This window comes from Nymphaea colorata, chromosome 4 (assembly GCF_008831285.2).
Source record: "Nymphaea colorata isolate Beijing-Zhang1983 chromosome 4, ASM883128v2, whole genome shotgun sequence".
NCBI lineage: Eukaryota > Viridiplantae > Streptophyta > Magnoliopsida > Nymphaeales > Nymphaeaceae > Nymphaea > Nymphaea colorata.
The window spans coordinates 24,218,101-24,281,737 of NC_045141.1; the positions used below are offsets into that span (position 1 = coordinate 24,218,101).

General features: G+C 39.1%; 7 protein-coding genes across 8 annotated transcripts in view; 5 read left to right on the forward strand and 2 right to left on the reverse strand.

The window, feature by feature from the left end:
* The window catches only part of LOC116252614 (elongation factor 2), a 4,858-nt gene extending 654 nt beyond the window's left edge, over window positions 1-4,204 (reverse strand). The window contains exons 1-4 of the mRNA XM_031626998.2: window positions 4,063-4,204; window positions 2,272-2,320; window positions 2,099-2,186; window positions 1-1,987 (exon numbers count right to left, since the gene is read on the reverse strand). The exon at window positions 1-1,987 is cut by the window's left edge and continues 654 nt beyond it. Of these exons, the coding sequence (XP_031482858.1) occupies window positions 1-1,987; window positions 2,099-2,186; window positions 2,272-2,274 (2,078 nt within the window). The 5' untranslated portion in view covers window positions 2,275-2,320; window positions 4,063-4,204. The remainder of the gene's footprint in view (window positions 1,988-2,098; window positions 2,187-2,271; window positions 2,321-4,062) is intronic.
* Window positions 4,205-7,025: 2,821 nt separating this feature from the next.
* On the reverse strand, window positions 7,026-15,979 carry LOC116252563 (uncharacterized). Of its 2 annotated transcripts, XM_031626911.2 has the most exons (7): window positions 13,736-15,979; window positions 13,443-13,561; window positions 11,163-11,717; window positions 10,708-11,017; window positions 9,853-10,018; window positions 7,391-7,493; window positions 7,026-7,291 (listed from the first exon to the last, which is right to left on the reverse strand). In XM_031626911.2, exons 1-7 carry the CDS (start codon window positions 15,125-15,127, stop codon window positions 7,174-7,176), a joined length of 2,763 nt encoding a protein of 920 aa, XP_031482771.1. In that variant the 5' UTR covers window positions 15,128-15,979; the 3' UTR covers window positions 7,026-7,173. The 2 variants fall into 2 exon arrangements, with proteins under 2 accessions (XP_031482771.1, XP_031482772.1); XM_031626912.2 differs by lacking the exons at window positions 7,026-7,291; window positions 7,391-7,493 and adding an exon at window positions 7,519-9,730.
* A 10,037-nt stretch (window positions 15,980-26,016) lies between these two features.
* On the forward strand, window positions 26,017-42,018 carry LOC116252554 (protein fluG). The gene is made up of 18 exons (XM_031626900.2): window positions 26,017-26,228; window positions 28,232-28,483; window positions 29,155-29,222; window positions 29,314-29,429; window positions 29,539-29,644; window positions 30,348-30,504; window positions 30,594-30,689; window positions 31,301-31,349; window positions 32,544-32,809; window positions 33,339-33,511; window positions 34,624-34,744; window positions 34,855-34,907; window positions 35,697-35,826; window positions 36,169-36,314; window positions 37,399-37,590; window positions 39,161-39,393; window positions 40,692-40,834; window positions 41,553-42,018. Exons 1-18 carry the CDS (start codon window positions 26,061-26,063, stop codon window positions 41,613-41,615), a joined length of 2,532 nt encoding a protein of 843 aa, XP_031482760.1. The 5' UTR covers window positions 26,017-26,060; the 3' UTR covers window positions 41,616-42,018.
* Window positions 42,019-44,525: 2,507 nt separating this feature from the next.
* On the forward strand, window positions 44,526-46,377 carry LOC116253500 (galactoside 2-alpha-L-fucosyltransferase-like). Its single transcript, XM_031628330.2, has one exon. It carries the CDS (start codon window positions 44,537-44,539, stop codon window positions 46,121-46,123), a length of 1,587 nt encoding a protein of 528 aa, XP_031484190.1. The 5' UTR covers window positions 44,526-44,536; the 3' UTR covers window positions 46,124-46,377.
* A 1,602-nt stretch (window positions 46,378-47,979) lies between these two features.
* LOC116253372 (probable fucosyltransferase 9) lies at window positions 47,980-50,775 on the forward strand. The gene has a single exon (XM_031628159.2). It carries the CDS (start codon window positions 48,308-48,310, stop codon window positions 49,892-49,894), a length of 1,587 nt encoding a protein of 528 aa, XP_031484019.1. The 5' UTR covers window positions 47,980-48,307; the 3' UTR covers window positions 49,895-50,775.
* Window positions 50,776-55,328: 4,553 nt separating this feature from the next.
* LOC116253749 (putative fucosyltransferase 10) lies at window positions 55,329-57,160 on the forward strand. Its single transcript, XM_031628731.2, has one exon. It carries the CDS (start codon window positions 55,349-55,351, stop codon window positions 56,933-56,935), a length of 1,587 nt encoding a protein of 528 aa, XP_031484591.1. The 5' UTR covers window positions 55,329-55,348; the 3' UTR covers window positions 56,936-57,160.
* A 4,686-nt stretch (window positions 57,161-61,846) lies between these two features.
* LOC116253278 (putative fucosyltransferase 10) lies at window positions 61,847-62,694 on the forward strand. The gene is made up of 2 exons (XM_031628042.1): window positions 61,847-62,387; window positions 62,477-62,694. Exons 1-2 carry the CDS (start codon window positions 61,847-61,849, stop codon window positions 62,692-62,694), a joined length of 759 nt encoding a protein of 252 aa, XP_031483902.1.
* The last annotated feature ends 943 nt before the right edge of the window (window positions 62,695-63,637 follow it).

The window sequence follows — 63,637 nt, forward strand, 5'->3', positions numbered from 1 at the left end:
ACAACATCACACACCTCGAAGCATATGCCACGCATGTTTTCTTCAGCCAATGCACCTTCTTTGGATGCCCATTGGAATCCAGCCACCACAGAATCCTTGATTTCGTTCAGGTACTGAACACCCTTACACATATCAACAACCATATTTGGTCCAGTAGTCTCTGGCCCAAAACACCAAATCTTCTTAGCAAGGTCCTTGTCCCATCCGAATTCTTCTGAGAGTATCTTGGCCCGCACCTTGGGATCATCTCTTGGGCCAATACGTCCATCATCAATGGCTTCGGCCAATCCTTCTTCCATGGGCCTGGCTTCCATGTAGAGACGGTTATGCTTGTTTGGAGATTTACTCATCACAGTTCTGCAAGACTTCTCCAGTACAGTCTCCCTGAATGACACGACAGGGTCAGAAACCACGATCTCAGCTCCACCCATGAAATCTTCCTGCAGATCCTTGAGACAGATTTCAAGGTGCAATTCTCCAGCACCAGCAATGATATGCTCGCCAGATTCTTCAATTGTACAGACAACCATGGGATCTGACTTGGCCAGACGCTTCAGACCTTCCACAAGTTTGGGAAGATCAGAAGCAACTTTGCATTGAACAGCCACACGGACAACAGGTGAAACAGAGAACTTCATTGCCCTGATCGGATGTGCATCTACTTCCTTCTCATTTGTCAAAGTTGCATTCTTGGTAATGAACTGATCCAGACCAACCATGGCAACTGTATTACCACACGGAACATCCTCAACAGATTCTTGCTTTTTCCCCATCCAAATAACTGTTCTCTGCACACTCTTCACATACAGGTCCTTCTTCTGCCCTGGAATATAGTTGGGTCCCATAATTCTCACCTTCAAGCCAGTCGACACTTTTCCAGAGAATACACGACCAAAGGCAAAAAATCGACCCTTGTCAGATGCAGGAATCATCTTCGAAACATAAAGCATCAAAGGGCCTTCAGGATCACAGTTCCTAATAGCATTAGCGTAAGGATCATCAAGAGGGCCCTCGTATAAATTCTCAACACGGTATCTCTGTGCCTTGGAAGGAGACGGAAGGTGGAATATCATCATTTCAAGAAGTGCATTGCTAGCTGGAAGCCAGGTCTGCATGACACGTTTCATTAGAGCCTTGCCCACCAGCTCCTTTTCCTCAGATTTCATGGTAACACCAAGTTTCTGCAACATTGGCCACAACTTGTCCTTTTGATCATTGATACAGGTATTTATAATTTGCTTGATAGGCTCATAACAGAACTGAACAAATCCTCTCTTGCATGTGGGAGAACCAGTACTCTTGTTGGTCCATTTCTTGGTGGCTGGGTCGAAGTAGTTTTCACCCCACAGTCTTTCCATCATCTTGGACTCATCGACTCCAAACTTTGATGCATACATTTTGGCAAAGTTTGTCAGTGTAAAAGCCCAACCGTGCAGTCCTGCAGAGAATGCCACGGTTCCCTTCTCAGGGTAAACCTGTACGTCACCAAGCAATGCATCCTCATATGTAGCCATAATCACATTTGCATTTTCAATCACTCTTTGAAAGGTCTGATACGCTTCCTCCCCTTCAACCTGCAACTCAAGGAAACAGCGGTCCATCTTATTGACAGTAAGCACAGGCCTAATCCTCTCTCCAAGAGCTTGACGAAGCACTGTTTCCGTTTGAACACACACTCCTTCAACACAATCTACCACCACAAGTGCACCGTCTGTAATGCGAAGAGCTGCCGTAACCTCAGAAGAGAAATCAACATGCCCAGGTGAATCAATCAGGTTGATTAGATACTCATTTCCTGATCTTTCCCCCTTGTAGTTCTTGAGAGACTCCTCAGTCATCTCATAGTAAAGGGATATCCCTGTTGACTTAATTGTAATACCACGCTCAGCCTCATCCTGGCGAGTATCTGTCATGCGAACATCACCTGCAACTTCTTGGGCAATAATTCCAGCTGCTGCTACAAGAGAATCAGTGAGAGTAGACTTGCCTGCAAAAATTAAAGGGGAAAGACGAAAAGAATCAGTTGTAGACTTTGTATTTCTGAATTCAGTAACAAAATAAAAAGATCATTCAGTTGATGAATTAGTATTTTACACACCATGATCCACATGTGCAATAACAGACATGTTACGAATGTTATGTTTAAGGTCCATGATCCGACGGAGCTCTTCCACTGTAAACTTCACCTGCAAACACAAACCACATTCGAGCATCAGAAACATGATGTATGCAGTCAATAAACGTGAAATTAATGGCTCTGCAAATTCTTACCATTTTTGCTAGTTTAGATTACAAAAAATATATGTTGGAGAATGGGCACCTGCAATGAAAGCAATGATTATTTCACCAGGAAAACAAATAAAAAACATGCACAAAATCAAAACAAAAACAAGACATCACAAAGCCAAAAAGGAAGAAACAAAATTTCAGAACACTTCAAATGTTTGGGTAACTGCTCTTGTTAATCAACAAACTTTATGTCAATTAAATTCTTAAAAAGGTGCTAGCAGTTGGCAAGAAACAAATATCTGAGGAAGCTGCATATGGTTCATAGAGAGATGAAGAATGAAGAGTTGATGCCAGAATTATATATCATGCACCAGAAAAATAACAATAACTTGTCTATTTATGTAGTACATACTACATAGTGCACTTATTTATAGTGAAACAACTCTAGCAGGAACTTTTACAGCCCATTATGTATCCTCCATCCACCAATCAACATCTACCAACCAGTAATAGAGATAGATCTTTAAGGGAGTGTCACTCAAAAATCAATACACCAGCTAATTCTTTGTATTTTTTAACAAGAACCTGAGAACTCTCCTTCAGCCACGGAAGGCTCAAGACATTGGCATAAGATAACACATAGACAGACTAATTTAGGCGCTTTGGGTTTCATATTGCCTGATAGCAGCTATAATCCTCCTTGTGTTTGCCGGAGACTAGGAAATGAGGATGAACTATCAGTTTCCTACACAAACAAGTGCTTTCGTAAACCATGTCATTCTTGCTGTTCAGGAATGACTAGAGCTGTGGCAAACCAAGATCTAAATCGCCTAGGAATTCCTCTGAAAAAAATTCTTAGTAAGTAGATGATTCGTAATATGGGAAGTGAAAATTGACAAAACTAATCAAGTTTGACTTAATGTATAATTGAACAGCATCGGTGTGCTTCAGATTCATCCTTCAGTCTTAAAAACATAATTTTGACATGGTTCTATTTGGATTGTAACATGACCAGTTTAAATAAGAGCCACAACTAACTTGAACAAAACGTAGACACTGAAAGAAGAAAAAACAATACAACTCATGCAACTGACATTTCAGGTTAACACCAGAATGACATAAACAAAGCATCCTTTCTTGGTAGACCCACACATAGCTGCTTTCAGTATCGATCACGAACCAATGATTGGACTTTGAAAATATGAATCACGTTACCAGAACAATTATAGAAGGCAACCAATATGAATTATGAAGAATGGAAAGCAGTGGTAGTAACCCCATATTGCATCAAAGGCGAGAAAAATTAACATGTAACTGATTCCAATTCGTTGAATATCAAGTGCCTTCCTCGACATCAATGAACTTTTCAGATCGAAAAGCTACTTCTTGTTTGACAGCGTGCAAGCACACCAGACCAAAGTAAGCAAAAGAAGTAATCGATCAGCAAAACCACAATAAAACCAGAAAGACACCATGACTTCCGATACTAATAGCCATGAACAACCGAAAAGTGTAATGATAAATTAAGACATGCCACAAATAATGACAGATCATATCTCGCTCGCCATATAAGAGCGAGAAACGTCTACTAACCACACAAGTCGATATCAAAAACTTAATATCCTGCATGAAACCGCAGCTTATCATCTAGAGGCTGATCAGGACAATTGAACAACTAAAGAGAAACACATGCAAAGAAGAACAAATTTGAGCCAAAAAGCAAAAACACAAGCAAACACGAAAAGATGTTCATCAACCTCGCTAATCAAACAACGGATCTGAGCAAGGAAATCGGAGTACACGATCGTGAAAGACAGGGAGAAGGGATCGTACCTCGAGAGACACCAGAAAAGGGTTGGAAGGAGGAGTGAGGAAGCAAGAAGAGAGAGAGGCGCTCAGTAGGGAAGCAAGGAGAAAAAAATGAGAGGCGCCCCCTCAAACCCTAAGATGTGTTGGATAGAAGGCCGCCTCTTATACTTCCCGGCTCGGCCTGAGGGCATCCGTTTCGCATATTCGATTCTCGACGGAACCGTGCGGCCGTGGCTCGGGTCGAACTCGTGCCGCCGGAAACAAGTTGGGTTCAAGCTAAGCCTATGAGACACTCTGATCTTTCGATTTTAATTGACTTCAACGATGTGATTTCTTTTCTTTCAAACAAAAAACTGTAAAATTCCGTCAACTTATTGGACAAGATGTCTTATTTTCAAATTTATCTTAGTCATTTCAAACAAAAACTGTAAAATTCCGTCAACTTATTGGACAAGATGTCTTATTTTCAAATTTATCTTAGTCATCAGCAGTGTCTGAATAACTTTTTAATGGGGAGGAAAATGAAAGAAGAGCTAAAAAAGTTTGTTTGGGTGCAAAGAAAAAAATCGGGAAATGAAAGAAGAGCTAAAACTTTTGTTTGGGTGCAAAGGAAAGAAATGAAGAATGAGGAAAAGGAAAATAGTTTATGATGTAATTTCAATCTCTCTACGCAAGGGAAAGGTCCTTTCCTTTCCTTTCTTCTCCTTTTCTTTTCCGTCTTCTCTTTCACTTGTTTTCCTTCCATCCAAGCATAGTGCAAAGCTAACATGAAACCTTTGAAAGAGAGGAGAAAAACAAGTTAACAAGACGATATTTTTAAAAAGAAGGGAACCAATTTTGCTTTGATAATGGCGTGTTGAGGGACCATCTTAAGGTTCACCTTTGAGTGGCATAAAACTGAACAGCCCAACATATACTTACTATTAGAACAGCCCAACATCTATTTTTTTTTAATATTTCAGGGTTGTTTCTGCAATGTGAACAATTAATTCCGCCGAGTTTTAATGGAACACCTTTCTAGATCAAAGGAGGAGCATCTTTTGGCTTAAACTGGTAGTGTTTGATTAGGCCTAGCTTGCTAAAAAGGAAAGGCCGTTTCTCTTTTTGTGGGCATTAGAGAGATTGCTTGGGATTTTGGGAGTGAGACGAATCAAGTTATAGATTTGGTATTCAAAAGGCTACCATGATTTCACGTTGGCATATGAGAGAGAGAGAGGGAGGGGAGAGTCTTGGCTTCATGGGGAAGGATGAGAATGCCAGAGAAACCTGTTTAGCAAGAAAGAAAAAAATCATTATGAAAGTAAAAGCAAAGAGGACTACTAGGATGGTATTTGTGATGTGGCCTGCAGTAGAGGCTTCTGTTCTGTCGATCCTTCAAGGTTTCTTGCACAAGCATCAAGTTTCTTTTTTAAAGATCAGTGATGCCGCATATCAGGCCGGCCAAACAGGATTGATAGGGGCTTTTTGACAACAATATAAATATTTCATTGTTTCATGCATCTGCTCAATATACTTCAATCTTTAGGGCAGATATATGGAACAGTAGTGCAGTGTTGCCAAACACGCAATTAGGGTGGCATTGCATTCGCCATTAAGGTAGAAAATTGTTGTTGACTTGGATTCGGCTCATCAAAAGCTCCTTCATGTTAGATCTTCTTTTGCTTGAGCAAAACATAAACTGAGAGTTCTTTTTTAATCTTAACCCATCAACCTTCATACCCATATCTGAGACTTGGCAAACCAAGGATCCCAGGGTAAGACCTAAAATCTGACTTGGAATTCAAAAATTCTCAGTTTTTCATTGAGAAAACTTTTGTTCCTGACGCTAGACCCGACTCTGGCTTCAGTTCATTTGATGCAATGATGATATAATGAATTGCGGATTCTGTTTGGACCTTTTCTGATCCGACAGTTGTTGAGCATCAAAAGTCACTTGCAGCCCAAATCCAAGTCCATATTCAATTTTAGAATGGATTAAACCACCTAGGGATGTGTCCGCTTCTTGAAAGTTGTCAGCGCTGGCTTGGGGACGAAACTGTAGGAAAACTCCCACACAGATGAGCGGAATGTGTCAAAAACATGGTCTCAAAAATAATTTGTCTCGTAATTTAATGCAGTTTTTCCCTTAAAAATCTCTCTTAGTCCCAAATTACTTTAAGGGCAAGCTTTGTTTATGTTTAAAAATAAAATTTGTTTATTGTGATTTTACATGCATACATATATATATATAGTCAGGCTGGGACGAGCTGCGGGCCATTTGACTGGGGCCCTGGGTTGGGCTTGAGCCTGGGCTGCGAATAATAGCAAATCAATACAGATTATATAAAAACAAAAAAAACAAAAATTCATGCTCAAAAAGATAAAACCCTGAGCTTTTATAACCTTATAACATTAGCTTTGTGTCACTGACTTGTAATATTTTTGACCTCACAAAAAAACATAAAAATTCAATGCTTAAATTACTTTGTGCTCAAAAGACTAAAGCTGTGTCAAAACTTTATAAAATCTAATGTATACATCCGATTTCCATGTTTTTCTTGAATCTTAGAAATTTAGTTATTTTACATCCATTAAAAGAATCATAACTAGACACATCAATTAACGGGATAAATTGGAAGCTATGATTCCCTCTCACTCTTATACATATGTACGCACTCATCCCAATTTTTGCATATTGGAAGCTATGATTCTCTCTCTCTTATACATATGTACGCACTCATCTCAATTTTTGCATTCTACAACTATATATCTAATTTTCCAAAATCTTACACGAGAAATCAATGCGTATCTGTCAACTAATCTGTCGTCTGTATTTCAGTGAGAACTGGCTAACCAGATGCATCCTTGCATCCTCACTCCTAAGAAACAACCTGTATATCAGGTCCTTGAAGACAAGTTTGTAAAGCATTCAGCAAGCGCTGACCAGCAAGATATATATATTAACTGTTGACATAAGGGAACCTAAAAGAAAAACAGATGTCGAGGACTTCTGCAATTAAAACTTTTATTTCGGTAGATCATCAATAAATGGTGCCTTTCGTATTCACCATCTCCTGTAATATGGTTTCAAAACAATGGGAAGAGAGAGAGAGAGAGAGAGAGGACACATAAACACAACTCCAAGACGTTTTCTTTTTACAGTATGGAGTAAGCCCGGATCACCTCAACAATGGGCGCACGACAGAGTGGGCACTTGCCACCACCTCGGACCAACTCATTAGCACACTTAGAACACGTACACATATGCCCGCATCTGCAAAGCAAATAAGCAAATATTGAGAGAGGAACATATACTGTCAAGCCAAGATAAGCAGTTGCGGAAGTCCAAAAGGGATAGAGAAGGGGGGCACACCTGTACAACAGAGAATCAATATTGTTATCGCAACAAACACAACACAACCCTTTCTGAACATTTCCCCATTTTGAACCATCTAAAGATGACCCTTCCCCTGATCCTGCAATATAGTATGTATCAGATATCTTCCAGTCCAATCTTAAGATTCACAAAATTTATCCTAACAGTTTTGAAAGAGCATATAGATGCATTCTGCATGTCATTTAGGCTGCATACTCTGTTTCTAGAGTGGCAGCACCTGAGAAGTATCGACTGTTTAATCCTATACAGGGATTGTAAAGTTACAACATACACATGGTGCCAAAACTTCAACGTTGCAACATCGTGCTGCATTCATATGGCTACAGCCCACTCTTTTCTCTGATCATGAGTAAGCAACTTTTAAATCTCATATTAACATTTCTATATAATATTAGTAACTTAAAACATTTGTTTATCATTATAAATTTACATAAATTCCTGCTAGTTCCCTGCAGGTACTATACATCAGACTTTAACGCTTGGTACATACAAAAAATTGCTGGCGTGAATGATGAACTCTTGTAGCAGTGAAGCCAATAGGAGATAACTATCTAGAGTTGCTCTTATGCATCTAAGCATGACCTATGTGGCATCTGACCCAGCAGCTTCACTAGGTATTGGCACAGTCGACTGCTAGTTCCCTGCAGGTACTATACATCTGACTTTAACGCTTGGAACATACAAAAAACTGCTGCCGTGAATGATGAACTCTTGCAGCAATGAAGCCAATAGGAGATAACTATCTAAAGAGTTGCTCTTATGCATCTAAGCATGACCTATGTGGCATCTGACCCAGCAGCTTCACTAGGTATTGGCACAGTCGACTGCTAGTTCCCTGCAGGTACTATACATCTGACTTTAACACTTGGAACATACAAAAAATTGCTGGCGTGAATGATGAACTCTTGCAGCAGTGAAGCCAATAGGAGATAACTATCTAGAGTTGCTCTTATGCATCTAAGCATGACCTATGTGGCATCTGACCCAGCAGCTTCACTAAGCATGACCTATGAAGCATGACCTGCTAGTTCCCTGCAGGTACTATACATCTGACTTTAACAGGCTGTTGCTTGTTAAACCCAAAACAGTCATTAGGCAAAGTTAGAAAGCAAAAAGTCAACTTCATGTCCCCCAAAGCAAGTGCAATGAATCCGAAACATGTGGAGATGCATTACTTCCTCCCTGCCAATAAAATCCTTCTCCATTCACTCCCTTTTCTGTACCAGTCCCCTTATGTGTGAAAGCATATCTAAGCAGTATTGTCCATAAAGTATGATATGGACCCGTATTATACGATATGAACCATATAGGTCAAATAGAACTATGTAGTATATCAGTGGTGCATCAGCCGTTTCATATGTACTACATCTGCATTGTATGATATACCTGATACACTCTGTTTCACATGATATGCAGCTAGGGCGTTTTAAAAGAAACCGACACTCTTGTGTCAAGTTACGTTTTAAAACTGCTGACTCCCCTTATTCCAAACACTTTTCTGAGCTTTAGAAGGTAGGGTCAGTAGATTTTTTGAAAGAAATAGTTGATTTGAGTGATAAATCATCAATTTGAGAGAGAACACAACTATAAAGCAATTAACAATGAAATCCATAATGAAGATAAGGATGAAGATAAACAAGGTGATGGTTATTGTATTGATTGATGATGATCATGACACTAATCAATTTCAATTTTCATTTGGCAAATTGTATGGTGTGATGTAATGTAAAACACTTCAAATTTTATACTTATCGAGTTATTTTTAGTGTGTTGTTAACATATTATATCTTATCAATGATGAATTATGTATGTACTATGAATCTTTTATATAGAACACATTTTTCAAGATTTTTCCTGGTTTTCTCCCTATGCTTCCTATTTTTTAATTTTTTAAGAATTAAACGAAATCTGTGTTCCATCTCAATATAGTATATAGGTCAGCCTGACCGATACACAATATGATACACTTTTACAACACCTATATCTAAGCATTATAGGTTCCACCAATTGCTCGTCTCAAAAGGAAAATTTCATATAATTTTCCAATTCCCCAGGAATGGCACAATCAATGACCAGAATATCGACGAAGTAGAGAAGTCAAGGTCTGAAGGAAGACAGGCAACTTTTTCCCCCATCTTTTTACTGCAAGGACAAGCTGGGAACAATGGAGGGCATAAATTACTTTAACTTAAGTAGTGGCTTGCTCAAATTCCACGTTGAAAAACATTCTGGCTTAGGGGTCAAAGGCCCACCCTTGCCTGTATTATTGGCTTCTCTACTGCTACCAATGCCCACAGAAAACAAATTTGAGAGTAGCTGAAATAGAGGAAGGCCAAAAAAGGTAGAAACCTGGTATTAGACATTGCATAACATTATAGCATGTAATATAGCATGTAATAGTTAAGATGGAGATCAACAGCACAGCCTACGCAACTGACCTTTTCCTTCACCATCTCGATTTAAAGCTGCAGAAACTTCCTGTCTAATGGAGCGCTGCAACTCTAACTGCATATCCATACAAGCCTCTAACATACGCTGCATGTGATTCATCCCTTGTTGAAGCCTAGCCATGTCAGCTCTCAAGTCATTAATTATCTCCCATTCCTGCAATAAAAAGCAGGCATCTTTAGAGAGTTGAATCAATTGAAAATTAGCAATCAAGAGCAGAAAGCTATGGAGATCATGGGGCACCTGGCAAGTAAAGGGAGAGACATCACAGTTAAGTTTATAAATAATATTCCTCCAGATCCAATGAACCACACAAAGAAATGATGTGGATGCACAATTAATGATGGACCTAAGGGGCATAGGTTCCAAATTCAGAAGCAGATGTTCAAAATCTCAACAGACTTTGTAATTTTACTACCATAATTCTTCTGCTTTGATATTCTTAACATACAAATAAAGGACTGACCATATGACTAGAGATATAGTATGGGTTTAAAAATTTACTAGCAGTTTATTTTACGATCTTTTAGTTTGACATCTGAAATTCATTTAGCCAGGAGCTATATGACAGATTAATTAGCAAAATTCAACTTGTTAGGCACCTTAACATTTAATATAAAACCATATAAAAATCAAGTCATAGTCCACAAAAGGCTGAAGTTGAGATTGTGCCCAATTTTGCTTTTGAAGAAAAAAATTACGCAAATGGTAACATCCTTTCACCGTGCAGTATGCTGATTGAGCATGTCTACCAATGAGAAAAAGTGAAGGCAGGCAACATAAAATGAGGGAATCATTCAACACAACCATACAGAATGCATGTGGTTGAAAAGAAGCATACACACCATTTCAGAACGGTGCAAGCTTTGTCTGGACCAACCAGTTGCTTGAAGACCTCGATGCCAAAGAGGCTGTGGTGGTGGTACAGGAGGAGCTGGCAAAGTTACTACAGGTCTAATATTAGGGTTAAGTTGATCCTCAGCCTGACCACCTTCTCCCGGCTGATCCTGAGTTTGTTCTACAGAAGCCTCATGATGGCCCAGAGCCTGCAAATCCCAGTCGACAGGAGCTTGGCTCTGCCTTTGCAAATACGACTGGATCAATTGATCTAAGCTTTCACGAAATCCACTTCTAAGAAGATTTGAAACACTTCGCCTGCAACAAGAAATGTCATCAGAAAAAAGAAAGAAAAAAAGCTACTAATGTTTATTCTCTCGGGAAACTTTAAAATCAAAACAGTCAGACAGTTCATGAGACCCATAAATACAAAAAGGGCATACATATTCCAAGAAAAGAACACCTGCTGAGGAGCTCTCTCAGTTCCATGCTGTACACACCATCATCATCAGGAGGCTGAAATCCATTTATCCTTCTGATGGAGGTTCTCTGCATTCTTGAAACATTGCGATGCTGTTCTTGCCAATTATCTACAGCAACCTGAGGACTTGCATCATGCCACCTACCATGTTCTTGCAAATCGCCATCATCCCTATCTTGAACTTCATCTATCAGTGCTTGATCCTGAGGTTGATTTTGCCAATCTCCCTCTGGTTCTTCTGCAACTCTGTCTTGCCCTTCAATGACCCGCAACTCAGGGGATTCTTGCCAATCCCTTCGTGTGACTTCTGAAGATCCTTCCTGTAAATTCTCTTCCTGAACGTTTACTGTCAACGTGTTACTTTCAATGGCTTCTGTATGTTCTGATACTTGATCCCCACCAGATCCATGATATCTTGGCTGGGACTCATTCTGGACTGCATCAGGAACCACTGAAGGTGGTGCTAATTGATCAGCTCCATAAACATTTACACTATCAGTAGCAGCACTTGCTTGAATTCGAACAATGTTTTGAAATCTGAACCAAAAGCCAGTGTCAATCACATAATAGACACATTGCTATATATCCAAGAGAAAATCTCTTAGGAGTGTTGATAATAATAGTATTACAAATGCAATAAATGGGAGAGAATCACTGTCACAACATTACAGCCTTGGTTCACTTCAGATACAATGAAAATTCATTTAGAGAATACAAATGTACATTTAAAAGGTAAAGAAAACTTTGGGGCATCCAAGCTTTCTAAAGATTTTTGTGTTCGTCATGTATTTTAAGGCTGATCAGGCAATGGCGGTTGATCAAAGAAAAGCTTTTGCATGATAATTCAATCCTTGTTTCAGCTTATAACTTAGACCGATATCTTTGAAGCTACAACAAAAGGAGACCAAGAAGGGACCTCCACTGGGTGGTTGTTCAAACTTCAAAGAAAAGCTTTGGCATGATAATCCAGGACTCAGCTTGTAACTTAAAAAGGGAGAGAGTGGCATTAGGAACTGCAAAACCTGGCTCAAGCTAGAGGCCGTGCACAAGAGAAGGCATTATCTTACTTGCATTGTGACATGACTAGTATAGTTGCATCTGCCCAGCTAGAACTGTTGTACTGGTCAGATAATTTCTCTCCTACTCCAGAAGGGTACTGTGATGGTGTTTTATACTGCAGTTGTCTTAGGCGCTGCCAATGGACGAGATCTGAGTGTCCTTTTGAAAATGCATAATCAGATGATAAATCATCTAACCATTGCTTTTTATATTATTTAGCAAATCAATAAACCATCAGCATCTAGCCAACAACTATGTATAGGCCTGCCAGTAGGTCAGATATGTGGGTGCCATTTTGAAAATGTGAGATCAGTTGATTAATTGCCTATATATATGAGAACAGCATAATAACCTTACTGACTTTGTGAACTTATCATGTACATAAAAAACAAGTAAATGAAACAATGTACTACTGCTGGAAAACTACAAGAAATTCATCTTAACAAAAATAACTAAACATCAACTGCAAAAACAACATTCGGATAAGACAGTTTATGTACTACTTTATTTTCAGATGCTATGACACTTTGAATGGTGAGATAAGGTTAGGTAGGTAGGAAGAGAAAAAAAAAAACTTAAGTTTACTTAAAAGAAAGCATCAAGAGAAACAAGACGACCACAAAAAGGTTTGAAACTCCGTTGGAGCTACAAATGAACAAGAAAAAGGATAAGATTGTGTTTGGATGACACCCTCAAAAAAGATCATTTTGTGGAAACCAGGTTTTATAAAGACCATGCCTTTTAACCAGTTTTCTGTTCGGGTGACAAGACCAAAACAACGTTTTTTGTGAAAAGGGAGGTTATTCAGGTCGTCAAAACTGAGTTTTTCACAAATCCAATTTCGACCATCACCCAAACAAGTCTTAAATGCCATTTTGGAAGCAAACCAACATTTTGCCTCCAACACAGTGTTTAAGGGTGCCACCTAAATACGCCTAAGGTTAATCCATTATAGCATACTTGTCCCATGAATAATCATCCGAACTTATAAAATCTGTTGCCAAAATAAACTAGGAAAACTTCTTTTTCTAGTAACATTAGAACCAGGAGATGGAGAAAAAATTAAAGGCACGTTGGACACTGACAGTAAACCATGTAAACATGGAAGAAATCGAAAAAGAGTAAAGAAAACAAGAAAGAGACACATCCGACTTCATGATGCTTTGACAAAAGGTTGGAAAGTGGAGAAAACAAGAGACCAACCTTAAACCAGAAACGCTCTGTCGTTGCCTTAATTGGCCAAGTTCTCTGGCTGCCAATGAAGGTGGCCTTTCTTCATCTTCTGATCTTCCACTCCGTAGAAATCGGCCCCTGAGAAGTGACTGAAAGAGAGCTCCATGTCAGAAAAATACGAGCAGCCACAAGATAAAAAGTGTTTCTCATCATTTAATGGAGAAAAAAATCTGTTCACAGTAGTCTCTTTTGAAGATTTTCATAAGCAAACTCATCTTTACAAAATATGTACACGAGCACCACCATGACCACTATTAATTTACCTGGATACGGTTGCGGTGAGCAAAGTCTGAAACAGCCCGGTGCTCTAGTAATCGCTGAAGTTCCCTCTGTCTTTCCTCTTCAACCCGCACCAGTAGATCAAGTAAAGCCTGCCTTCCGCGGAGCCTGAGTAGGTCTCTACCTATATGCTCTGGCTGTCTTTCATCACCATCACCTGCAAGCCCACCCTGAACTGCTTCCTCCCTCCCTGCAGCTTGCCTCGGTATGTTGTTCATTTCATCAGCAGATTCAAGTGTTTGATGCCTACCACGAGCATCTCTCTGTTGGCTTGCCATATGAACCCACTCTCTCACCAGTCTTACTCTTTCCCTCTCAGTTTCGCCGAGCAATTCGGCTCTGGGACTGCTTCTTCTAGACATGGTAGATGATTCATTTGCATTTTCCATCATCCAACCCCGGAAAATTTGCCTCACTCTCTCTCTTTCACCTTCACCAAGATCTGGGGATGGTTCTCTACTTGAGGTTCGATTGCCATCATCGTCATTTTGGGAATCTGCTTGGCCATGAGACCAGATCCCGTAATCGCTCTCACTTCCAGCCCTCGCAACCTCGGTGACATTATGATCACCCTCCAGCCACCGAGTCTCCTCAGAAACGACACTTTCAACCTCAGAGTTGCCTCTCTGCACACTCGCTTGGCTCAGAGATATATTAGTACTACTTAGTATACCATGATTGTCTTCATTTCCATGGTTCGACGGAGTAACAGTTCCCGTCCTTCTGTATCTAGGGGAATCACTATCAGAATGCCTAGCATTTGCTCTATCTCGAGCATGGTTGATCATGTTCTCATCCTCGAGCTCCCTCCACCTCTGACGAATCAAGGACGCCCCAGTGCTTGGCCGCTCCACAGCAGCCTGCCCTCTTGAAGTCGTTGACTCCCTTAGAAAAGATGAATCCAGCATAGAGACGGCATGTAAGCGAGAAAGCGCCATTAGCTCCCTCTCCCGGTTGTGCCGTTCTATCGTGGTTATCATATCCTGAGCTTGCCGAGCTGCCCACCTGCTCAAAATGCGCGAATAACGCCTCCTGGCAGCCGAAGACTCCGCGACGTCGTCGCCCTCAAGGTCCGACCGCCGTCTCCGGCGGACCAATTGATCACCCTCGTCGTCCTCATCCTCCAACATGTCGTCATGAAGACGGCGGATATCGACAGGCTCATACTGCATCCCATCGTCAAAGCACCTTCGGCAACACCGGCCGCAGCGAACACCGGACCCGGACTCGCCGCTACATGAGGCAAGCGACATACGGGAGTCGAGATGATCCCTCACGAGCTCCTCGAAACCTCGCCTAAACTCCTCACAGGCATTTGGCGATTCGATCAATTCGCTCGGCCCCTGTTTCTGCTGCAGAGTTTCCATATCCGTCATGGTTCTCCAACTCAAAAAAGAACAAATTCCTCCTAGACTGATAAGCCACCACCAAACTCACACCCTCCCAGGAACACCAAAAACTGGAAACACCGAATCATCTTATTCATCCCTACCCACAATCAGAATCCAGCCTTCGACCCACAATCCATTCGATCATTGCCACACGAAAAGAAGAAGAAAAAAAAGAAACTATAAATCTAAGAGAAGCCTGTACCTGCTATGGGAAAACGAACCAGAACGATCAAACTACAACAGAAACTAGAAACCCTAAAATCTATGAACACAGCTAAGAAACAAACACAAATCCAACCAAATCTCCCGTTCTGACCAATCAATCACCCCCAATGTCGGCGAAATCGAACGCCAATTGAAGAAGAAAAAATCCCAACTCGAAACGATTAGGGAACGAAAGAAAACGAACACCTCGTTTTGCGTGAAGTCGACGGAAAAAAACCCACCAAAAGAGTTGCGTAAGGGCCCAACTCTCTGCTGCGAATTAGAGCCACAAAAGAGGTCCAGAAAGGGCGTCTCTCTCCTACAATTTCTGATAATGGAGAATTCAGGAACTGAAAGAAGGCTCAGATGAAAAGGCAACAGATATCATATGGAACGGCAACTTCCGAATACGCAATTCCGGCGATTCATTCATTCATTAAGACGAATCTCGCTTTCTTCCTTCCACTAACACCAAGATCAAAAAAGAGTCGAGGAGGAATTAAAGATGGAGGCCGATGCCTGAAGTCCGTGGCCTTCATTCCGCTGTCGAATCGAGAACGCCGCACCAACGATGTCAATGAGAGAGAAGCGCGGGGATTTACACAGGGAGAAATTTGCGTCGGCACCTCTTCGTATTAATCCTCTCTCGCGTTCCCTCCACGAAATGTTTTTGTAAGGAACCACAGTGACGTGCCACGTGGCGAATTGTCTCATTCTACTCGCCCCAGATCCCCAAACGCTCCTCGTCTTTCAAAAATTCACGGAACTGGACACTTCGTGCTGGCAGGTCCCGATTGGGCGAACGCTGACTCGGGTTTCAAACGATTCGGACGGGAGTCCGAAACGTGTTGCGTGGATCTCGGGAGGAAGCTCATTTTGCCGAGCTTGGTACCGATTCAATTCGGCAGCTTGTCTCAGTTAGGCCGGTGCACCATTTTTTTCTGATGCAAAACATTGAGAAATAAAAATGTGCATGGTCGTTGAAGTTTTGTTGGGGATCTGTTTGGTTTCATAAGATTAAACTCGATGGATGTTACTTTTATAACTTGTTTAGCAAATAATAAGTTTTAAATTGCACAATGTTAATTTGTAAGAAAAAATTATTGACAAAAACAATCTATGCATATATAAATATATATGCACATGTGTCAACAATTTAAATATATTAACGTGAAGAAGAAAAGTTGTCCTGAAATCTGCCCTATTTTCAAAATCACGAGTCGCAGTCGCCGAAGGTTTTCTTGGCACTCACGAGTCGCTCCGATTTAGCTATCATTTTCGATAAGAAAAATATCAACAATTTAACGTGCAGAAGAAAAAGTTGTCCTGACATCTACCTCATTTTCAAAATCACGAGTCACACCCACCTTAGCTTTTCTTGTCATTCACGAGCCGTTGCGATTTAGCTGTCGATATATTCGTTTATGCATCTAACTTCTACTTAGATTATGATAAGCTGGAAATTCTTGGCGTTCCAATTTGAATCTACTGCGCGTTCGACAATGTTGAGTGAACAACATTCGTTAACGTCTGGATAGTTTCCACTACAATGCAATTGCTTAATTATACAACGATATTTTTATGATTTAGATGTTTGGATGATGAGAACCCAAAATCAGGATTTTTGAGACAAAATTGTGTCTTCAAAACTAGATCTTTGGTATTTAAATCGGGTTTGAGGAAAATCCAGTTTTGGCAAAACTTAGGAGAGTTAAAAACCCGATCTCCTTAGTGTTATTAAAATTTTATATTTTATACGTATCACCCAAACAAAAAATAGTAAAGTTTTTAAAACTCGTTAAAAAACTTGGTTTTGATAAAGATGGGGATGTTGTCCAAACTCCCCACTTCTTTTCAAACAAATATACTTTTGGTCCCATAATCAATACTTTTGTGGCACACAGAGTGCGTACATTCCATGGGTGTTTTATTTCTTCCCACAACAAAGGCACATCAACCGGGTTGGTCCAAACTCCAACCTGGCTCATGTTCGAATTCAGGTTGCTGCCCATACCCACTATTGTCACTTTAGCAGAACTCCATTTGAATTCTAGAGCATGTCATTTTCCATAAAAGCTTTGAAGGCTTCTAAAATTGGAAAAGCAATTTCAGTCCCTTTCTTAAACTGCCGACAACTCAAAGCTACCTTTGAGAAAACTATTTGATATAGATATACATGACAAATTATTGTTACATATTCCTTTTTGAACATTTTATAACTCAATGATAATCATCTTTATTATTGAAAAAGATCTTATGATTCCATTTAATTTGTGAAGAGTAATATATATATATAGTAATAATAATATGATATAATAAGATTTTAAGATGTTATTAAATAGATGATTTTAAATTAGGCAAAGAAAATGAGTCAATTCTTGTGAATAATAGTGGACCACGTTGTCAATTTCTAGTGACTTGAACATGAAGCAATATTCTCACAGGATCTTAGGGCTCCATTTCCTGCGGTTCGGTTTCGATGGGACCCCCCGCTTTCGTTTCGTTCGAAAGGAAGACGGTCCAAACCAGCGGATCGGAAAGCGCGAGCGAAACGGATCAGATTACGGACTCGGTCTCTCGCCGATGAGACCTCAGCGAGGGGCGGTTTGTTCTCGACGTTGCTTTCCGTAGTTTTCAGGGAAAAGCAGTTCGCTTTTTTCTCAGCGTGCCCATCCACTTTCCTGAAAATTCCAAATTTGTTCTCTGTTTTTGCCTTTCACCGTCCGTCGTTCCAATTGTTGGCAACAGAGCCTAGCGGTGGGCCCTCTCAATTCATCGGCAATTCCTCGGAAATTGACCGGCAGGGCCCCCGATGGCCTTCCACGACCACAAATCACGTTTGCTGGGCTTTCAGAAGCTTGTTTGCCCTTCAAAAATATACGGGAAAATACGAATAATATATTAATATTATCTAATGAACGAGACTGCAATGAAATTATGTATATTAAATTCTGACACATAAAAATAAAATAAAATGAGGACAAGGCTAGCAGAATCTGTTAATATGTATTTATATCATTTACTAAAATCTACTCATCATCACCTGATTTGAACTTTAGATTATTTTGAAGTGGACCACCTTGCCATTTAATGAGCTACAATTTCTCGAGGTTATCTAAGTAACTTATCCAAAAAGTTGACAGGAGATTTCTTTTCTAAATATTTCAGTGCTTTCTTCAGTTTATAATTAATATCCAACGCAAGTTTGTCAAAGGTCACTACAGTTTGATAGGAAAATAGGGGTTTGTTCATACAATCAATTTATTGAGGTCGCGACACTTCTTACTTTTCTTTTCAAAAAATTCACAAAGAAATACCTGATGAATTGACAGTAATTAAAACCACACCTGCTCTTTCTTATACTTTTTAAGCAACCACATAATTTTTTCATGGCGAATCACAAACATCAACAATGAGTTTTCATGGAGAATCACAATGAGAGGTGGTAGTGTACTAGGCGGCAAGTGGTCCACTTCTTATGGGGACTCGTGTTTGAATCATAAAGCGGTTACTTTCACATCCCAGTGCACTCTTATGTAAAAGGTAATAAAACACGTTCTATGAACCCAAGGCACAAGAGAGAGGGACGGTAGAATAAACCACTCACCCAAATTTAATTTAGAAAAAAAAAAACAGTGAATTCATTTCAAGTCAACTGACGAGCAACTATCTTACCCTCAAAACATTAGAAACAATATTTAAATTTTCAGGTACACCTAAGGTTTTTCTTGAGTCATGTACTTTCTAACAACAATGAAATGAAAGGAACCACCAATTTTGTTATTAACAAAAGTGGATAGTTATGATGTAATTAAATGAACCAGCACTAAGGATTAGTTACATACCGGGTGACCCCATATACATCCATTAATTGGACCCTACCAGTAGTCCCCTGTTGAGTTATTGTCCAAGTTGCTCCTCCTGCAGATCGCCGGTGATCTCATTGATTTTCAAAAGATTAACAGCACACATGAGGTCATAACAGGACAAGTTAATACCTTGTGTGACAGAGACAGAGGCAAACAAAACCTTATACAACTATATATGTATAGAGCGAGTGAATGGTCATTCTGACTATCCAGAGCTACCCCCAATTAACTCACGAGCGTTGTTGGGTCCATTGTAATGGACGGTTGAGAGAAAACAGTGAAAAAATATATATAAGCTAATAATAGATAATGAAAATGTTCAATACCTCGATGACTTTGGATAGCTAGAGTCACTACTATATACATATACACACATATATATAAAGGCACACACACTCATAAAACTCCAAATTAAATGAACATCTTTTTGTGACTATTCCTTCCATGATAAGGTCAACATAAGAAAATGTTTTCTATTGATTTGAGTTGTGAAAAGATAGGCTTAGAGTTTAATTTTTTTTCATTTTAGGCTTGAAATGATATGTTTTCCATAAACAAGTCAAACCGAATATAACCAAGCAATCCAGCTTGGATTTTAGTTATCTTACTTTTCAGGCTAAAAACGTAACGTTCTTGTGAGTCAAACCAATTCGAGCTTGCCTTGACTGGAATATGTCAGTATAAGTTTGATGCTTGAGTAAGTACAAAACAAACAGGATATGAGCTTTAACCAGACGAAGCCGGGCTCGGCTAAGCTCCTGTGCTGATCCTGAGTGGGGTCCACTGCCTTTGATGCATGAAAGCGACCATGCACACAGAGACGGGATGCAAAAGGTTAAGGGTTTCAATTCTCGGTCTTCTTGCTTCATAGGCGATATTAGTTCTTTGATCGTATCACTGCAGGCTAGACATTAAAAAATGACTGTCAAGAATAACTAGGTTGGGGACAGCAGGACTCTTTCCTGCCTATGAAGAGGTGCCTCATGCCCCTATCATATTCATGGCAAGCCAAAACGAAATATCGTATATTTAATGCACCAACCATCATTCCGTGGTTCTATGAACGGGAAAAGTGGGTATTAAGATACTGTATACACCATGTGTGACATAGGGACAAGGGCATATGGTTAAAAATCAACATGGAATTGGTTGGCATGTTGGAATTCAATTTTGCTTAATTTGTGGGCATTGTCCCATCGCCTCTTTTCTTTCTTTTTTTTTCTCTTTCTTTCTTTCTCTTTCTCTTTATATATATATATATATAAAGAGAGAGAAAAAGTGAGTGATGATTCTGATTGTCTAACATACAACCATTTAACCAAGGCAGTGTAGGTAAAACAGGTAGATGGTTGAAAGAAAAATATATAAACTAATACTAAATGATAAAAATGTTCATCATTTTATTTATTTATTCATTTATTTATTTATTTTTGTTCTCTCTCTCTCTTTCTCTCTTTCTCTCTCTCTATATATATATATAGAGAGAGAGAGAGAGAAAGAGAGAGAAAGCCGATAAAATGGGAATGTATATCAAAATTGGGGAACAAGACGTCCCCTAAATATAAAAATTGGGGACAAGAAGTCCCCTAGTTACAGTAACAAACCGCAAGACAAAAGCAAAAGAGGAAGTATAAATACAACGTACAGAAAAACAAAAAAATGGGTAGAAAAAGAGTAGAAGGACGGACCGACATCATCTCCCAATCGCAGAAAGAAGACGACGTCACAGCTGAATGACAAAATGAACATCTCCCTGCACAAGCCGAGCCATAGACTCCGGCGAAGAGAAGGTGCCCCTGAAGACCCTGTTGTTGCGCTCCTCTTAAATGCGCCACCAAGCTGAAATGAGCCACAACCTCCAAACACGACCTCAGGAAACAGACAAAGTGGTCAAAAGTATTAATGTGGCCAGCAAGAATAAGCCAAACAAAAGCAATAATTTTCATTATCTAAAATCATACAACCATCTAACCAAGGCCGTGCAGCTAAAACAAGTAGATGGTTGATAGAGAGAGAGAGAGAGAGAGAGAAAATAATGATTTTCATTATCTAAAATCATACAACCATCTTCCAAGGCCGTCCAGCTAAAACAATTAGATGGTTGAGAGAAAAACAAAAAAAAAAATGTAAACTAATATTAAATGATAAAAATGTCAATGACTTTTTTTTTTAAAATTTTTTTCTTAACCATCCATCATGTTTGAATTGAAAGGTGTAGATTAGATAGATAAGTGACTCTAAAGCTAGAATCACAATTCAATTTATCCACTTTTTTTCCTATTGAGATTGCATTCTAGTTTCTTTATACTTAAGGAAAGGGCATTGGAGCGAGCCATATAAGCACATGATAACTCCCTTATGTTTCAAGAGTCTAAAGCAGAAGCTTGACTTCTTTAAGTAATTGATGAATACATGGTTCTTTAGATTATTTTTAGTTGACCTAATTATACTTATAAAAATGGCACGTTGTGTGCTTTAATTGATGTCCCTTGACATAATTATCTTCACCCAAAAAAATGGAACTTCTATTTCGTTTACTGTAGAGAAAATGCCGGTTCAGAGTGTTTGACGATGGATTCACAAGCCACTTTTTCAACCAACCCCTTTGAAAAGAGGGAAGGCAAAGGCAAAAAGTTTTCTCAACTGCTTCGATTTGGTGGTAAGATACACGCACCTTGGGTATTGACAACTTAAAATGTTTTAAACCCATATATGGACTATACTTAGTCGTGTTCACAAAGTCACGGATTTCTTTACTTAAATTGTTAAAAAAGTTTTTTAAGAGAGAGAAAAAGCGGAAGTGTTTTGGTTGATCCAGAACTCCTAACCAGGATTATGGAAATTCGGCGACTTGAATCGAATCTGTCCATGGGGGATTTCATGGTGCCATGTGTCAAATTTTAACTTTTTTTATCAAATTATTTAATATTATATATATATATTAATATTTTCCATGTATTTTTTTAGAAAATGATTTTTTTAAAAATACCACTTGAGAGGTATATATATATATATATATATATATATATATATATATATATATATATATATGACTGCATGGACTTGAAAAGGTCCCACTTCGTCTTATTTCCGCGGGTTTCTGGAGCAGACCATCTTGATAGCAAGAGTTTAAACCAACTCAACACCTCTCCACCTATAAAAAAGAGAAGAAAAGGAAAAGATCGAAAGAAACAGAGAAAAAGGAAAACGAGTTCTCTGTCCTTCACTGTCGTTTCCTGCAATTGGCATCTGAAACCAGAGTTAGCCTTATCCTCTCCCTCTCTGCATTTCGGGCTCTGCCTTCGGGATATACAGTGTCAAGCAGAAAAGCTGGTGGATACTTGGACAGATTACTCGGTACACAGTAGTGCAGTACGCCTTGGATTCCTGCCCAAACTTTTATTTGTGTTTCCAAAGCAGCAGATGCGGGAATGTATTTGTTATGGCTGTCTCAGAAGAAGCCAAAACTCTGCCCACCACCAGCCAATATTGCTGTAAATGCAGAGTGGAGATTGGAAGGTTTGGTTTATGAAATCCTTAAATGCCTGACTCAACAGTATACTTCTTTTCATTTGGGCAGCAGGATGCCTGCTACTTGTTATGATAAGATCTGCTGCAAAAGTAAAAGTTTTTACTTTTTTGGGAGATATATCACAGTTAGCTACCTTTTGGTTATAAAATCAAATGTCACAACAGTTTGATGAGAATCTATGAGTGGTGTTTCTCACCACCCACAAAAAGGCCGAAGCTTTCATTCAACTCTTTATTCCTACAAACTACAGGGTCTGCTTTCGGTGCTTCGAGGTTAACTCTTCAATTAAAAAACAAAATGCCAAATTTGTCTTTTATTTTATTTAAGATAGAAGGTCAGCCCTTTATGAGTTGGGTGTTATGAGGAGAGAGGCTCTTTTCACACCCTCTCATGTTAAACCATGACATGCAAATTGACTTGAAGTTAGCTTGATATTTTTTCTTTCTTTTATTTAAGGGTGAATAGTTAATTCCATCGCCTCTAAGAAAGGCCATTGGCTCTCTCCCTGTGTCTGCCTTCTTAGGTTTAAAGAGCATGCTTCGGGACTTTTTTACGGTTCAAAGTAGAGTGCACTGGAATGTGATAGTGACCATTCCAAGATTCGTACATGAGTTCTTAAAAGAGCCAGATCACCTTACCGCCTACTACGCTACCACCCCTTTAACTTGACATTTGAAATGATGGACCATCAATGAGAATTTACTTTTTATTAATCTCAATTGTCGGCACACTTGGGATGGAAGTAGGTAGTCGTGGCTGCATGATGAGAGACTTACGGCACATTTTTTATACAATTGACCATAGAGATGACCCACACAATATGTCATTCAAATGGAGCTTGACTCTTTATCAAGGTGAGCTGATTGGTTCGAGCTCAACCAGGGAAGGTGGATCAATAAAAATGCTTATTTTCGTATTGATATTTTGGGGTAATTTTTTTATTTATATATTGGTGCTCCTTAAAAATTTAAAATATTATAACGAGTATCCTTTAGCCAGAATTTTCTAGCTTTGCCTCCTCTTAGATGAACTCTGAGTTGGAACTGGAACTGAAGGATGATGCTGATCTTGTTGAAATAACTAGTTTGACTCAAGTTAATCAACTAAGCTCAAATTATTTAAGCTTGGTTAGATTTCACACTTTTAAGACAAAAGGAGTTATTGGTGCAAATAGTGACTTTCTTAATTTGCTTTAATTGGGGGTCTTACTTAAGCAGTGCGTGATGCACATAAAAAAAAACCATTATTGAATAAATCGTGTCATCTTTTTGCTCAAGAACACCATTGGACTGAACCAGTTGTATGCAAAAAATGAGATTATTGTTATTACCATATTTTAATAAAAAAAATTACGAGCAAACTCATGTTTTAAATTTTTAGAAAGACTTACCACTAGGTCGAAAACATTTGAACATTTCTGTTTAGTTTTGACGGCGAAACAGTGACAATAACCTAAACACTTTCACCATCTTACACTCTGCATGTCCAAGTCTAAAGGATCTGAATTCCTAATAAAAAAGCCACTTAAAATGAACTTTTTGGAGGCTGTTAATTGGATGCTAAAGATTCCAATGCTTCCTTCCATTTCTGCTTGCGATATTCATGTGCAACCAACCAATGAGTGCATCCCATGTGCTAACCATTTACTGATCTGATCTAATAAATCGGAAGTCGTCAAGATCTAGATCGGTGTGCCTCAGCCGCAGCACTGTTTTATGCGAGTCTCCCCAACTCTTTAACTTGCCCATTGAAAAGCAATTCTGCAGAACCTTGGAACTCCTAGTTGAAAATTTTATCATCTTTTTCGCTTTTGCGTCACATCGCGGAAAGCAGTTAGTTCTCAACCACTTCCAATGACGACCATCAATTAACTTGTTTTGTTGAACAAACGGCTATCGTTATAGTGACGAAAAACAGAAGAACCTGGTAAATAAATTACTTTCAGTGCTTCATACACTCATTAAATATGAGTTTGTTGGGAATGGAGAAGTCTTCATTCAGCCACCTTTATTTATGGATGGTGGATTGTTAATCTTCTGTCCACATAAAAAAGGAGGATAGGAGGAAAGATACCTTGAAGAGGCCCAATCCCTTCTCCCCTTCTCCTGCCTCTAAAGTCTTAGGGCTGCTGAGCCAACTAACAAATAATACTCATAGAAATTGAATTGATGATCGGGTTTTCATCAACCCAACCAACTACATTACGCCTTTTGAAGCATTCCCCCATTGATTGGGCTGAGTGATTTTTCGCACGCGCGATTCCAACTTCATGTTGCCGAGAACAATCCGAACTGAGGCAACAGAGACATTACTGTTGAGATTAATTAAAGGATGTCATGAAATGGGAAAAAGGAATAGGCTGAGACATGATCCTTTTAATTATCTTATGGCAAGAAAAATAGGAAAGCACTGAGGGGAAAGCCTCTCTACTTGCGAACTTTTAACGTTAGGTAATCAAAAGTTTTGCATATGCAAATCATTTATTTAGTCAGATTCAAATTCAAATTCAAACCCGGATTTTTTAATGAGGCCAGTTCTGGGCCAACTAGCATCAGATCTGATGTTTCCATTCAGTTGGCTTAAATCGAACATCAGACCAAGATTTAGATTCCGTTATGAAACTGTAAACTGAATCTGAATTCAAATTGTAATCAGATTCGGAATCTAAACAGATTGAACACAAAAATGGTAGTCACAACTATTTGATCCATCTGAAACCCTACTACTGATGGTAAGCCAAAGCAGTTGCTCCTCCCGTGGTTATTAAAAAAAACGCCTTCTAAAACTATATCATGAGAAGCCCCAGTTTGAAGTGGCAGGCTAGGGATCTAAATGTAGGAACTTGAACTTAACATTCTTTCATTCATATCTAACTAAAACTCGATTCTAAATCCAAATATGTTAAAACTCGATAAATTTGATATTCTAGAAAGGTAGACGACATTTAATTTGAACCAAATCCATATCCTGCTATGTACATAGATGCTGTGTTATATATATATATATATATATACACACACGTGGAACTTATGAGTAAACTCATTAACCAATAAAATACTTGGAAAAAAGAGAGTTCCAAGAAAGTAGAAACACCGAAAGGAAGACAAGATTAGACACCTAACAGCGAAAACCCGGCAGGAAAGGTAGTTTGGTAATTGCGTAATGGAGAAAACAAACGGCCACTGGGTAGGCAGTAGAATGTCCAAATCCGGCTTCCACGCTCGTTGATTGGTTGACTGTTGGTTCCTATAAGATGATGGCCACTGTCGCCGACACGAGAAGAAAGAGTGAGAGTGAGAGAGCGGGAGCGGCGATGGCGGGGAAGTACGGGGAGTTGGTAAGGGCGATAGAGAGCATCCCTCTGGTGGATGCACACGCTCACAATATCGTCGCTCTCGATTCCGACGTTCCGTTCATCCGATGCTTCTCCGAGGCCGAAGGCGATGCCCTCAATGACGTCCCTCATGCTCTTTCCTTCAAGGTTCTCTCCTTCTCATTTCGTCTTCCTTTATCGTTCTTATTTTCGTTTCGGGTCTTTCGTTCTTACGGTGGAATGAACGATTACCCGCTGGTCGCGAGAAATGATCTTGATTTTGCACGTTTTGACGGCGTCGATTGTTCAATGATTAGTTGTTGAGCGTCAGGGAGTTTTTTCTTGGACTTCCGTGTTCCATTGTCAGGATCGGCCGATCCGCAGTCGTGAGAGATTATCTTCATGTTGCACTTCTTGGTAGTGTACGGTTCAGCTGACCAGTTTGTTAGGAGCTTGATCGCTTTCGAAGGCGATTTTCTTGGTTAACTTGTGTCTGTTCCATTTCTGTCGGTTTATGATGGATCACTCTCTGGTCGCTAGTCGCTGGCGATTGATCTTGTTCTTGCACGTTCTGATCGTGTTGGGTTTGGTTAATCATCTTATTAAGATACTTATCACATTTTATGGATCATTGCTTTTTTTTTTTTGTCGCGCTTTATGGCTGATTATTGACAAATCAATCGAGAGTTGATATTGATTTTACACATTTTCATTATCTCGAGTTGATTCGATCAGCTTTTTCCTTTTTTCTGTTTTTGCTTTTTCGTATTCCATTGTCATAATTGACCACTTGGCAGTTGTGAGAGATGATCTTCGTGTTGCACTTTTTAGTAGTGTACGGTTCAGCTGACCAGTTTGTTACAAGATTGATCGTTTTCGAGGGCGATTTTCTTGGTTGACTTGTTTCTGTTTGAATTCTGTCGGTTTATGATGGATCACTCACTGGATGCCTGTGGCTGGTGAAGCTTATTAAGCTACTTATCAAGTTTTATGGGCCATTGGTTTGTTGTCGCGCTTTATGGCTGATTATTGACAAGTCAACGAGAGTTGATATTGATTTGCACATTTTCATGATCTCGAGTTGAGTCGATCAGCTTTTTCCTTTTTTCTGTTTTTGTTTTTTATTCCATTGTCATAATTGACCACTCCGCAGTCGTGAGAGATGATCTTCATGTTGCACTTTTTGATAGTGTACGCTTCAGCTGACCAGTTTGTTACAAGGTTGATCATTTGCGAGGGCGATTTTCTTGGTTGACTTATTTCTGTTTGATTTCTGTCGGTTTATGATGGATCACTCACTGGATGCCAGTGGCTGGTGATTGATCTTGTTCTCGCACGTTCTGATCGTGTTGGGTTTATTTAATCAGCTTATTAAGCTACTTATCAAGTTTTATGGGCCATTGGTTTATTGTCGCGCTTAATGGCTGATTATTGACAAGTCAACGAGAGTTGATATTGATTTTGCACATTTTCATGATCTCGAGTTGAGTCGATCAGCTTTTTCCTTTTTTCTGTTTTTGTTTTTTCGGTAGGCACGATCAGTTTGGTCGGAGGTTAGTTGTTATTTCTTTTAGACAAGTTCTATGCTCATTTTATTTCAGGTCGTTTAATACGATATTTCACGATTGTTCGCTTGCTGGTCACCAGAGGCAATTTTCCTTTTGTACAAATTGGTTGTGTTCAGTTTGTGTCAATCGGTTGCTCATGCCCAATGCAAACTCTTATCCCTAATCTACCTCTCCTGTACCTCTCTTGAAAGGGAGGTTACGAGTGTCGTGATGTGTCCATGATTATGTTAATTTTCTACTTGTCAAATTTTGACATGTTTTTTTGTGGAAACTCTTAGTCTCTTATAATTGTCATCTATCAATTTGAATCCTTCATATTGCGGGGTTAAGTTGTGTTTTATTTAGGTTCGTACTCAAGCTGTAGATTTCTCAGAATACTAGTTTAGGGTTATATTTTGTGAGTTAAGTTGTGTTTATTCAGATTCATATTCAAGCGGTATATTTCTCTACTGCAGAACACTAGTTTAGGTTTATATTTCTTTGACCATCCTAAATCATCATTGTATTGCACGATTAGGTTCTTTTATAGGCTTGTAGCTTCTCGATCTCAGGATTAGAAGTCTTTGTTGTTTCTGACCAAAATTTGATAAGTCTATGCAACAGAGAAGCATCAAAGATATTGCTGGCTTGTATGGCTGCGAGGCATCACTGGATGGTATTCAACAGCATCGCAAGTCATCTGGACTCCAGCAGATTTGCTCGAAAAGCTTTGAAGCTGCAAAGATATCTGCTGTTTTCATTGATGATGGCATCACTTTTGACAAAATGCATGACATTGAATGGCACAAAAGTTATGTGCCTGTTGTTGGTAGAGTACTGAGAATCGAGCGACTTGCAGAGGAAATACTTGAGGAAGTGTGGCTCTCTCTCTCTCTCCCTCTCTCTCTTACACACACACACACACACACACATAAGGACACAAATAGGCATAAAGTCTACCCTCTTAGCATCTTCTGGGTTTATTATTTCATCCTAGGAATTCCCTTTGTCATGTGAACATTGTGGTTTCTTTTGTGCTAATAGGAGAGTTTCTTTACCATTAACTACTTTAACTGTTTTGGATTCTTTTTTGTCTCATAGTGTAATTTTTCACCTCTTCATATCCGTATTGCTAAACTAACAGGAACTGATAGGTTTAACCAAATGGATGTCGTCTCTACAATGTGGCTAATCTCTGAGGCTGTGGTTTTGCCACCTCATTGCAAGAACTCCGCCTGTGCTGGGAACATTGATTTTATTATATCAATATTTAGTGCCATAAGCTAGATTATCTGATCTCATCACCTTTTCATATCTGATCTCATCACCTTCTCAGTTCAATTCTTGTTTTACCACCTGTTAGGATTGTCAATGTAGTGATGAGAATACACTGGCAACCAGGTGAAGTGCTCTTGTGGCTGGGCAACTTAGTAAATATGAAATGGGTGGCAACCTGCTCTCTATCTTTCCTCTAACTTTTTATGGATAGAGTTTTAGTTTCCCTAAATTGCAGTATGAAGTTGGATGTTATTTTTGTTTATTTTCAGGGGCTACAAAGTGGGAAGCAATGGACGCTGGAGGATTTCAGCTATATATTCTTGACAAAGTTAAAACAATATCCTCGGGATTTGTTCTCTAGTGCAATTATTGACATCTACCTCCAGTTACTGTTGTTATAGATACTGTGTTCCTTAACAGGGTCATACGGCTGCCAGTAAAGTTGTCGCCCTGAAGAGTATAGCTGCTTACAGAAGTGGCCTGCAAATTGATACACATTTTTGCAGCGAGATTGTGGAGAATAGTATTCTAAAAGTCTTAAATGGTTAGTGAATTTGATGATGCAATATTGTTATTATTATTATTTTTTTAACATGTTCTATTATCTTATACAACCTTTTGAGGTAATCATTCTCACTCCTACTATTGTTCAGATGGAAAACCTGTTCGTATCCAGAACAAGAGCTTCATTGACTACATATTAACACTCAGTTTGGAGGTAGCAATAGATTATGACTTGCCTGTTCAAATACATACAGGGTAAAAAGGCCAAAGGCAGATTAATATAAAGCTTTCTACTGATTAATTTCTTCATGCACTTGATTAATTCTTGAGAGCCACATTCAGTTTGATATTCTAATGTTCTCCATCTTACTGGAAAACCTTGCTTGAGAAATTGCTGAGTACAGTGGATGAATATGTCAGATGCTTATATATGTAGGAGAGTTTCCCAAGGTAAACACTTGAAGGAAAGCCTGATATTTTTTGTCTTGAGATATCTTTCTACAGTAAGATATCCAAATCCCATCATAGAAGACTGGAAAAATGCAGATCTACATGGGGAGGAAGCAAAGACTGATGCTTCGGATTGCTGACCGTCTAACCTGTTGGCTGCTTCTTGATCCAAACTTTATGTTGCTATTTTGTGGAGATCGGTTATTTGACATAGTCGGTCGTTTCTGCTCATTGTTCCACCCTGAGGGAGGAGTATTATGTATTTTTTGGGAGACCTATTTCATCACAATCGAATGGTTTTCTGTTTAAGTAAAAAATTGTGCATAGTTCTTGGTAAAGTTGCCATGTCGTCTGTTACATGAAGGCATAAAAGGCCCTTTTGACATGTTTATTTACTTTTACCTCTTTCTTCATGCTTCATGTTTCTGTGACTTATTGGACAACAAAATTCATTGCTTTCATTAATATAACTTTTTGCTTAGATCTTCCTTTTTTTTTATTGATTCAGTTTTGGAGATAAAGACCTAGACTTGAGGCTTAGCAACCCACTTCACTTACGTGTACTTCTTGAGGACAAGCGATTCACAAAATGTCGGATTGTTCTACTTCATGCATCTTACCCATTCTCACAGGAAGCATCATATCTGGCATCTGTTTATCCGAATGTATACTCTCCAATTTCCTTCATTTACTTGATGCACTTTGTATCTTTTAAGTTTAGCTTTAATATTATACTAATACCTACGAAAATCAGGTTTATGTTGATTTTGGTTTGGCGATTCCAAAGCTTAGTGTTCATGGGATGGTTTCATCAGTCAAGCAGCTTTTAGAGTTAACTCCTATAAATAAGGTGATGACACAAACCCCTTCACATGTTCCCAATCTTTCTGCTACAGGTCCTCCAATATGAATATAACACTTTTTTGATTTTCCAGTGGATTTAGATGATAAAGGTTCTCTTACTTTTCAATATTTCCTTTTCATGTGAAAGCTTTTCTTAACATGGAATCTTTATGAAGGGAAGTTGATTCTTGTTTTTCATTTAGTTGAGAAGCTTAAACAGCATATATCACCTATCTAACTATGTATGCATTGCATTGCTCCAGTAATGCTGTTGTGCATAATTAATAGTCAAAGATAATGCTTGTATTCTTACATCTCGTTGTTGATGATTTGTGTATTTGTGCTTGCCGATAACTTAGGTCAGCTGTTTTGATAGGTCTTCAGTGCAGTGGCATTAGTACAGTAAAGGAACAACTCTACGAAACTCTAATTTGTAATCACCTGATATTGCCTATGCTGACATTTTGATCGTTTTGGACATTGTGTCATGCAGTTCTTATAATAACGATAGATTAACAGCCCATATTGCACTCAAATGTTTCATCAAGATGGATAGTTTATTGCTGATTTGATCATCTTATGGTGTTATTTGTTTTCTCTTTTCTCTTCTTTTGTTAGGTGATGTTTAGTACAGACGGATATGCCTTTCCTGAAACATTTTTCTTAGGTATGCTTTTGAACATCACTCTGGATTTATATTTTATGTTTCTGGTCTACTCCCATAATATATTATATGAAGATGTCACTGTTATCTCGATATATTCATCTATCTGTTATTTTTGGAGAAAAATGTTATTTTACTTGTAGTTTGTGTAAAAATGCCCGGAGATAGGCAAAACAAACGAGCCCCAAGCAAACTGGCATTGAAGGCCAAACTTCAAGGTCACTCCATAACACTAGGGAAATGTGCAGTTAGGCACAAATACATCAACATCATACAATCAACTGACAACATAACTTAGAGAAGCAATGAAATTTACAAGAGGGATCAGTCCTCATTATATACAGCAGCAAGTGGAGGAGCTAGCTGTTGTCTTGGTCCCAATGACTCCAAACAGAGTTCATGTGGACTAGCCAATCTCAACCCGTTGTCGACGGCTATACTTTACTGTCGAAGCCTTTACTTAACCAAGCGGATTAACCCATGTACATGACACACACACACACACACACACATGCACAAATTCTAATAGTTTGCTTGCATGGTCCAACTATTGATCCTGTCCATATATCTTAAGCTGATGTTGTCCAAATTGTAGCTATAGAACTTGACAGGGTGTCCCACATATCAAAGTCACCTACTAAGCCTTGCCCACTTGGAGAGCAAGAGTAAAAGAAAAAAAAGCAACAATACTGAAAGCAATTGCTGCACTCAATGTCGTTGAACTTGTTCATTTATTTGTTGTTTCACTGGTATTGCTCGTAAATCTGTTCTGTAATGTGAAAAATGGGTTTTTTTATTAAATTAAATCCACCATTACCCTACTTTTATTGATAAATAACTACCTAAGGCAAATTAGAAACTTTTATGAGTAGCAATTTGTTGAGAAAATTTCTTAAAGTTGTATGTATGTGTGTGTGTGTGTGTGAATATTGCTGTTTCTCTGAACCCAAGCTTTTTGAAGTTACTCTGCACCTGCACGACGTAACATAGCTTTTTATTTCTACCTGTTATCTTAACATAGCTTTTTAATTTTACCCTGTTATATCAAAGTTGGATCACAGCCAACCAGTTTTGTTAATCTTTAATTTCAACCTATGTCCTTTCAGTCATACTAAATTACTCATGTTCTCTTTTGCTATTTATTGCTGTTGTTTCCACTTACTGCTAAACTTCCTCAAATTTATGTCTCTCTTTTAGGTGCAAAACGGGCACGCGAGACTCTTGCTACTGTCTTGTGTGATGCTTGTGAGGATGGAGATCTCACTATATTAGAGGCTATTGATGCTGCGAAGAGCATTCTTAGGGACAATGCTTTACAAATTTACAAGGTCAAACAAAATGTCGACTCACCGGAAGCTACACTGTATTCATCCCAAACAAATAAACTTGTGAAGCAGCCTGCACAAAAAACTGTTCTTGTACGTGTTATGTGGGTGGACACATCTGGACAACATCGTTGTCGTGTAAGTTATTTGAGTATTGTGTAAGTGTTATTGCCTATTCTAAGTCATCTTACTATCTTAGGCTCCTAGCTTTTGAACCTTAGTCAGATGAGATATATCAGCTATGTTTCTCTGCAATGGAGGTGAATTGGATTGAGAAATAGTGTTGAACCAATATTACATATTATCTCCTGATGACATTTCTTACTTAAAATCCTCCATCAGTCTTTTATTCAAACTTAGCGGACTACTGCTTTCTTCACTTAGTGACAACGTTTGGAAACCCTAACTTTGTAACTAGTTCTTTAGTTGAATAATTGACTTGATCAGGTTCATATTTTGAGCCACACTTTATGAGGCAGCAAGTTTTGTCTTTTGGTATTTTGTCATTTGCATTTCAATAGAATGGAAATTTAAAGTTAATCCATTATCTAAATGGTATATAAAAATACACGTCTTCAAGCTTAGAATATTCTTGCCAGTTTTTCTCATGAAGAAAGGAGTTATTCTGTACTTTATTGTGATTGTGTCATTGTTTTGTTGGTCCTAGGTAATACCTGAGAGTCGCTTCCATCAAGTTGTAAAAGACCATGGGGTTGGTCTTACTTTTGCTTCAATGGGCATGACCTCCTTTTGTGATGGCCCTGCTGAAGGATCCAATCTTACTGCTGTGGGTGAAATTCGGCTAATCCCAGATCTTTCAACATCATGCAGGCTACCCTGGTATGACAGTTTCACCATGCACATTGCTTTTTCAATTCAAGGTATCAGATGGCAATGTTGTTTACATGTATTGTTATTTTCAAAAACGTTAGTCTGATGGATCCTCAACTTCTGTATTCTTATATTTGGTCATCAAGCTTATTGTATAAATAGTGCAGCTTTCATAACCCGAGTTCTTAGAAGAGATAAGATGTACCAATTAGAAATCGCATGTCTTTTGTCAGGATCTGGCAACTGGAACTTGATTTCTAGCAAGTGGAGCTTTTATTCATAAATAATATACCTGTACCTTGTGTTTTGTGCTAAATGTAGCTGAGTAGTTTCTTGACAATGATGTTTATTCACTTGCTCTTCATAATTTTTTTAATGATAGTCAATTGTTATATCAACTATTTTTTCACTTTTTATGGTGAAACCTGAAACAAAGCCTTATCTGAAATAATCCCCAGAATTGTGTGATCCAACTAAAACTTTTTCTACTTGGTATCAGTATAAAATTTTATCATCAGCTGAACTAATTGTTTAAGTGCTGGTACATTGAATGTTCTCGCATTACTGTATTGTAGCTTTTTTCTTTTCTACGACAGTTTAGCTACAATTCTATCAAGTAGAAAATATATTAGCATCTAATGTATTTTATTGCATTTATGTGATTAAGGTGGGTCCATCCAGTTGTGCTGTCATGAAAAAGCTCACTATATATAAACTACCTGCAAAGAAATTGTGTATTTCATTTAATAGTTAGCAGCCATGGCAAGCAAAAGCTTGAGAAACATCCCTGAATCCAACCTTCCCAGTGCCCAGTATCTGGATTTCCTGAACAATTTGGCTTTCTTATACAGTCTGATAGGTATTTTTTTGTACTGTTTTGAAATATTTCCTAATATCGTTCTTGTTTTTTTGTTATGAACGCTTTCAGCATCTCATTTATGTACTATTATGTTAGTCATTATCCTTAATAAATCATCAGAAGAAGATGTGAGCTCTTCATTCTATTTTCTGTATGCTTCTTCATTTTGCATTATACAAGAGGCATTCTTTTCCACTCCTTTCTGCCTGTTTGTCTGTTTTAGGATGGGCATGTCTGTCAACAGTATGGTTGTTTTAAACAGGTCGCAAGAGGAAGAGTTGGTTTTGGCAGACATGCATGTTAAACCTGGACTACCTTGGGAATATTGTCCAAGAGAAGCATTGAGAAGAGTTTCAAATGTCCTAAAGAAGGAATTCAATTTGGTACGGTTTCTACTTTCTACAATCATGATGTGCATACTGTTTTTTTTTTTTGCTTCTATGAACATTCACCTTTTCTTTTTTGTTATTGTTTCAACTTTCTTCTTATTCAGGAAATGAATGCAGGTTTTGAGAATGAGTTCTTTATTTTAAGGAGTGAATGCAGGTAATGTTGGACTGACTTGTTCAATGATTCAAGTGGCATCTTGTTTCAAACGAGTAAACAGATTATCTTCCTGCTGACTCATTTATAGTTGGATTTTGAACTGCAAGGCGTGTTTTCTTCTGCTTACGTATAAATAACTGTGTAGACGAGTGTAACAATTTCATTTTAAATACTTTTTCTATCATATAGCCTCATTTCATGTACTTTGTAATATGATTATACACATTGATCTAGAAACTCTTTTTAGTTTGGACAGGCAAACCTGCGGTTTGTCAGAGCACTTCAAGTTCTTGCCAACAGAAACGAGCCCGTCCTTGCTTTCTTTAACTTGAAAGTCATAAGTCCAAACCCTTACTAGGTGAATAGAGTCAACTGCATGTATATATTATTAAGTCTGACCCCCCAGTTGGTGGATGGAGTTCTCGTTGGTTCTGTTGTTGTGTTATACTGCAAGTATAGGCAATTTCTCTCTTTCTCTCTAATTGTTTCAGTTGCGTACAGGAAACATAGTTTTGAGTGTTTTTCATTTTTTTTGCATAATCCAAGTTGAGCCTTGCATACCTTAGATGTATTGGTTTTCCAATATAGAAGGTGTACTTCACAAGCCGTCATGTTAAGGTTTTCTTGGAGCAAATAAAATAGCTGCTTATAGAAGCTGTTTAGAAATGCACAAGCACCAAACAGCTCTATCAGAAAAAGAAAAAGACATAAATTTCCATGAATTCTCGTCTGGTTTTTAACTCATCTTTGCCAACTCTTTTCTTCATTTTGTGCTCATATTACATGCAGGGATGGACAACGGGAATGGTTACCATTTGATTCAACTCCATATTGCTCCACTGCAGCATTTGATGCTGCATATCCAATTCTAAAGGAAGTGAATAATGCTCTCAGTGCCATGGGAATTTCAGTGGAGCAGGTATATTACTTTTGCCATGTGAAGCTAATCATTTATCCTCATCACATGGTATAAGTGCAGAGTTTTTAGTTTTTTCTGCATGCTATTCTTTTATCTATTGTATACAGGAATAACCTGACATGGTAGGTGATTCCATGGTTGCTTGCTTAGGCCTATTTTCAGTTTTCGTGTGTGCCAGCAGCCTTCCTGTACTTGATATATTTGACATGAATATCCTTTAGCAGTTATAATTTGTTCCCATCCTTGTGCAAATCTATCAGTGGATCAATTTGCCTGATCCCAGCTTGCTAATAAGATAAAAAGGGGATCTTCCTTGGTTCTGAAGTACCCTCAAATTTGCAGATACATGCAGAAGCAGGGAACGGACAGTTCGAGATATCCTTGGGGCATACACACTGTGGTCGTGCTGCCGATAATTTGATTTTGACTCGTGAAACTATAAGATCGGTTGTCCGCAAGCATGGATTTCTAGCGACGTTCCTACCAAAGTAAGTTGTTGGACTACATATAACATATTCATGGTGCATATGTTAAATTTAAGGGCATTTGAAATGTTATTTTATTTCTTTAGTCATTTTGATGTGTTTGTCTGTCTTACAGTATTGTGGTTAGGAAGATGCCTACTACTGAATTTGGTTTCATAGTCTTGCATTAGCTACAAAAATGGCTAGTGAAACTTCTCCATGTATGAGCAATGTAGAACTTGAGTTTGAAATATAGATTATTTAATATTTATGGATATCAAATGCTGATATCTTGTTCTGAAATACGGTATCATATATTCTATCTCATTCAAAGCTAGAACATGTAATAGATCTTCTTAATCAAGCAATCACCACAAATTCCTATTTACTCTCTTGAACAAAGTTATCTTTATATGGGACATCTAATACCTTTTGTGGATAATTTTGTCATTGCTATGGAAAACATTGGGAAATCTTGGTTACCTGTTTTCTCCGTCAAAATGATTTTGACACATTCATTTTGAAGAGCATCACTTGGTTGCACGTAGTATTCAAATCCATTATAACGTCAGTCATGATTTTGGCTGCGATTCAAGTGGCTATAAGTTGTTTCCATGGGCAAAAATGCTGTGCTAAACTAGAAATAACTCTTCTTTTAGAATTTGCAGGGGACCTCTCTGCTCTGCAATTTTCAAGCTTCAGTCATTATATCAAGATGCACTGCTTAAGGTTTTCCAGATACCAATTTCACATGAGATAGTTCAAATGCAAATTGCATGTATGCATTCATAACCAAATGCTAGTGAAACATTTGAAAATATATCACAGTTATGTGTTTCAACTGCCAGAAAACGTATTAATTACCATCAGTTGCTTTCCTTTTCTATGATGTGTTTGATATTGATTTGTCTTTCTTTTGTTCTTCTTAGTGCCTTTCCTTGTCATGTAAATGCCTGTTGATATGTGCATATTCATGCATTGAAAGCTTATAAAACGAAACAAAGTTATAGAAATTTATGCATGTCACAGTGCATACCAAAAATTTTAGCTTAGAGCCTATTTGAAAAGTTCTAACACACACCGGTTCATGTTTCTTACTTGCATCCAGGTACTTCCTTAATGATATTGGTTCTGGGTCACATGTACATCTTAGTTTACAGCAGAATGAAGAGAATGTTTTTATGGCTCCAAATGGCACAACAACTAAATATGGAATGACCCAAATTGGTGAGAATTTCATGGCTGGTATTTTTGTTCATCTCCCTTCAATAATGGCATTCACAGCTCCTCTTCCAAACAGGTATGAGCCACATTTTGAAATTGCACTGTTTCTGCCCATGTCAATGTCAGTCTGCTTGTTTACAATGCTAGGATGGCACAATTTTAATGCTGATGAAATGGTACAGAAGCTTCTCCAAAGAAACTAACTCTTTTGCATATGGAGAATGGGGCTATCCAACAAGGGTTTGAACAAGCTTGTTTGATAAAATTTAATATTTTTCTTTATTATTTATTTACTTATTCTTACAATTTTTAGTCTCATGAATTACCTATTCCCCTCAACGCCACAAGCACTATCAGTCTATCACATTTTATAGTTGACTTTCTTATACTTTTGACCCCTAACCACCTATGTCAGATAGGCATGGGTACATGTGCTGGTACGGGTATGGGAAAGCGGGTATAGGTACCGCGTTTTCGCGAATCTTGGTACGGTGGTATGGTGTTAATTATATATTTTTAATTCCAAAAAATAAAATTAAAAAATTAATTGATATCATCACATTATTAAGACAATGTTCCTTTCATAGTTCCTACATATAATCTCATAAAAAAACATAAATTGACTGAGATCATTCTTTCGGTTCTTCTTCCTCTTCCATGTCCCCTCCTCCTCATCCTCCTCTACCTCTTGTAGTGTTGTAGGTTGGAAGAAACGTTGGGCTTTGCGGGTAAGGTTTTTTTTTTGTGGTTTGGATCGGTTTCAACCCGGAACCGATCTAAACGCAACTAGTCGTACCCCTATACCAGTTTTTCCGTATTGGTACAGGTACGTGGGCCTCCCCCATGTATCACTGTCACTTAGCTAATCACTATTCAATCTCTTTAAAATGAAAATGGTGCTTTCACATCCATGGCTCTTCTTATTTTTGAAGGAGGTCAGAGAATTTCACCCGGTTAATTTCTTCCTCTTCCATTATCGGAAGAAGAGCAAGGTGTTGGAGTTTTTAGAGTATTTGTTAACTCGATTGTTGCAAGTGCTTGCAAGTGAAAACAAGTGCATTGACCTCCTACTAGGAAGTGAATGTCGTGCTCCAGCCTAAATATGGTTAGTCAACATGCTTTTCAGGAGCATGGATGGGTTCTAGGTAATGCGCACACAACACATAAAAATATTTGTGCTGGTTACCCAACATGCAGCGTTCCAATGCAGTGGGCACCTGGGAGTTTGCACCGTTGGCCCCTAACTTTGATATGGTGCCTAAAGGACTAAGAAGCAGCCTCTTAAAAGTATAAATTGTAAATGAAGATGATAAACAGAATATTGGCCCTTTTTGGTATTCAATGCATCATAATGTGCAAAGGTGCCACTGCGTTTCCTTTCATAGGCTTGATTCTCTTGCATAAAATGTGTCCATCGGATGTAGCTAGCAAACTCATGCCAGTGTCTCCTCCGACGTCCCATGTTGTTTTATTACTATACTATATTGGCTAATGTTCCACATATGAAGAGTTTTGTTACTTTAACCTCTCTGACTCTCTCAACCATTGCTTCTTCAACAAAATAAGTTGTAAAACTGCGATCTTGTTTTCTTCAAATTTGCAAATTCTCTTAAGGTACATCCTCATGTACTTTCAAATGCTTGCAGTTACGACCGCATAAAACCAAATACCTGGAGTGGGGCATTTCATTGTTGGGGAAAGGAGAACAGGGAAGCACCACTCAGGACGGCAAGCCCTCCAGGAGTACATAGTGGACTTGTTAGCAATTTTGAGGTTAAAACTTTTGATGGATGTGCAAATCCATATTTAGGTTTGGCTGCAATTATGGCTGCTGGCATTGATGGCCTCAGAAGAAAGCTTGTTTTGCCAGACCCTGTTGGTGCGTCTTCAAAATATTGGACATCAAGTTATATTTGTTTTCCATGGCTAAACTGCTGGCCTTTTTATATTTCATGAATCCTGTCGTTTCTTAGTTCCTATCTTCATCCACTTCTGTTGATAATGAATCTGCTAATTTCTAATAAATTGATCATTACTTATTCAGATGAGTGCAATCATCAACCAGTATAGGAGCATATCTGCATGGCAGTTTTCTGTTTCAGTTAGGTGCATGAACGGATTTTCTCCCTCCACGGGAAGATAATAGCATGAAATATATATTATTTGATGTCAACTGAAAAACAGACAATTTGATATGTTATCTCCCCAGCATTTCTCTCATTGTTACACACATAAGCATGCACAAATCTGCGCGTATATTAATGCCATCCTCAACTTTTTGGAATTGTCAAAATGAGAATCTTTTTTGCTTGTTTTTAGCTAGGGTGGACGACCTTTGTTCTTTTGTATGTGTGAATTAGATAAAGTTGCCTCCCTGGAATCTAGTCTTTTTGAGTTACATGTGATATTTCGATTTATTTCTATGTTCTGATAAAATTTCTCTTCCATTGACATCTTTTATGCAAAGGATTATGGCTCTGTGGTGTTTCAAGTCCTGGGCATGACCAATATTTGGCAATTGTACTACATTTTCTTCCCTTTCTTTTGACTGTTCATTTTCTTTTTTAAAATGCAATTTATACTTCTAAGAATGGTTTTATTTGTCCAATCATACAAATCGTATGTTGGGATATCTTTTCTGGTTCTCATAAAAATTGTAGGCAAAATAGCTTCATGCAATGAAGATAGCCGGATGTTAGGAGATAGGATCCAAGATGAAATTGGCATGATGACAAAATTGATTAGATCAGAGTGTATGTTAAATGACATGTAACCTAATTTTTTTCGACAATCTGATTAAAATTTTACCCCATTATGGCTATTAGTTAGTACGTACGTTACATAGGTATTGTATGGGTGCTGGTACAGGTACGGGTATGGAGTATTTTCAAAAACTTGGGTACAGGGGTATCGCCGTACACACACACACACACCTACATATGTATAATGAACACTAAGGATTTAAACAAACAAAACAAGCTGTTTCTGTTTCAGATGTTCTAATGAAGAAAGGAGAATAATATAAAACTGGGTTGCGGAAATATAAATATTGCTGGTGAATATCTTGGATGTTGCTGTAGACCATTTGTTTTGATCATAACTTGTCTTTGTGGTTCTGTATTAAGCTGCAATCCTTAGGATGAGTTTGTAACTTGGTATAAATTCTTTCATGAACAGAAACAAATCCTAGTGATCATGACATAAATCTTCCTAAATTGCCCACTTCACTCAACGAATCTATTGAAGCTCTTGCTAAGGATGAAACTTTGAAGAATTTAGTTGGTGAGAAGCTTGTCTCCACAGTTGTTGGCGTAAAGAAGGTTAGTGCCCTTGGCGTACTTTTATACTGCACATTGTGATTCGACGCTGAACTGATTTCGTCAATACTTCTTATGTTCAACTTGTGGGTTTTTTTTTTTTCGAAATCAACCTTTTACATTTCCTTTGTTATGCACATCTTCCCTGAAAAAAAGCACGGAAGATTCTTGTGGATTTCTTTCCTGGTGTAAGATAGCAAGGTCTGAAATTGTTCAACCCCTTTCCAGATGGCTAGAGAGGCCTGTCTCTGTTTCTGTTGAACCAGCCTCAAATGGCGAGAAACTATTTACTGGCTTCTGCAGTTAGTATTTTTATCGTCTACCTATCAATATTTAGTGCAAGTTGACCTGCTTGTACACATATTTTCCACTCTTGTTCCTAATCAGCTTGTTTTGGAAACATGTTTTTTGACTTTGAGAAACGAGGTAATTTGTTGGTCAGAAGGACAATCATACTCTGTGCATCTCTATCAAACAGTGACTGATATTGGGGGGTCAGGAGAAAGCATATGTTTTTCCCTTTTAAAATTGTATTTGTATTACTCCGTTATGATGTAAGAATCTGAAAACTAAAAATCCTACTAACGTCGCATGTACTAAAACTTGGCCACCTAGAGCTCAGATTTTTCACTGTGTTGGTTTTGTACTTTAGTTTGCGGGATTCTTTGGATTTTTTCTCTTTTAAACTGACTATAACTTGTCCAAACCGTATGAGTTTCAGGCTGAAGTCGAGTACTATGCGTCCCACCCTGATGCATATAAGCAACTCATACACCGATATTAAGCGGCACAACAGTTTTGTAGGCGTTGGCCAGACAGTCTGAAGTTGGCATTCATTTGGCTTAAAGAAAGAACCAGTTGCAATAAGGAACCAGTCGAAAACGTCCTGATTTGGCTATTGCTATGTACAACACATGCCTGAGTATCGGCAAACTTTTTCTGCATCTCAACGAGGGAATTTAACCAGGAAATTTGGCATCTTGCAAACGCAAAGAAGCAAGGTGGGTGTTCATTACTCGGATAAGAGAGTTTGATTCTTTTGCAGATTCTCGTTTCTAAGGTTCCTGTACCAAATTCTGTTATTTTATTTCTCCGAGCCGGGAAACTTTCATATTCTTTCCTTGTTATACTAATTTGCTAGATCATCTTCGTTTCATTTACAAGCACTAGAATATAACTTTTCATCTCCCTCGCTAAGAAAGCCACATGTTTGTACGTACTTCACCTGGGCAAGATTTGAGGAGGACTCTGAACAGTGAAAATTGAGCTTGGATGACATGGACGAACTAAAACTGTAGCCTTTTTCCCGCCTAGCTACGTCCTTCTCTGGTCCTTTTGGATTGATAGTGGAGCATCAAGAACGGCAAAAGGAGAGTGAAGGTTGTGAGAAATGAAACGTGGATCGTGAGATCTTTCTAATAGAAATACGAGGCAGACTTTGTATCTATTAATCATTGAAAAAAAAAATATGAAACTAAGAGCTCAGGTAGTCCGAATAACACCATAAGGAAGTACAGTGGTAAAATTTCAAATTTCAATGGCATCTCACCCCGATCGATAACTAACTAGGGCTTTGTCTAATTGCAGCCCGATAGGGTCAATATTTTTCAATTCTGCTATCAAGATGTGCACCATTCTGTCAATTACTTTTTTTTTTTTGTCTGTTTGAGACTTCTCAGTATGAACTGTACATGTTAAAAATGTTGTGTGGTAATTGATTTTACGTATGCATATCCCAAAAACGATTTTTGCGTTTGCGACCAGAGCAGCATGTTTCGGCGCCTAGTTTACGTACTAGTAACCCAAGAGTTCGATTGGTGGCTGCGTCTCTCTTGGCTTAACCGCCGAGTCTGCCTTAACTTCAGCTTGCTGGAGGTCTCCTACTAGACCTCTGCATTGATCCCCAAGGTAGAGCTTCTGATTTCTTAGAACAATATAATATCATGTATGGATCGAACTAGGTTTGAGATTCGGAAAAACAAACAAAGTGGGCTGACATATCTTAAGTTGATCGCAAGTGACCGTGTTATCCTTGCTTTACGAACACACAAGGCAGGAAAAAAGGCATCATGAACAGTTAGCTGGTGGTGTGGAGGCTGGCAACCCGAAGAATCGTTAAAGTTGATGTAGAATCCTCCTCCAAAATCTTGCTCCTTTTGACGTAAATGGGAACCAATTCGGTGGTTTCCGCTCTAAGGGCTAAAAGTTGTGTAAGATTTAAGAGTTGGACCTTCAGATTTAGACATCACCGAAGCAAAGAATAGTATGAAATTCCAGTCGGAATGCCTACCCAGCTATCCGTGTGTTCTTTTGCCCATATGAACTTTAAATGTGGTCCTTGTGTGCGTGTTGGTAGGTGTATTTTTCTGTATATCTACATGTTTTGCATGAGCGTGGACTGGAGTTGTCCAATTATGATATTTGCAAGTTTAAAGATGCACTGGTCAGTTGAACCCTCAATTTTCATCAATTTCAGAAAGATTTTCTATTTTCTGGAGAAAAAATAATTCAATTGCAATATTAGTAATTGGCACTATGAAAACAAACGAGAGAGAGAGAGAGAGAGAGAGAGAGAGAGAGAGAGAGAGAGAGAGAGAGAGAGAGAGACTGCAGAAAGAGATTTCATATGTAAACTTGTGTGATGACTGAGAGGAAAGATGAGGGAGATCGAGCATCATTTATAGATTAATTAAAACGTTTGCTGGTAATAGCTCTTAAAAGGAAGCGCATAAAGAATGTGCTTCATACGCCAATGAGGGTTTTAGTCTTATAATCAATTTTTACCTTCTCTTTCAAGCAAAAAACTGCCACTTTTGCTCTTGAAAGTCGCAGCTAAGACACCACTCGCCATTCTTTTCACAAAACCGCTTGCATCCTTTGTAACTTAACACAGCGTCAAAGTTTCAGGAAACCCAAGTAAGATCTCCCCACAGCCACCTCAAATTTATCAAAATTGGAAACCTGATCACTGAATGAAGTCGAACGGAACAATTTTTTTATTACTTTGGCTGGCTACTAAGAAGTTTGCTTCAAATTTTTTCAAGTTTTCTTTTGTACATTAACCCTTTTCTCTTTTTTCTTTTAGGGTACTCGATACGTCCGAAGAAAAAGAAAACGCCGAAATCTTCCTTGCACATTGAGCTCCATAAAACTCAGCAAATTGGTTCCTACATATTATTGTAGTTTTTCTCTTATTTCTGTTCCGTATTTCCATTAAAGGATACTTTCGATGTAGAAACTCCTCGAATGGAATTTGAAATTTTAAATAGATCGACTCGGATGGGATCTGTTTGGTTATGGAAGAGGTGGTACGTCTCTGGGCAATTAGAAATGAGACAATATTTTGATATTCCTTAGAAATCTCAATCTTTGGCGAATTTTCAATTCTCGAAGTTGTGATCCTACTCCATACTGGCAATGCTATTCTACAATGACTTGAAGACCACGATCACTTTCAGTGGATTCCACACACAGATGAGATTCCCCGACGACATGAAATAACAATAACAGGGTCAATGTCTTCCAATCTTCGGCAACGTATTTCCTGCTCTCAGAATCGTATATAGACTTTTACATTTCTCCCCCCTTCTCTCTCTCTCTCTCTCACTCTCTCTCTCTCTCTCTCTCTCTCGCTCTCTCTAATAATAGTTACTAATCTCCATTTCCACCCCCATCCTCCCTACTCAACATTTGATCTGTGAAAAGATGTTTCACTTCATAATTTTGATGCTAATTGCGTGTTCTCTCAAACTGCCCATTGGCCGTGGCGGTGATAGCCCCTACCCAACAGAGTTCAGGCACACCCTCTCCAACCTCTCTCAGGAGAATATCCGTCACTGCACATCGCTGCCTCCAACTGAACGCCTTGTATGTGAGCTAGAAGGTGCCATTGATGCCCAAGGCCACCCGACCACCAATGCCAAGAACACCAACCCGCCTGCTCAGCCGCCTCCTGCTAAAGAGTCATGTAAGTTCAGGGAAGACAACATCTACACTCTTTATCCTCACTCCATGCCTCAATCCCCTGTACTGAACAGAGTGTTGGAGAAGTATGTAGCCATGCACAGGCGCTGCAGGGACATAGATTTTGCAAGCCTCGATGATGTCTATACTTCTTCTAGGAGACCCATCTGCCGATACCTGATCTGGAGACCCAGCGGCTATGGATTCGGCAACCGGCTCTTGGCCCTGATCTCCTCCTTCCTCTACGCAGTAATGTCTGCAAGGGTGCTATTAATTGACTACCCAGAATGGGATCACCTCTTCTGCGAGCCCTTCTTGGGCTCTAGCATCCAACTGCCTGCTCGAACCAAGCTCAACCAAGTTCTGGGCGAGTGGTATATACAATTTCGCGATGCTCGTTGCGGATTGAATAGTTCTAACAAAATCTGCAACACAACTGTGGTGAATCTGCGTCTGGATCATGTAACTGGCCTGCGTGAATACGAGTCAGTTGCTTGTCCAATGGGCTATTCAAGGGTCAGGAACATTGAATTTTTGACGATGAGGGAGTGCAACCAGTACCTGGTGCCTGGCTTCTACCTCAACCCTGTGCTTTCTCCTCTGCTCGAAGTCCTCTTCCCTCAAAGGAACGCATTCCATTTGCTGTCAAGGTTTCTCCTGGTACCAAGCGACGCCATGTGGGCTTCAATCAGACCCTCTTTGGATATTCAGGCCAGTAGGAGAGTCGGAGTTCAGATAAGGGAATTCGTTGGGAGGTATACAACTGCTTATGATGGAAACGTGATTGAGTGCATCAAGAAGAAGGGAGGGTTTCTACCAAAGAAGTTCCGGAAGCGGCGGGTTCACTCCGGCGAGTACTGCGGCGTCTACGTGGCCACATTGTTGAGGCGTCACTTGGAAGCGGTGAACTCTAGCTTGAAGGCGTTGGTAGTGGAGACAGGGAAGGAGTTCAGGTTCAACCATCAGAGGTTGGATGGGAGGGAGGTACATGACAGGAAGCACGAAGCAGAGGCATTGGTTGATATGTGGGTACTGAGCATGAGCAATGTCCTGGTGACCAGCCAGGACTCCAGCTTTGGTTACATTGCAACTGGGGTGGGTGGCGTTGTTCCAAATTTTCTTGATATGGAGGAAGGGAAAGGCTGTTTCATGGGGCTGGGTGTGGAGCCCTGTTTTCATGCCGCACCAAAGAATCTCCGATGTGCGCAAGACGAGGCTGTGGCATTCAGCCTGCAAGAAATAGTAGAGAAAAATACTTCAATAGTGAAGGTCTGCAACGACAGGCCACGGGGTTGGACGTTGCTGCCACCAACTGTTTCCAAAATCTAATCATCTAAAAGATTGAACCCAAGGATATGAAGCGGTTTCGATCTAAGATAGCTAAACACTTGGTGATTCAGTGGGAAACGGATCTGGTGCAGAAAAAAATTGGCAAAAGCTTCATGTCATGTTCAACCTGCTTTCATTTGCCATTGATAGGCTTGAATGTTGTTGTAAATGTATTCCGTATACGAGAATGTTATAATGAAAAAACGCATATAGCGGTTAAGTTATTAAATGTACGGAAACGTTGGTAACTGATTGGCACAATCAATTGATCAAATGGGTACTCAGTTTTTTTTGCTAGAGAGAGAGAGAGAGAGAGAGAGAGAGAGAGAGAGAGAGAGAGAGAGGGGGGTGTAGTTTCAGACTGATCTGCCATACTAGCTTCAAGAACCGCTATGTTCAACCTAAATTAATACTCTCAATACCATCAAAATAGCATCTTCTATAATTGAATCGAGGATGAAGATCGAGTTGCATATACAAGGATGTGCGCACGCAAATATACACCAAACGAAAGAAGAAGGGGAGTTGAGGTATTTTCAATTTTTTTTATAAAGAAATGTATATTTCAGACTTTTGACTCTTTCATAATCTCTTTCATTTAAAAAAAAAAGCTTATTTTTTTTTTTTACTTAAATGGGGCTACTTTGGTCATTACACATCATGTGCACAATTTTTGTGCGCGGGAGGTGTGCACATAGTCAGTTTCGATTGAGGATGTGGTGAACACATGCCGCACAGCTCCAGGGGTTGCACTACACAATATATATATATAGAGAGAGATTGAATCATAAAATGAAACATTAATAGAATTATGAAATGCTAATGTTGAGAACCAGTAAATGGACCAAGTAACACATTGAGGTAAACGGGAGGAGTATCCCACCGCCCTTGTTAAAGTCCAAGCTTAGGGGTGCAACAGGGAAAGGGTATAACATCATCCTTGCCTTTTCCTATGTCAAAGGCATCTTGACTGCAGAAGTACAACACTGGTAATTCTTCAATGGCATTTCACCATAGTCAGTAACCAATTAGGGCTTGTCTAATGGCCGCCTAATAGGGATACAACATGGTCTTTGGCTTACTTTTGGAAGTACTCGCACAGGAGCCTGTGCATAACGTATTTGTTGACAGGCTTGCATATATAGCCAAGTTCTTTGCGTCTGCACATATGTCAGAAATACCGTTTCTGCATTTGGAATCTGGGAAAAATATTTTGGTGCTTAATTCATATACCATAGCTATGCGGTACGTTTAAGAACTTTAAGCCTTAAGCCAACCAAATCGTAAGATCTCAGTTCAATAGGTGGGGTGCCTCTCCCTTTGCGTAAACTGTCGACACTGCTAGATCTAGCACTCTATACCACGTTACCGATCCCACTATAGACCTTGTGACTTCTCACAGACCCTGTAATATCCTGCAACTATGGGTTAAGTCTATGATCGAGTCAAAAACTCAGCAAGGGAGCAGAACCATGTTGAGTCGGTCACAAGTGAGCGTGTTATCTTTACTTTAGGAACGGAAATTGCACTACAAGAAGCCAGTCTGAACGGCTGGTTGATCGTCGGTTTGGAAAGAGAGAGAGAGAGAGAGAGGAAAATAGCATTAACATAAGTCCAACAAAAAATTGAACCTGGAAAACTGTAAAATGAAAGAGAAAAGGAAATTGTGGTCATAGGCCACTGATCAGATCACCGCAACTCCATACCAATTTCTACTTTCTTGTTTGTTCGAGCAGAAGACAGAACTGTAAAATGAAAGAGAAAAGGAAATTGTGGTCACAGGCCACTGATCAGATCATCATGAACTCTATACCAATTTCTACTTTCTTGTTTGTTCGAGCAGAATGAGCCCGCTGGTCCTCAAGTTTCTTGACATGGCGGCGAGAAAGGTCATACTGGTCCGAGAAGTAAGCTTTACTCTGCTCTACGTTGGCAAGGCATTGAACTTCTCCGGTGATTTGTTGACGATTACTAATTACGACTTCACTTTCATATTTTTATAAATATGAATGTCAATGCGTTTTTCCCGTCTCCGCCACCTTCTTCCTGCTGTCAAAACCGCCCTCTACGTTTCTGAACGTAGACTTCTACCTGATCTCGCTCTTCCTGGCTCCTTCTAAAATTGCCAATGATCTCCTTCCCATCCATGCCATCATCCATCAATCTTGACGTTTCAGTGACAAGATGGTTCCCTTCACCATCTTGGTGCTATTAACTGTATATTCTCTCACACTGCCCACAGGCCATGGCGGTGTCAATGACAGTCGACCTCCGACAGAGTACAGGTACACGCTCTCCAGCTTTTCTCAGGAGAAGATCCTCCACTGCTCAACTCTGCCTCCAAGTGAACGGCTTATCTGTGAGCTGGAGGGTGCCATTGATGCTCAAGGCCTCGCTTCTAATGGCAAGGACGCAAAGACTCCTGGGCCACCGCCTGCTAACAGGTCATGTAAGTTCAGGGAAGATAACCTCTACAGCCTTTATCCTCACTCCATGCCTCCATCCCCTGTGTTGAACAGAGTGCTGGAGAAGTATGTAGCCATGCACAGACGCTGCAGGGACAAAGATTTTGCAAGCCTTGATGATGTCTACACTTCTTCCAGGAGACCCACCTGCCAGTACTTGATATACAAGCCGGCCATCTGCGGATTCGGCAACAGGATGCTGGCCCTGCTGTCTTCTTTCCTCTATGCAATCATGTCTGCAAGAGTGTTACTGATCGACTACCCAGAATGGGATGATCTCTTCTGTGAGCCATTCTTGGGCTCTAGCATCCAACTCCCTGCTCAAACCAAGCTCAACCAGGAGCTGGGTCCATGGTACTTGCAATTTCGCGACGCTCGGTGCGGGGCCGCTCCTAATTCTAACAAAATCTGCAACACCACTGTGGTGAATCTGCGCTTGGATCACACAAGTCGTTTACGCGAGTATGAGTCAGTTGCCTGCCCAATGGGCTATGCAAGACTCAGAAACATAGAATTTGTGACAATGAGGTTGTGCAACCAATACTTTGTGCCTGGGTTTTACGTCAATCCTGTGCTCTCCCCTCTGCTTGAAGTCTTGTTTCCTCAAAGGAACCCATTCCATTTGCTATCAAGGTTTCTTCTGGTACCGAGTGACCAAAGGTGGGCTTCTATTAGCTCCTACTTGGACATTCGTGCTAGCAGAAGAGTTGGAATCCAAGTGAGGGAATTTGGTGGGAGCTATACAAAAGCTTATGATAAAAATGTGATTGAGTGCGTCAAGAAGAAGGGAGGTTTCCTGCCTAAGAGGTTCCGGAAGCGAGTTCACAGCGGCGAGTACTGCAGCATCTATATGGCTACATTGTTGAGCCGCCATTTGGAGGCGGTGAACTCTTCCTTGCAGGTGTTGGTAGAGGAGACTGGGAAGGAGTTCAGGTTCAATCACCAAAAGTTGGATGGGAGGGAGTTACATGACAAAGAGCACCAAGCAGAGGCATTGGTTGATATGTGGGTGTTGAGCATGAGCAATGTCTTGGTGACCAGTCAGGACTCCACCTTTGGTTACATGGCAACTGGGTTGGGTGGGGTTGTTCCAAATTTCCTTGATAAGGAGGAAGGGAAAGGCTGCTTTATGGGACTGGGTGTGGAGCCTTGTTTTCATGCTGCACCAAGGAGTCTCCTGTGTGTCCAAGAGGAGCCTGTGGCTCTCAGCCTGCATAATCTGGTTGAGAAATCTTCTAAAGTGAATGCTTGCAATGACAGGCCTGTGGGTTGGACAGTGTTGCCACCAAATGTATCCTACATCTAAGAGACCTCAGCCAAGGACATATAAAAATGTGGTTTGGATCAGAGATTGCTGCCTTGGAGATCCTGTACAACAGATAATGACAGCCTTCATACCACACCTGACCCCGCTTGCAGCTTCATGCAAAATTATAGGGAAACTGATTGTTTTTATTCTTTCCTTGATGTGATTGTAATGATTGTGGTTGAGGGTTGTTAAAAATATGCGATTGTTATTTTATTTTATTTTATTTTATTTTGAGTCGGAAGGAAGTGTTTTCATCAATTCGTCTGACTGTAGATCAATCTTGATATAAAATTTTTAAAACTTGAGTAATGAAAATAAATTGCACTTTCTGAGAATTCAGACTCTTTCTCCTTGTAACTTCTGAATGTCCTGCACTTCTACCTGCTGCAAGCTTTCCCCATTCATTCTCATACGCTCTCTTGTCCTAATCTTATCTGTTACGTGGTTGGTAGCTCTGTTCTTCCAACATAGTACAGGTATCCTCTCCTACTCCTATCGAGAAGAAGACCCCTCAGTTCTGCTACCTCCTGCCAAGCAGAGGATTTCAGCTTGGGATTGGACGTGGTCGTTGATGCCTATGGCCATGCCAAGAAGGAACACCGAACCTCCTGGGCCACTGCCCATCAACAGCTCATGTAAGTGTAGTCGGCAGGACAAAATCTAGGGTCTCTACCCCTAGTCCACGCCTCCATCCCCCGTTCTGAACAGACTGCTGAAGAAGTCCGCCGCCAGAAAAGATACTTCAGTTACCTAAGATCTGCAAGTCTCAGTATTTTCTATAGTTTTTGTAGGAGACCTGATTGCCAGTACTTGACCTGTTGGCCGAGCTGGTACCAGTTCTGCAATTGACTTCCGACGTTGATCTCCTCCTTACTGAACACAATCATGCAGAATGAAAATATGGCGAGGAATAACAGCAGAAATCAGCATTTGATTCTGATTCTGGTCATTCTGAAAGGGCAATCGTCGGAAAAGCGTATGCCAACGGTTACTGTTGTACATGCCAATATTACGGGCAAAGATAAAGCAGATTAGATGTGTGCCAGGGATGAAGATAAGCATTCCATAAATCGAAGTTGCCACACATGGGGTTAGCAAAAATCAAAAGAAAATCTTTAAAATTAATCCTACTTCTGTAAACCCCCTTGATTTTGGTGCATGACTTTAGGCTGAGGTAGATGTAAAAATTCTATGAGTAAAGGACTTGGAACATCATTGATTCTAAGGTAGATGGTGGCTTTTAATGGGTAGCAGACCAGGTTAATCATTTTTGTTTTGCTTATTTCTCATTTTCCAGCACTTTCTGGAACAAGGGAAAAGCCACTAGTCTTTGTCAAATATGGTTAAAGAAATTTATAACATGGGATTAAGAAAAGGTAGGCAAAAAAAAGAAAAAAGAAAAAGAAAACTGATTATTTAATACATCTTTGAAGAAGAGAGGTTTTCTTCACAAAAAGAATTTTAAACTTATTTCCTTCCATACTTATTTTTAACTTCAAAAATGGATGAAGAAGTCAGAGGGAGAAACGTCTCCACCTTTTTAATATACAAAGCGAATGTTTTCTCTAAGTAAACGTTCACTTGGTTTTATTGCTTTTTAAAATTAACTATAGATCTGTACAATTCAACACTGCTTAAAAACATCTAATTTAATGATTTTTTTTTTGTTACGCAAAATAAAAAGAACAAAAAGAAGGGGCTTAAAAATAAAACTGGTTAACCATCGATTCGGACCAGTTAGCTTACGTCGTAAAAAGAAAAAAAACAGGAACTTCAAACTTGTTTTTTTTTTTCTTTCTCTTTTTAGAAGAGAAACTGGCCGATAAAGCTTACATTGTAGAAGTTAAAAGAGAGTAAGACAAGACCCTATCTTGTACCAAATCTCATGCACCAACAGGAGCTTTACACTTACCATCAAGAAATATAGTCCAGATCTGGATCTTCATTTATCATTGTCAGGCTGGTTGGACGTCCAACTCGTGGCCGACTGGTTTTGTCTCTTGTACGTGTTTTTTCTTTGTTTTCGTGCACCTCTCTCTTTGTGAGAGGTTTAAATCATACTCTTTTGACAAATAATCAAACAAAAAACTTTCTCGGGCTCCTTTTCGTCGTCAACTACGCTTTGGAAAGGCGCCTACTAATACGTGTATGAGACATCCAAATCAATACCTGTGCATTAGTATTTCAGTTCAGTTCAAATCCAATGAATGCATCATCACCGTCCATTTGTCTAAGTGCTTAAGTTGGAATGATTGTGATTGTGGGGTTGGAGATTTTTTTTTTTTTCTTATTTGACTAATTCCAAACACTGATGGAGTTTCAGAAGGCTGGTTGAGCGTGTAGACATATAAAAACAGCCTATTGAATTCATGTCAGTGCTACTTTTCTCATCATAAAAATGAGATTGTATTCAAGTTTAATGGTGCATCACACCTCACCCATAACTTTTGAAGTAATGGGAATGTAAAGACCTTAGAGTCTTTTTTTAAAGCATTAATTTGTTAGCCTCTCGCTCACTCAAAGGAACTAATTATGGAGAGGGCTCAACTTTTTTTTTGGTCAAATTAAAATTTTTAAAAGTACTCAATTGTATAGCATTTTATTTTGCAAAATTTGGGGACGTGATTTTCGTACATGAGAGAAATGGTTCTACGACATTCGTGCACCCAAGCGGCAGCCCGATAATATATCATACTATATTTACTGCCGTTAAAACTAACCTTAAAACAATATTTCTTGAAAGTAGCGGGTATACCTATCATAAAATTATAAAATTATGCTTGGAAAAATTCGGTTCCATCGATAGTTTGAGCATATATATATATATAATTTTTAAAAACAAAAAGACTTTTTTTCTGGTGTGAGAATAACAGAAGATTATGAGTTTGACTTTTCTTCCTATAAGAGTGTAAGACTATTAGATCTGCTGCTCGTGTCCACCAACACACTTAGTGGAATCTTTCTTTCATGTACTTTTTCTTAAAAAGTTTCATTAAGAGCTCATATTTTGGATATATACCTGAAATGAGCTTCACATTTCAGATTTTTCTAATAACGGCTTAGTTTTTGCCGACAAATACCAAACACGTGCTGCATCGGGGTAAACAATATTGTTTGAAAAACTGACCTTCCAACATTTGTTCTTTAAAGAAAAGGATAAAAGAACGTTGAAGAAAAGGTGTCATTGTTATTCCCACGCTGGCAATTTAGCTTAAATTACAAGACAACGGTAACAGTAAGTTCTTAATTAAGTGGAGCATTACAACTGAGACTTAGTTTACAAAAATAAAAATAGAAGGTCCATCTTGAGAATATGGCAATCTAAGTAATCCCGTATATGAAAACTTGCCCTCTATGTGTATCTATATAATTGAGCTCAATTTATAAGTAAATGTTTATTCACTTTTCCAAGCAATTTGAATATTAATAGTTTACTGTAAGGTGACCAGTCATTGTTGTTTATTAGCAGACAATGTCCCGTTTCTGCCAACTGTCCTCTATTAAACTTGATGAAATCAACCCACCAGCCGTAATCAATGTTCATCATTATTGAAATGGATAGTTGGATACCAGAGATGTAACAACCTTGTAATAACAAGGTTCAATGAACAACGAGCGAGTTCAAGCCCAGTCATTTGGTTAATGAGCTGAGCATGAGTTTATGAGTCGACTTGTTTAAATAATTAAATAGAGGTCGAGTTTATTGAACTCGAACTGTTAAAGCTCGACTTGACTCGAAAATGATGTATAACGATTTTTTAAACATTCAACTTGTTTTTTTAAATAAAAAACCTGCATATTGACGTTAATTAATTATGTGAGTTTTTACAAAATCTCCTTCAAGTTTGTCTAGCCTTAATCGAGTTGAGCTCGATTTATGACAAAGTAATAGTTCATATATTCAAACGAGTTTGATCATCTATCGGAAAGCTTGAGCTGCTTCTGTCGAGCTAATCTTGAGCTTGAGCCGAGCTCAAGCTAATGGTTTCATTAGTCAAGCCAAGCTTGAGCTGACTGAACTTGGACTCGACTCGGCTCATATTCATCGCTATTCTTCATCTTTTTTAAGCTCATTCTTTTTTAAGGAGGACCCAAAGAATTCAGTTTCTAACATATATATATATATATATATATATATATATATATATATATATATATATAAATAAAGAATGTATTCTGGCCGTCGTATCAAACAACCAGAAAAGTTGACTTGGTAAGTTCTAAAACGTGTCTGCCATGAATAAGTCGAACGTGGCGCCAATCTATCAAGCAGACGGGAACGCAGGAGCTGGTGCAGCAGAGCTCATTAGTTGATGTTCTTTAAGAAATTTTTAAGGGCGGTGAGGTAGTTTATAGTATATACTCTTCAGAATGGGGCTAATCTAAGCGTCATATATATATTCACTTCATAATGAATCTTATACATGTCGCTAACATCGAGATAATGGTCGACGGCTGAACGAACTTCAAACCTTTTTTTTCTTATGAGTTCACATTGGGCTTGCATGGTTGTTTCACTTTTACTTTCTGTAAATGTCTTTGGGTTAGAGAATTAAGCCTTATACTTTTGAATTTCTTGATGGTGTCAATAAACGGCTGCTGGAAGGTACGCTCCCAACCTTTTATTATAAAAAAATTAAAATATGTACAAAACGAAAGAAAAATTTACACAAAGCCAGCCACATCAAAAGAAATGACCAAAAACCCAGGCAAACATAACCCAATTGCCCCAAAAACTGCCACCAGATGGCAAAAAAAATCCCACCAGTGTTTCATTTCTTGAAAAAAGGCAAAACACTAAAACAAAAACAATATTAAAAAAACTTATAAAGACATTAACCACCATCATCCCTCCCATCTCTTTTCCCATACTATGGTCTCTAGCCTCTAAAGTAGTCAATTGACTAAGAACCCTTAAACGATAGCTGGCTGGCCGCCTTCATTCTGAATTTTTGGATGGGGACCATATATTAATTTTACTGATAATTGTCAATTCTAATTGGGTCATTGATTCATGTTTGTTCTACGTGTAGATGTTTTAAGTATAAAACTAATAAGATCGAGCAGGAATCGTGAGACCTAGTAAGAAATTTTCAGCTTAAAAAAGACAATAAAAAACTATAGACTCTGTCATGGCCAAACTCCCCTTAGGAATATACAATGCCGATCTTTCGTTATATAATTGTTTTTTTTTTTCCAAGCACCATGAATCTGTCGCCCCTCTCCCTCCCTTTCTCTGTTCTTTCTCCATGATCATATCATTTGCTATAAACTTAAGAAGATGTCTCATTCTCATGATCTGTCTTCTTGCGAGCTTACCCAACCCCGCACGCCATTCTTTCCTTAATTTTTCAACTATTTTCTATGCGAATACGACCTCTCTTTCTCCCTCAACCACTTACGTGATGGAATCCCATTATATGGCCTCATTCATTCTGCTCTCAGTGTTTCATGCCGAAGATGGATTTCTTCATTCCGATTCTTCTGTTTTCTCTTCTTCTGCCCATAGGCCATGGCGGCCACGGCTCGCCTCCAACAGAGTACAGACACACCCTGTCCGAGCTTTCACAGGAGAAAACCCTCCACTGCACTTCTCTCCCTCCAACAGAACGTCTTCTGTGTGAGCTAGAAGGCGCCCTCGACGCCCAAGGCCGCCCTGCAACTGCCAATAAACTCAACCCTCTTCTTCCGCCATTTCCCTCCAACAAGAAGTCATGTAAGTTCAGACGCCACAACGTCTATGCCCTCTACCCTTACTCCATGCCTCCATCTCCTGCTCTCAACAGGGTGCTGGAGAAGTATGACGACATGCACAGGCGTTGCAGGGAAGTCGACTCCGATGCAAGCCTCAATCGCGTCTACCCTTCTTCCAGGAGACCCACCTGCCAGTACTTGATCTGGAGACAGAGCCGCTACGGGTTCGGCAACCGCCTCCTCTCCCTGATCTCCTCCTTCCTCTATGCGATCATGTCTGCAAGAGTGCTGCTGATCGAGTACCCAAACTGGGACGACCTCTTCTGCGAGCCGTTCTCAGGCTCCTCCATCCAGCTCCAGGCGGCAACGAGGCTCAACCAGCTCCTCGGCGAGTCGTACGTCCGGTTTCGGGACGCCGGATGCGGGCCGGGGGGGAAGTCCCAGAACAGCCCCTGCAACACGACTGTGGTGAACTTCATGCTGGATCACACCACCCCGGAACGCGATTACGAGGCAATTACGTGCCCAATGGGCTTCGCAAGGCTCAGGGAGACGCCATTTATAACTATAAGGAGGAGCAACCAGTACTTCGTTCCCGGCTTCTATCTCAACCCAGTGCTTTCCCCTCTGCTCGATGTGTTGTTCCCTCAGAGGAACGCGTTTCACTTGCTGTCCAGATTTCTGCTAACACCGAGCGATGGCATGTGGAGTTCGATCAGCTCTCAGTTGGACGTCCATGCCAGCCGGAGAATCGGAGTCCAAGTTAGAGAATTCAGGACGAGGAGGTACTTGTCCGAGTATGACGGGAACGTGATTCAGTGCATCAAGAAGAAGGGGGGTTTCCTGCCGAAGCAGTTCCGAAAGCACGGGGACCGCGGCGGCGAGTACGTCGGCGTCTACATGGCGACGTTGATAAGGCGCCATCTGAAGGAGGTGAATTCGTCGATGAGGGTGCTGGAGAAGGAGGCCGGGAGGAAGTTCAGGCTGAAGTTTCAGAGGTTGGATGGAAGGGAAGAGCATGACTTCAGGCATCAGGCAGAGGCGATGGTTGATATGTGGGTGTTGAGCATGAGCCACGTGCTGGTAACCAGCCAGGAGTCCACCTTCGGCTACATCGCTGCCGGGCTGAGCGGTGGCTTTCCGTATTTCATAGACAAGGAGGCGGGCAAGGGCTGCTTCATGGGGCTCGGGGTGGAGCCTTGCTTCCACGCAGCGCCGAAGAACCTTTCTTGTGTCCGAGAGGAGGCCGCGGCCTTTACCCTCCAAGATTTGGTCAAGACAACCTCCAAGGTGAAGGTCTGCAGCGATCGGCAGTCTGGCTGGACTGTGTTGCCTGCCCATTAATGGCGGGGAGACGGCCGTTTCTCAGCTAGCAGCAGAGAAACGCCGCCAGGTTTTTTATTAAGTGCCACAATTAGGCCTGACGATGCATGGATTAGTGTTCTCAACATCTGTTTTGTTTTTTTTGCCTCCTTTATATTCTCTTATTCTTTTTCTTTCTGTTAGCCATGTGGAGGTATTTGAGCATGTACTCTTATATATATATATATAACATTGATTCAAAAGAAATCGGGATTACAGAGCTAAATTGCAAGTCAAATTGTTTTTACAAAAAAATCCAAAAAACTTTAAAAGGAGGATTGACAAAAAAACAGAAATAAATGAATTTACTATATTTATATATTTGCAACTTAATGTCAATGATCTTTTTTGAATTGATGATGACTTAGATGGTTTGATGTATAAAGGTTTGGAAGCTACTTGTTTTTTTACATAAATACGTAAATACATAAATAAATATATTCTAGAGATCCATTATATATAAATAAATAAATATATATTAAAGCACTATCATATATTATTTTATTTACATTACAACACAACATCATAAAGTAACAACATATGTCGAGCCAGCAAGAGCATCCTCGTTAAAGACGATGAATGTCAAATTCCACAGCCGATCATGTCATTCAAGTCACGTTACCTTCTATCACATCGTTTCAAACAAAATTTTATCACAAAATCATTCATGTAATTTAGAATCAGACTAATTTAATATGAACTTAAATAATGAATAGTCAGTGAAAGGGAGAGAGGCTGAATGGTGATTCTATATTGAGTCGCCATCCACACTCCTCCCAACCTACCCAACCCCCAGATTGCGAGGGAGGTGCTTTAACTATATATATATATATATATATATATATATATATATATATATATATAATGAATAAAAAAATACAAACACACATAAATCAAATTTTTTTTTTTTTTAAACGAGAAGAGCATTTCATCCTATCAACCCTTTCCAATCACACCCAAGGTCCAAGTATGTGTTGGTGTTTGGTATAGATCTAATATACATAATTAATCATTCTCTCCCCCATTGTTGTAAGGCATGGTGCTCATTAAAATTAAATTGAAAATGCATACTCTTACCTGTTTTAAATCAATAAGCTATAATATGCCCATCAAGCAAAATTTTTCTTCTCAACCAATATAATTGACATGGTAAGATGCAGAAAATGGGTGCGTGCACTTATGCAAAGGTAGAGTCAGGAATTTTTTGTCGCAGAACTAAACTTTTAACAGTAGTGTTGAAATAGAAAATTTCAATATATATATATACATACATATATATATATATAATTATTTTTTTTAAATTTACATATAAATTTTTAAAGTTTTTAAAATCTGAGAAGAGGTCAAGGACCTTGCCGACTCCCTTCCCTCCGCCTTTGCACCCATGCACATATCAGGCATTTGCCTCCATAAAATATTAACGGATCTAATTGGTAGCTAAACCCGCTTAATTACATTTTAAACTGTGAAACGATGCCAAGTGAGGATATTATATGTATTGATCGTGGATGAGTCGACATATACCAATAATTTTGTTAGTTAGAGGCGTGAACAACACGTAAAACGGGGCCGATCGAATGGAGTTATGGATGTGGTGGCAATGTTCAAACGTGTAAGAGTTTGAAAAAAAAAAAAAAACTGACATGTTCATTAGATTGTATATGGGTTCAAAAACTAAAGGTCCTAAAATAATAACAAACCCAGACTTAAACAATCGCCATTTTTCTTATTCATACAAATCAATTGCGTATGAAACCTAATTTACTCAAATTTTTATGTCATGATTCAAATAGATGTGTTGAACATAACCAAAATCCTCATAAATCAATTGTTTATTTGTACATCTGACAAACAAACGTATTTTTAATTTATGAAAAAAATTTCAATGCATTTTTGGTCACCTGTTTTTTAATCATCGAACGCACTCGGACCCCACAATAAATTAATTATTCTTATATTGACATCTCATAGCAAATTTTTTTTTATTTATAAGTTGATGACCTTTAAAAATTTAAAATTTATTACTCGTGCCCTTTAGTGTGAATTTTTTGGCTTTGACCTTGATAAACGTGAGGTTTCAGAGTTCCAAAAACTAAATTTCCCGTACTTAATGTAGCACATCTGAAGATTTATATACATTTAAGGAAGAAACAGACTTGCCACGATAAAGAAAAAGCAAATTTAGATAAAGGACTTTGTGATCAATATTCACGAACAAGAGAGTTGATCTAGTCCACTTACATGCATACGCTTCTCAAAAAGAAAATAATTCAGCAGTCACATAATTTTATGCAATTATTTCTCCCAAAAACATATCATTTTTTAGAACGATTAAATAAACTTTTCAATTATATTGTCTTCTTTCATTCTTTTAAAGCAAATTGTGTTTCTTGTCAAGCAATGGAGGAGAGATTATATGGTAGCAGCCAAAGTATAATCAATTCAAGGGAAGTTACACTGTCAAATCGAGTAGTTTGAATATTTTCCTTGTCAAAACAACAACCAAGTACCATAGGCCTACTCAATGCATAATGTATATCTTAACAGGAATGTAATGCACTTAGAATACTCAGGATTGGTGTTAGATAAGGTATCTTCATATGTCACACGGACATGCCTGGATGCGAGAGATGGCTCGGACACAACAAATTCATATTCTGCATTTTTTTTCATCTGATTTACGTTTTTTACTTAGTAATTTACACTTTATAAATATCAATAATATGAAATATGTGTGTAATGTCATCTCCCTGTACTCAAATTTACTTCATTTTAAGGTATACACGCCCCACACTAGTATTATAGTCTATGGACGGAGCCAAGGTAAGGCTCGCATGGGCCTTAGCCCTACCTCATTTTTTTTTTAAATTTACATCTAAATTTTAAAAAATTTCACTTGTTTTATGAAAATTTTGAAAAATGATATTTCCGTCCTACTCAAAATTTAAAAACTTTAATTCAATCTACCTCATAAAAGATTTTTGGTTCTGCTCTGATTCAGACTCAGACTTTTTAAAAAATGCTATGTTTGTATTTGCCAAAGCTGATTATATGCACCGCTTGATGAACAAAAAAAAATTGCGCATCAGGAGTATAATGACCATAATACCCTTGGTCAGTAAAAAGGCGAATCCCCTTATAAGGACAAAAAAGAAAGGTAGTAGAAAAAAATTAAAAGTTAAAAAAAAAAATTCAAAATAATTATATATAAATAGGCCAGTAGTTTTCATGCTCGCAGTTAGTATTTGACTCATGTAGCTATCACTTCTAAAACCAGCTAAAACCATAAAAAAGGGTTTATTTTTCCCATTGCTTTCAAGAAGGTTTAGGTCTCAGACTTTTTTTTGCCAAAAAAATGGTCCTACAACAATATATATTGTTTCTCTGTGCAAAAACAGTGGACAGAGAAGAATGTTTAAGTGTCAATTTGCATATAATTTTTACGTCGTTGAAGAGGGACTTATTCTTGTACCCTTTTTGTGGGTTGATGCGCCCAAGGTATGAGTTCTCCTACCAACCACTGTTTCAAAGTTCTATTCCTAGAATGACAAAGTCAGAGCATTATTTTTCTTGGTAGGATCTTATTATATGATTCTCTTTCATTCCTGATCTCTCTCTCTTTTCTCCCTCACATTATCCCTAGTATTTGACTGCCATTGGCCTCAATTCTCAAAGCTTCATGCAGATGATCCCCTTCAGTTTCATTTTCATAACTCTGTGCTCTCATAGTTTAACTGTAGGCCATGGCTGTAACAACCAGCCACCAACAGAGTGAAAAGAATGATGGTTAACGGTACAACACATATGCTAAAGATGCCAACATTATGGAGTTTGTAAATATGGTGGCAAAGATCAAGACAATGGATTATGAAAATAGTTAATAACTAGTACAAATCAAGGAGCGGTTTTGTCGATAATAAATATCTTGTAACAGCTCCTTAAAATAAAGAGTTATCTCAGTTATAATGTCTATATATAAGAGATTGCCACACTATCAATTTCAAGGCACAAATCACGTTAATAACAAGCACAAATCAAGGAGCGATTTTGTCGATAATAAATATCTTGTAACAACTTCTTAAAATAAAGAGCTATCTTAGCTCTAATGCCTATATATAAGAGATTACCACACTTTATCAATTTCAAGTCGATGGCGTTTAGTGATAAATAAAATTACTCCACGTTAAAATTTCTTTTGTCTTTTATGTTTTCAACAAAGTATAATAGGCACACTCTTCCCGACCTTGCTCAAGAGATGACCCTTCATACTGTAAAGCTCTGATGCCAACTGAACGTCTCCTATATGAGCTAGAACCCGCCCTTGATGCCCAAGGCCACCCTGCAATCACCAAGGAACCCAACTCTTCACTGTCACCAATGCCCTCTAACAAGTCATGCAGGTTCATAGAAAACATCTACAGCCTTTATCCTTACTCCGCTGCTCCATCTCCAGAGTTGAACAGAGTGCTAGAGAAGTATGTTGCTATGCACAGACGTTGCAGAGACATAGACTCTGAAATCCTTGATCATGTCTACACTTCTTGTAAGAGACCCACATGTGGCGCTTTATGATTTGGAGTCAAAGTCAGTTTGGGTTCGGCAATCGGCTTCTTCCACTGATCTCCTCCTTCCTCTATGCCATACTGTCTGCAAGATGCTCCTAATTGATTACCCACAATGAGATGACCTCTTCTGTGAGCCATTCCTGGGCTCAACCACCCAGTTGTCTGCCAGAACCAAGCTGTCCACACAACTAGGCCCGTGGTACGCGCGATTCCACCGAGCTAGATGCGGATCAGGCCCGCCGAACAACAACGGCATCTGCAACACAACTGTAGTGAATTTGGTTCTAGACATACACAACATCCCAATGAGTGATTATGAGTCCATTGCATGCCCAATGGGCTATGCAAGGCTCAGGGACATAGCCTTTGTGACTATAAGGAAGTGCAACCAATATATGCACCGGTTTTCTATCTCAACCCAGTGCTCCCCCCTCTGCTTGATGTGCTGTTCCCTGAGAGGAACCCATTTCATTTACTGTCAAGATTTCTCCTAGCACCAAGTGATGCTATGTGGGGCTCAATTAGCTCCCACTTGGACATCCACTCCAGCAGAAGAATTGGAGTCCAAGTAAGGGAATTGAAGACAAGAAGGTACATGTCAGAGTATGATGAGAATGTTCTGCATTGCATCAAGAGAAAGGGAGGTTTTCTTCTAAAGAGGTTACGAAAGCGGATTCCTCCCGAGGAGTATCCGGCGATCTATGTGGCAACGTTGGTGGGGCGCCATTTGGAGGAGATGAATTCCTCCATGAGGGTGTTGATGGAGGAAACAGGGAAGGAGTTTAGGCTGAACTTTCAGAAATTGGATGGGAGGGAAGTGCATGGCATGAAGCACCAAGCAGAGGCCTTGGTTGATATGTGGATGTTGAGTACCAGCCATGTGTTGATCACCAGCCAGGGGATTCCACCTTTGGTTACATGGCTTCTGGGCTCAGTGGTGTGGTTCCAAACTTCTTAGATAAGAGGGCAGGTAAAGGCTATTTCATAGGGCTCGGGGTGGAGCCATGCTTTCATGCTGCACCGAAGAGACTTTCTTGTGTCCAAGAGGAGCCTGTGGCCTTTAGCCTGCAGGACATGGCTAACAGAACTTCTAAGTTGAAGGTCTGCGTCGATCGTGAATCGGACTGGACAGTGGTACCTCGCAGATCTTCTCTATTTCAAGCATCAGAGAATTAGGCATCAATACGTTGATCAGGGAGGATTGCCTCATCCCCTAACCCTCTTAATTCCTCTTCAAGTTTGAACCGATCGAGTTTTCGTATATACATACTCACACATTGTTGCTTCAAGCAAATGGGAATCCATGGTTGATTCATCATGGTGTATTACTGATGAATCGAGATCTATATCACATGAAAAAAATCAATAAAATAATGTTTATGGCAGATTGTGCACAGAATTGGTGATTTGAATAACCATCCCTACTAATTAATCTTGAGACCATTTGTATTTTCTGATATGGTTGAGGGCAATATGGAAGAATGAGCTTCATGCAAGTAAAACAGTGTGAGTTAAAGGTGCCAAGATATATGGGGATGTGAGGATCCCTCTCATTCAAGTGCCTGATGGTGAACCAGTTGGCATGATTGGCAAAAAAAAAAAAAAAAAAATTACCATTTGCTTGACATTGTTGATTGATAAAAATGGATGAAGGATCAGAACGATAGTATCTCAATTAAATAAATCGCCTCTTGTTTCAAATTGATGATCACTTGTCGACGCTAAATCTGCCTCGTGAGTTAGCATTTTTAATAATCAGAATTGGATGTAAAATCGAGCTTATGAGTCAACGCTGCTGGTACTGTAAAAAGAATGGCTTCTCTGTTTGTTCTTGCCAAACATAAAGATGTCGTGTCTATGAAAATATTATGTGGCTAGTTCTTAATTTTTTATGCAAGCAAAAGCAGATTTCTGAAAAAAACATAAGCAGGACTGCTTAGTGTTAAAAGATTCGATCGATTGTAATTTTCTTTTAACAGTACATGAGCGGAAAATGTAATTTAAGGAGCTTTCCAGATGAAACGCAGATCAAGCTTGACAAGTTGATTCATATAAGGTAAACTGTGCAAATCCATTGGTTTGTAATCCAATTTTGAAGAACCAACGTGTTACCAGCTGT

Coding starts and splice junctions, on each gene's coding strand:
- LOC116252563 (XM_031626911.2), bottom strand. CDS start 15,127: ATGACGGATATGGAAACTCTGCAGCAGAAACAGGGGCCGAGCGAATTG. Junction 13,562..13,735: donor CTCACCGCAACCGTATCCAG/GTAAATTAATAG, acceptor GCTCTCTTTCAG/TCACTTCTCAGGGGCCGATT. Junction 11,018..11,162: donor CTGAGAGAGCTCCTCAGCAG/GTGTTCTTTTCT, acceptor TTCTTGTTGCAG/GCGAAGTGTTTCAAATCTTC.
- LOC116252554 (XM_031626900.2), top strand. CDS start 26,061: ATGGCGGGGAAGTACGGGGAGTTGGTAAGGGCGATAGAGAGCATCCCT. Junction 34,745..34,854: donor TAAAGAAGGAATTCAATTTG/GTACGGTTTCTA, acceptor CTTCTTATTCAG/GAAATGAATGCAGGTTTTGA. Junction 40,835..41,552: donor CAGTTGTTGGCGTAAAGAAG/GTTAGTGCCCTT, acceptor TATGAGTTTCAG/GCTGAAGTCGAGTACTATGC.
- LOC116253500 (XM_031628330.2), top strand. CDS start 44,537: ATGTTTCACTTCATAATTTTGATGCTAATTGCGTGTTCTCTCAAACTG.
- LOC116253372 (XM_031628159.2), top strand. CDS start 48,308: ATGGTTCCCTTCACCATCTTGGTGCTATTAACTGTATATTCTCTCACA.
- LOC116253749 (XM_031628731.2), top strand. CDS start 55,349: ATGCCGAAGATGGATTTCTTCATTCCGATTCTTCTGTTTTCTCTTCTT.
- LOC116253278 (XM_031628042.1), top strand. CDS start 61,847: ATGCCCAATGGGCTATGCAAGGCTCAGGGACATAGCCTTTGTGACTAT. Junction 62,388..62,476: donor GGTTGATATGTGGATGTTGA/GTACCAGCCATG, acceptor CAAACTTCTTAG/ATAAGAGGGCAGGTAAAGGC.